The sequence below is a fragment of the Gracilinanus agilis genome, chromosome 2 (assembly GCF_016433145.1).
Source record: "Gracilinanus agilis isolate LMUSP501 chromosome 2, AgileGrace, whole genome shotgun sequence".
Lineage (NCBI taxonomy): Eukaryota > Metazoa > Chordata > Mammalia > Didelphimorphia > Didelphidae > Gracilinanus > Gracilinanus agilis.
In genome coordinates, this window is record NC_058131.1 from 607,791,927 (window position 1) to 607,864,015 (window position 72,089).

The 72,089-nt window shown below is 36.2% G+C and overlaps 2 protein-coding genes across 2 annotated transcripts in view; one reads left to right on the forward strand and one right to left on the reverse strand.

The window, feature by feature from the left end:
* Nucleotides 1-15,125: 15,125 nt before the first annotated feature.
* Nucleotides 15,126-42,793, forward strand: SAXO2 (stabilizer of axonemal microtubules 2). The gene is made up of 5 exons (XM_044660155.1): nt 15,126-15,254; nt 29,488-29,609; nt 34,095-34,256; nt 37,711-37,913; nt 41,922-42,793. Exons 1-5 carry the CDS (start codon nt 15,126-15,128, stop codon nt 42,791-42,793), a joined length of 1,488 nt encoding a protein of 495 aa, XP_044516090.1.
* A 10,945-nt stretch (nt 42,794-53,738) lies between these two features.
* Nucleotides 53,739-72,089, reverse strand: part of ADAMTSL3 (ADAMTS like 3) — a 616,185-nt gene continuing 597,834 nt past the window's right edge. Inside the window, exons 27-28 of the mRNA XM_044660156.1 lie at nt 55,365-55,579; nt 53,739-53,845 (exon numbers count right to left, since the gene is read on the reverse strand). Coding sequence (XP_044516091.1) covers nt 53,739-53,845; nt 55,365-55,579 — 322 coding nt within the window. The remainder of the gene's footprint in view (nt 53,846-55,364; nt 55,580-72,089) is intronic.

Here is a 72,089-nt window from a genome sequence, read left to right on the forward strand (position 1 = left end):
TTACTGGGTAGGAGAATGATATGCTCAGACCTATAATTTAAGAATATCAATGTGGTATGGAGAAAGACTTGAGGCAAGGAGAGAAGTAATGAGGACCTTAACAAAGAAAGAGCATTGATTAACATGAGATATCCTGTGGAAATAAAATGAACAAGACTCAGCAACTGACTAGACATATAGGATCAGGGACAGTGAGGATGATGCTGAGCTTCCAAATTTAGGTGTCTTTAAGGATGCTGGTCCCCTTAACAGAAATTGGGAATTCAGAAAAGGAGTGAGTAGGAGAAGAGTGGAGGGAAATTTCACAATAAGATCTGAAATGCATATAACCACCTACCATTGGTACCAGCTCATCCTTTGAGATTCACTGGTCTCATCAAAAACATGAAGGAGGGGAAATAAAAGCAGCTGAAGTTCAGTCTAGGAGTGTGAAGCCTACCAATAAGCATGTGCAGCAGGTGATAATCTGGGAGAGGATGAGGTGTTTGGCAAGGGAGAATTTTGCCTTCAACTAGTGTCTATCCATTGCAAGGAGTTTACCACTAGGGCTCATACACCCAAAACAGCCCTCAGAGGAGTAAAGCTGTGGAGGCAGGGCAGGGAAAGATAAAAGGTAAACAGGAGATAACCTAACAAATGGGAAATTGTGCTGAGGTAGATATGCAATCTATCTTCAGAACCCTCACTTGTTTAAGTACCCTGAGGTCATACCAAAGTCTAGCCCATGAGAAAGGAACCACTTTGGAGACCACAGGTACAGACAATTAGTGTTCTAAGAGAAAGGAGGTAAAAGGAGGGGAAGCAGAGAGTGGGGCAAGAAGTATACATCCTGGAAAAAGGAAAGCTTCTGCTATACTCTCAGGGGTAAAGAAACAATTAGTGTACAGAGAAGCATATTCTAAATAAAGAAAATAAGCATTTAGCAAGGTTATTCAATTGATCAATAAACATTTATTAAAAGCCTACTGGGGGGGGGGGGGGGCAGCCAGGTGGCTCAGTGGATTGAGAGCCAGGCCTAGAGACAAGGGGTCCTAGGTTCAAATTTGGCCTCAGATACTTCCCAGCTGTGTGACCCTGGGCAAGTCACTTAACCCCAAATGCCTAGCCCTTATCTCTCTTCTGCCTTAGAACCAAAACACAGTATTGACTGTAAGGTGGAAAGTAAGGGTTTAAGAGAAAAAAGCCTACTATATGCCAGGCATTGTGCTAAGTGTTGGGAACCCCCCCCCCCAAAAAAAAAGAAAAAAAAAGGCAAATGAGTCCATGCCCTCAAGGAGCTTAAAATATAATGGGGAAGACAACATGTAAACAAATACATACAATGCAAGCTACATATGGATAAAAAGGAAATGATTAGCCAAGGGAAGGCACTGGAGCAGGGGTAGGCAATGTATGGTTCTCTAGCTATATATGGCTCCACCTGCTGACCTGCCAGTCAGGGCAGATCCCCAACTTGTGTCTATCCATTGCCAAAAAGGTTGCCAACCCTTGCACTGGAGTTAACAGGGGTTGTAGAAGGTATCCTATAATAGTTAGCCATATTGAAATGTTATATTTGAAGGACTTTGGGACTAAAGACCAGTTAGATGGATTGGTATTTCCATGTTGGGGAGTAGTGAGAGATAGGAAGGACCAGTAGTAGAAAGGCTTGACTGCCAGATTGTATAAATTGTATAAATCAATTGGAAATTGTTAACTACAACATCCACTTTAGACACTTTAATATAAAATGTATACCAAAACAGTTCATCTCCAGAGTTGAATCAGATATGGAAGAATTTAAATTAGTGCAGTATTAGACTTATGATAAAAGTGAAATACAAGTTACAAATAAAAATTGAATATGAGGAGTTCATAAAAGTTTGGTTCAACTTTCATAAAGCTAAAAATTCAGCCTAAGGGAAAGGGCTTTTGATGGGGTATTTAATGGCTTAGTCTCTTTTCATACAAATATCAATTTCTTCTTCCCCAATTCCTATATCTAGCTCTCACCTCAAAGAATACATTAGAGGTTCTACAAAATTTAAGTCCCACTTTTAGACCCTGGCTACACATAAGCTTTAGGTTCTACGCAAAATTTAGCCTTCACTTTAATTTTATCCAGCTTAAGAAAAAGCAGATCTTAAAGTCTCTCTCTTCCTTAAACTGGACATAATATGGAACTTTAAAAAATTCTTTGGTCTTTTTAATAAGGTTTTATCCTCTTTAAAAAGCAGATGGCTATAATATTTTATAATTTCTCAACAGGAAAAAAGTTTCCTTTTGGCTCTTCACTTTCTTTTTAAAACTTTACCTTCTGTCTTAGTAACAACTCTAAGACAGAATCAAGAGCTAGGCAAACAGGATTATAATATTTGCCCAGGATCTCAAAGCTAGGAAGTGTCTAAAGCCAAATCTGAACCAAGGTTGTATGACTTCAGACCTGGCATGCTCTCCATTGTGCTACCTTATTGTCCCATGGCCCTTCATTTTTGCTATAGGTCAGAAGTCTCCACAAAGGGGGAAAAATTTGCTTCATCATTACTTGTTTAAATAGAACTAAGCAGGGCAAAAACATTGTTTCCTTTAAGCAGTCTATGAACAGATTGGTCAATCACCATAATTCTTCCTTGAAAGGCATTTATTTCTGTACTTTCTACACATATATAATCTTAATGCTTTAGTTACATGTATTTGAAAACAATGCCTGGGATTTGGTTTCAGGATGCAGCTGCTGATTTTAAAATTTATCTTTCAGTGTATCTTTATAGTCTCAAAAAGGAATAAAATTTTATTAAAATCAATTAATTTCTTCAAAAGTTAGTAAATAAATGAACAGGTTGCTGCAAATTCAGGGATGACATTTCAGTCAATTAAATCTTAATCTCTTAGAGATGAATCAGGAAGCAACTTTTCATATTTCTTTATTTTGTTTTATATATTTATAGCTACTACCTCATGTTGCATTTCAGTTATAGACAAAACAACATGCATGGAGAATTTAATTCTTATGCACATTGCTTACTGCACATAATAATAATTGCTAATATTTACATAAACTAGGTGACACAGCAGACAGAATGCGGGACCTGGAGTCAGGAAGACATCTTCTTGAGTTCAAATCTGATCTCAGACACAGTGGCTGTGTGACCCAAAGCAAATACTTAACAGTTTGCCTTAGTTCCTCATCTGTAAAATGAACTAGAGAAAGAAATGGCAAACTATTTGAGTAACTTTGCCAAGAAAACCCCAAGTGGGGTTCATGAAGAGTTGGAAATAACTAAAAAATGACAAAACATATGAACACTTAAGGTCTGCAAAGCACTTTACAAAACGTATTTCACTCTATCCTCATAACCAGGAATCAGAGACTATTCCCTTTTTACAGATGAGGAAACTGAAGGCAAGAGAGGTTTGCCCAGACTTGCCCAGAATCACATAGCTGGTGTCTGAAAATGAATATGAATTCAAGTCTTCCTAACTCCAGCTCTATCTACTGTGACACCAAGCTTGCCTCCTTTTAAACATACAAAGCAGTAAGTAGAGTTAGAAACTGATTCATCATGACCTAGAGCTATTTACAGGAATCTTTAACATGAGTCATTAAAGACAAGAAAAACATGATTTTAAAATGCACACATATGTGAAACACAAAAATGATTTCAAGCATTTTCAATAACTAAAAAAAAGTATATCCATATCTGTAGCTTTTACTTTAAAAAACTTAAAATCTTAATTGGTTCATCTTTCAAATCACTTAACTGCTCTGGGGCTAATTTTGTTCATTAATGAAATGAAAGGTTGGACCCAATGAACATGAAAGACCACAACTCTCTAGTCCAACTTTTTCATTTTACAATGAACAATTGAGGCCCATTAAGTAACTTGCCCATGTAACATGCAGTGAGTTAATAGCAGGACAGGGTTATTTAAATATGTGGGATATCTGAAAAGTCTTAGTCTTTAAACTTTTTTAAGCTTAAAACTGCACTACTAATAATGCTTTAAAGTGAGTTTTTTTTGGGACAACCTGTAAAATGCCAACAAAGACTGAAAAGGCAAGCATAAGTTTATGGAGTACACTGTTGATTTCTTAAGTCAACTACCTAATACTATATCCAACTACTCTGGACCTTCCTCTAAGTCCTTATCAGCAAGAAAGAAGTAACCTGGTGTGTTGTGGACTTTAATACAAAGAGAAGAGTTATGGCAAAGTAACAAGTTAGAACTGTAAATTTCTTGGTCTTTTTTTTTTTTTTTGTCTCTGAAACCTGTTGTCTACAATTATAGTATGATAGATTCAGCGGCAAGGACCATGTTCCTCTTGTTCTTTGTAACTCTAGTGCTTAGTTCAGAGTCCCAGAATATAAACTCTTCCTAAAGGTTTGCTGACTGGCTTAAGAGACCATCTCCACAGAATCTGTCAAACTGGTGTTCAAGTGAACTCTCTATACACACAAATATATATACAGATGCAGACACCTATTCAGAGATATATAAACATATGTATAAATAACTTTCTTTGTATCCCCAACACTTAGCAGTATGTGGCTCATAATTAAACGTTTTATAAACGTTTGTTGATCTAGTGGCTAGATCAAATTCCTCTGTTCAAAATAATCTTCAATAACTCACTACTGTCTACCCACTAAGTGAAAACGCTTTTTTGTGTGGCTGAGTCAAAGTCTTCCACAATATAACCATATATCTTTCCAGTCTTATTTCATCAATCTCCTCCAATATACAAATATACATGTATTGGCGTATATATATGCACACATATATAAATATATCTACGCAGATTTCTGTGTAAGTACACATCTGTAAATACATTCGTAAAACGTATATGCATACATGTATGTATATAAACATGCACTCATATATATGGCTTAACTTCTTTTCAATATATTTCTTTGTAATTCTATATATATTTATTTCGTGCACTTAAAAATATTACTTTTGTCCGTGACACACCCGCGCCACCCCCCAAAATAAATTTAAAGACAGAGTCCTGATCTAGAGTCCGCATTGCAAGTGAGAAAACTGAGACAAAAAGAGGGTTAATGATCTGTTCAAAGTGAGCTAGAGGCAAAGCAAGGCCCCGAGACCCCAAATCCTGCTCCCTTTCCGATCACCCTTATGTCCTGAGTGGGCGCTAACACCCGGGACTGGCCAAAATTTCTCGCTGACCCTTTCCCGGAATTAGGGTCACAGAGCCAAAGGTTGCGAAGCCCACTCCAGTTCGGACTCCGGTCCCTTTTGGACTGTATTTTTATTTGGGGGAGTCCACAGGAGAGTGACCCGGGAGATATGAGTGAGGGCCTGGGAAGGAGGGAGTTTAAACCAGAAACCCGCAGAAAGCGCGCCGCTGACAGTCACAAAACTTCCCAGAGTTCCCCTGGCCCCAACAGCTCGCAAAACCTGGGCGTGCGCGACCTCTGACCCCAGCGAGTGACGCCGGTGGGGGGGGAAAGGAGGTAAGACGATCTGATCTCTAAGCGCTCTGGAAGGAGAACGTCGGAGGCAGTCACCCTGGAGTGGTTCCATTCTCCTGCCCACCTGTCTCCCGAAGGTTTCCCAACTCACCCACTGACTCAGTTATAGATGACAAAAAATGACAAAAAAAAAAGCCAAGAAGCTGATATCGGGCCCAGCAGCGCAGCGGCACCACGCGTGCAGAAGACGCGGAGGAGGTGGTTCCAAACCCGGAACTCGAGGATGGGGAAGCAGGAGTGGGAGGGGTGGGGGCGGGGTTAGGGGTGTGGCGAAGAACGCGACCTTTGAGTTGCCCGCCCCCTGTGACGACACCGGAAGCCCTCCTGGTCAGTAGAACGCTGAGGTCGTTACTAGGCAGCCGCCGGGTTGCCATGGTTACGGCAGTGATTCTGGTGAGTTGGAGATTGACTAGCGAAGATCTGCGGCACCTAAAATGAAGCTCCAGTGTCTCTGCCAGATTTGCACTTGCGGGTAAGGGATGCTTCGAGCTGCGGTGAGTGCGGGCCCCTCTCTCCCGCTGCCCAGGATCGTCCGACGGCGTCCTCTTCAATCCTTCGGAATCGGCTTCCTCTCACTCTTCTGCGCGCATCCTAACTGCTGGAACCCTGCCTCCATGCTCCTGCCCTGCCTTATTGCAGCCCCTTCCTGACCCTTCCTTCAGCTCCCTGTTCCGGGGTCTCACCGCTCCCCTCCTATTTCCTTATCTCGCTTTCTTAAACTCCCTCTATTCTAGGGTGTCACCCCCCCCCTTCCAGGATCTCACCTCTTTTTTTCCTGACCCCACTACCTTCACCAGCCCTGTTCCAGGCAGTGATGAGACTTTTTCCTGATTTTATATCCTTCAGCCTCCCCTCTTCCCTTTATTCCAAGGACTCAGCTCCTTTTCCTACTGCCTTTAGGTTTCTTTTTCCAAAGACTCCATGCACTCCATGAGCCCCATACGCTTTAAGTTCACCCTCTAACTCTCAAGGGTCAGGAAGAGGGCAGAGCCCTGCTTCTTAACCCTGGAATCTTCTGCTGTCCTGTTCCAGGGAGTCAGCCCCTTCCTGAGCCCCACATTCTTCTGTTCTCCTTTTCCAGATTGCCAGCCCCCTTTCATACCCATCAGTTTTTTCTTAGTCCAGAAACCAACCTCCTTCCTGAGCCTACATCTCGAAGCCCCACCTTCTTCCTCACTATTCCAGGAACTCAGCCTTCTTTTCTGATCCCTTTCAACTCTTCTTCTCCAGGAAACTAGCTCCCTTTCTGAGCCTCACATCCTTCATCTGAACTATTCCATAAAACCAACTCCCATTCTGAGCCCCTTAAGCTTCCCCTATTACTGAGACTGAACCTCTTTCTGGCCTCCCCTTCCTGAAGCTCTCTAGTTCCAAAGACTCCTTACCTTTCTGATTCCCCTAACTTTAAGCTCTCCTGACCTAGGATTAGTTCCCCTCCTGAACCCCACAGCCTTTGGCTCTCCTAATCCAAGTACCCAACACCCATTAGGAGTCCCATATCTTTTGGCATTCTTATTCCAGAGATTTAGCCCCTTTTCTTAAGCCTTTACATTTCCTATTCCAGGGATGTCCTAGACTTCTTTGATGAAGCTTATTGGGGTCAGGTTTCAAGTTTCCAGCCCATTTTCCTCTCCCTTGGCTTCTATAGCTTTCAGTTTACCTGTACCAACAACTCTTCTTCCTGGTCCCCATATTCTTTATGTTCCAGAAACTTTGTTTTTCAAATTACCTCCTCCTTCTGAACTTCATACTTGTCAATTATAATATTCCAGAAACTGTTCTCTTAACCCTTTCTGAGTTACAGTATCACAGTGACCTTCAATTTTCTTATTCTTGGGAGTCGTTTTCTACTTCCTGACTCCCATATACTTAAGCTCTCCTGTTCCAAAGCTCTGGTTTCCAGAATCCTGACATCCTATAAATTTCCTATTCCAGGAATACTGCCCTCACGCGCGCGCGCGCGCACACACACACACACACACACACACGTCAAGGGACTTGACACCTTTTTGAACTTCCTCACCCTTCAACTCTTTTCCAGAGATCCAACTTTCTTCTCTCCCTCTAGTACAATTTTAGCTCTTGAGGTTATTTTCACAAAATAAATTCTTGGGGGCAGCTGGGTATCTCAGTGGATTGAGAGCCAGGCCTAGAGATGGGAGGTCCTAGGTTCAAATCTGGCCTCAGACACTTCCCAGCTGCGTGACCCTGGGCAAGTCCCTTGACCTCCATTGCCCAGATAATCTTACCACTCTTCCACCTATGAGCCAATACACAGAAGTTAAGGGTTTAAAAAAAACACATAATAAATTCTTATTAAATTGAATTTCCCAAGGGTCTACACAGGTCTCTTATGGATCAAGACCTCTTACCCAATTTTCTGTATTTTTCAGTAGTTTTTAGTTCCATAGAGCCATAGCCTCTGCTCCTTTCTAAGCCTTCTACATCTTCAAGTACTCCTATTCCAGTAAAGGCCAAAGTCTATGATCTTAGTTTCTAAATTTCCAAATATATACCTACTTGCCTCTTTAGGAACACTATTGAAATTTGAGGTCTTTTTTTGGTTTTCTCTGCTTCCTGAATTTCTTGAAAACTTTGCCAAGAACTATCCTGACTGAAGGTTTGCTTTCTCCCTTTTCTGTAGCCCAATAATAGTCAGATAGTCTAAGAAAGGTCATCTCTCTTTCCTTGGTTCAGATAAGAAGGGTATATCTTGTTAATACTCAAATGCGTAGTTTGGGCTACATCTGTTGTCTATCTGGAATTACCTTTTCAAGGTTTGTTCTTTATTTTTTAATTTCCCCCCAGTTTATGGAAATATCAAGGTCCCACCTAACAACCTCTTATACCAAACAAACACAGTCTCCTAGTTGCTTTCTCATCACTATTTACTTAGGACTTTAATCAGTATGTACTAAATAAATATTATTATAAACAGCCATTCAGTTTATTGTTTCTACTCCCAAGTAATGACTACCTCCAAATGGAAAATGCCCAAATTTTAGCATTGTTTTTTTTTTTTTTCACATGCTTGGTTCTCACCAAAAAAGTTAAAAATAGCAGGGGATCAAAGATTTTATAGGCTTCACCAATCAAGGTTATCAAATATTCTCCTGGAAATTGTTATATTTCATTTTTCAAAAAATGTAATAAATACTCAGCCTTTTCTCATCTTTTTTTTGGTATGTGCTTGTCCGTTTATCTTCCTCTAAAGTTCATTTTTACTGTCTGTGTGTTTCCAACTATTCACGAGTATTAAATATGGAATCACAAAGAAGGTTTAGATGAGAATGGAAGAAAAAATTTGATTTCCTCAAAAGTCTTTATGCAAAAAATAAATTAATGCACCTGGGTACTTGTGAATTTTAAAATAACTTTTTATCATTAATTAAATACTTGAAATAATAGAATTCAATTCTTTAACCCAGAAACTGGTAAGTACATGTTTTACTAACTGCCTCCCAATTATAGGAAGCATTGATAGTGAATGTTGTGAGCTATCCAATTCTGCTGGCCACATTTCTAGTTCAGTATGCTCCTCTTACACAAACTAAATTCAAATGCTAGTCCTTGGTCATTACCAGGCAACAAGCCTTCACAAGAGGGCACCCAAAAGTTACCAAAGCCTGAATACAGATATTCTGTCGCACCTCCACTAGAGTCTTCTAATGTCTCATCCTGGCATAGAGGTAATATTGTATTCTCGCAGGCTGTGCCAGGAGATCACATAAGCAGATCTCATTCGATTCAGTGGCTTCAAATGTGGATTCAGTTGCAGACAGGGTCTGTTTTAAGTACCAATATATCTTAGTTTGCAGAGATCCAAGGGCCATTAAATAATTTTTGGAGGGGCCTTATCAATTCATGAAGACCAACTACTAAATCAAAAAGGGTTGCATCTGTGTTGGTAAAGTGATGTCACACTGATAAAAGCCTCCTAGTATAATATTTTTATAAGATTTAATAACAAAGTGAGAAAGAGTTTACTTCAGCCTGAGCAGAGCAAAGAGCCAGAGACCCCGTCGCCTATCACGCTGGAGCCAAAACCAAAGCCCACCCAAAAAAAAGTCCCCTCAGTGTGAGTTTCACCTAATTTATATACAAACCCACGCCAGGGCACAAGACAAGGGAACCCTAGGAAGAGTAAAGAATGCTGAGAAATGAAGTCCTCAGGGTACAAATTTTTAAAACACACAATGGGGAATCATATCTGCCAGTTTTTTCAGTACTTAAGAATATAGTTTCATCTGCTGAAGATGACTGCTTCTAATCTTCCTGGATTCACAGAGCATTCTATTCTTAATTGCTTGCTTCTTAATCAATTGTACTATCCAACAGTGGATAGAGGGAGGTGGCAGATATAGAACCCGACAGTGGGAAAAGGTCGACTCTTGTAAAAGTGTGGGACTCTTGGGGCTAGTTTTGAAAAGAACAGGGACAGATGTCAGTGCACTATTTTGAGAGGGCAGCACCCTGAGAAAAAAGCTATGGTTTCCTGTCTGCTAGTCAAGGCTCTGAAAAGTAGTCCATTCTATAATTTAAATTCTTTCTTATTTTTTAAATTTTTTAATTTTTTAGAAAAATTTTCCATGATTACATGATTCATGTTCTTACTTTCCCCTCCACCCCCTTACACCCCCTTCCCCTGGTTTTAACATGTGTCATCTATGAAGACTTATTTCCATATTATTGATAATTACATTGGTGTGGTCCTTTCAAGTCTACATCCCCAATCATGTCCACATCAACCCATGTGTTCAAGTAGTTTTTTTCTTCTGTGTTTCCTCTCCTGCAGTTCTTCCTCTGAATGTGGGTAGCATTCTTTTCCATAAATCCCACAGAATTGTTATGGATCATTGCATTGCTGCTAGTACAGAAGTCCATTACATTCTATTTTACACAGTGTATCAGTCTCTGTGTACAATGTTCTTCTGGCTCTGTTCCTTTCACTCTGCATCAATTCCTGGAGGTCTTTCCAGTTCACATGGAATTGCTCCAGTTTATTATTCCTTTGAGCACAATAGTATTCCATCACCAGCATATACCACAATTTGTTCAGCCATTCCCCAATTGAAGGGCATACCCTCCTTTTCCAGTTTTTTGCTACCACAAAAAGTGTGGCTATAAATATTTTTGTACAAGTCTTTTTATCTATGATCTCTTTTGGGTATTTTTACTTATTTAGTACCATACCTATCAAACTACCAAAAAACTTTTTTACTGAATTGGAAAAAACTATAACGAAGTTCATTTGGAAGAACAAAAGATCAAGAATATCAAGGGAAATAATGAAAAAAAAAAGGTGGAGGAAGATGGCCTAACAGTACCAGATATTAAACTATACTATAAAGCAGCAGTCATCAAAACAATATGGTACTGGCTAAGAAGGGAGGATCAGTGGAATAGACTTGGGGTAAGTGATGTCAGCAAGACAGTGTAAGATAAACCCAAAGAGCCCAACTTTTGGTTCAAAAATCCACTATTCCACAAAAACTGCCAGGAAAATTGGAAAACAATATGGGATAGATTAGGTTTAGATCAACATCTCACACCCTACACCAAGATAAATTCAGAATGGGTGAATGATTTGAATATAAAGGAAACTAAGTAAATTAAGTGAACATAGAATAGTATACTTGTCAGATCTCTGGGAAAGGAAAGATTTTAAAACCAAGCAAGAGTTAGAAAAATTACAAAATGTAAAATAAATAGTTTTGATTATATTAAATTAAAAAGGTTTTGTACAAACAAAAACAATGCAACCAAAATCGGAATGGAAACAACAAACTAGGAAAAAATCTTTATAACAAAAAATTCTGACAGGTCTAATTACTCAAATAATTTAAATTTTTTAATAGCAACAGTGACAATGACTTTAATGGATTGTAATTGATGGAACTGAGATTTCTATTATAAATCTTTTGTCATTTTTCTCCTTTCATATCTTAAATCTTACCATTCACTTAATAATTAGCTCAATGATGCTATACACTAGTCTTATGGAAACTTTAACTAAAGTTTGTCTTTATTGAGATTATTACAATATTCAGGTATAGTTGAATCTCTATGAGAACTCTATAAGACATGTAAAACCCAGTGGAATTGTGCGTCAGCTAAGAGGGGTTAGGGAGGTTTGGGGGAGAGGGAAAGAACATGAAATATGTGACTAGTAGAAAATATTCAAAATAATTAAATAAACAAACAAATAAATTTTTTTAAAAAGAACTCTATAAGAATGATCAGATCTTCATGTGGTAAATTGAAATGAAAATATATAGTCCTTTTGCAATATTTTACTTATATTTTGGTATATCTGATGAATATTTACTTCAGCAAGTCAAGAACATATGCAAGAACATATACTCCACTGTGCAAGGTCACACCACTAGTAAGTGTCTGAGGCCATATTTGAATTCAGGAAGTTGAGTTTTCCTGATTCTAGACCTGGCACTCTATCCACTGAAACACCTAACTGCCTCTAACTCAACTGGTAGAACACAACAAATAATATAATACAGTTTACATAGGTTTTGGGAAAGCATTTGATAGAATACTTCACACTGTTCTTGTGGAAAAGTCAGAAAGAGAGAGACTAGATGATAGTACTTTTTGGACACAAAAAAGTAATCATTAATTGTTCAATGTTAACATGTAAGAGTATTCAGTAGAGTATCCCAGAGACTTGTTATTTATTTCAGTATAATATTCCATTAAATGTATATATCAATTTGTTCAGGTATTCCCCAATTCCCCACTTTCTTACAAGAAGTGCTATTATGAATATCTTGATACATATGGGTATGCCTACTTTTCTGTCTATAAATATGTAAGAGAATAATCACATATATTCAGTATATCTTTGATAAAGGAATTAGAAGAGATCAGATAGGCTTTTGTGAATAATATTCTTCATTAGCCTATAACTTCATAGTCAATTGACTGAAAGATGCAGAGAAATACAAGATCCCACTTTGCTTGCTGTGCTGCATTTTAGGAAAATTTAGAAAATTTCTTCATATTAAGAACATTTACAAGGTAGTCAACTTTCAATTATCTCTACCAGTGGTTCCCAAACTTTTTTGGCCTACCGCCCCCTTTCCAGAAAAAATATTACTTAGCACCCCCTGTCACATACTATCACCACCCCCTTACAGTTATTCACCACCCCCAAATGCACCTGTGGCTATCACCGCTCTTATGGATCATTGCAGCACCCACCAGGGGGCAGTGATGCCCACTTTGGGAATCACTGATCTATACTAATAACAGAGTAAAGGACAATCTGAAATAATGGATAATCCATCAACCACTTATACTGGCTTTTCAAATGTGATGTATTTATGAAAATTTTACCCTAATTTGTGTCATGTTATTTTCCTATTGGATTCTAGGGCTGTCTAGACTTAGAAATTAGCTATATTCTAAATAAATATTTACATATATCTACACATATATGTTTGTGTATCTGTATAAACTAGCAGAAAGAAAGGAAAACAGGCTGAATGGTGAGGATTAAAAGTAATCTAGGATCAAACTGTGTGGTAAATAAATAAAGGATAATCCACATGTAAATAATTAAGATTTAACTACTATCTAAACCTAAGATAGCAAAACATTACCTTAATTTTATAATCAATGATAATGTAAATGAGTCCAATTTTCATTTGAAAGTCATGTTGCTTATAAAAGGAAAATGACATGGGAGGGAATTGGGATAATATTATTTTTTGTCACAAGAAGCAAATAGTTATAGGACAAATCTTTAATATGAAACTATCTCTCTGCCAAAATCAGAATAATTAATAATTTCCTGACTTGCCTTTAATAATAATTATAATTTCTTTGTCATTGGAAAAGTTAGAAGAAAGATCAAGGATAAATTTATATTCTACATCTGATTTTTTTTTAACCCTTACCTTCTATCTTAGAATCAATACTGGTTCTAAGGCAGTAGAGCAGTAAGTGCTAGTGTATAGTTGGAAAAATCTTGAACTGATTGGCATTCATACTAGGCAATGGGGGTTAAGTGACTTGCCCAAGGTCACACAGCTAGGAAATGTCTGAGGCCAGATGTGAACCTAGAACCTCCCATTTCTAGGCCTGGCTCTCAATCCACCCAGCCACCCAGCTGCCCCCTCTTCATCTGATTCTTAACAAAGAGGAACTTGGAAAGAAACTTTGGAATCTTGGTGGGAAAGTAACCTTAGCATTTGTGATTATAGAAGAGAAGTTGAATATAGTCTGACATGCACTCTTTTATAGAGATCCTGCTCTATAACCAGAGACTAATCTGAGTGGCCTGGGTGGTCGTTGGATGCAAAGAATGAAACAGATTGGAAGCACGGCTTGTTAGCTCATAGTACTTCAAGAAATACTAAAGTAGCCACTTTATTATAAAGGAAATTAAAGATCCCTTTCCCCCAAAAGCCCAAGAAAGTTTCCTGCAGTTACAGAGAGCAAGATTTTTACTATAGTCAAAACAAAAGCCTTAGAAGCCTCCAGGGGTAGACAAAAACCTATGCTAAACTATCAACTACATGTGTAATCTTTAAGTGGAGCCTGGGACATCTCCATTAGGTCGGAAAGCCCCGTCAGTTTCTCGGCCTTGATGGTATTAAACAATTTTTTGATCCTCATTATTTTACTTTAATTCTGGGCAAAATGCCCTGCCAAGGGTTCGGCCTTGGCCTTACCAGCCTTCTGTGTTCTCAGGCAAAGGGGAACAGAGTTAGCCCCTCTTCTGCTGGAGTGCTGAGAGCCCAAAGCTTTTTTTTTTCAATAAGACTAATGCATTTTGAAGGAAGGTGAGAATTATGAAAGGAATCAAAAGAGGAATCTGAGATTTTTATTTTAGATATCCCACACCTGTCTCATCCCATATTTGGATAGGGAGGAAAGATAATACATGGCTCTGCCGGTCTGTATTGATCTTTTCAGGGGGTCCAGATAAAATATCTACTTGAGATTCTAATTTCTCTTAATAGCTCCCCACACTCTTTATTTTGGGAGAGCATGTTTCAGAAAAACTCAGACTGATCAATTGGCTAGTCTCAAAAAATAACCATTATGAAACAGGAAAAAGTGAAATTCATGAGACTTTACTTTCAATCTTAAGTTATGCTACTCATAACCATTATTATAATTAATCTGGATAAATCACTTAAATTCTCTGGTTCTTAGTTTTCACATGTCTAAAATAAGAAGGTTTAATTAGATAATTTCTTTGTATTCAGTATCTCTACATCTATATGATAAGTTCAAAGGAAGTTAACAATAGATTGTTTCAGGGATCTGTTCTTGATCTTGCACTAATTGATATAGTCAATAACTTGGGAAAAAAAGTATAGATGGCATTTTTATTACATTTAAAGATGACACAAAACTGTATGGCTAACTCACTGGAGGACAAAATCCAAAAAGCTCATGACAGTCTAGAACAGTGATGGCAAATCTTTCAGAGATGGATTGCCAGGCCCTGTCCCCACACCATCCCCCAGACTGAGTCCTGTGCCCACTCCTCCAGAGACTGCATGCCATGTCCCTCCCCCCACCAATGTCAGGCATCCCTGCCCCCCACCCTTGGCCCACACAGGGGAGGGAAAAAGCACTCCCATTGGGCTGCTGAGCAGAAGGGAGTGTGAAATGAGAAAAATGTCCCCAGTGCAGGTGAAGAGCGGGAGGAGAGTGACCGAAGCACTCTGCTCCCCTCCAGCTCTGTCACCTGTGTGTTTTCCACCTTACCAAGCCCTGTGTTCTTCCACTGAGCTGCTGGGCAGAAGGGTGAGTAATATGAAAAAATGTTGTCAGGCATGGCGTAGAGAGGGAAAGGAGGCTGAGTCCCTCTGCCTTTCTAGTAACAAACTTGGGGTGGGGGAGTTGTGGGGGAATGATGGCTGTGTGCCCACAGAGAGTGGGTGCCATCACTGGTCTAGAACATTGGACTGAACTTAAGAAGAATTTAAGAGGGGCACAGAGCCCAGATGGCAGCTTAGTAGCAGCAAATGCTGGAACCACTCCAAGAATTTTTCCAAACCAACCTTAAAAATAGTGCCTCAAAATGAAAGTAGTCACAAAAACAAGAAGATGGAGTGATGGGGCTCTCTTGCAGAAAACAACTTGAAAGGTAGCCAGAGAGGGTCAATTTTCACAGAATAAAAGGGAAGTAGAAGTAAAACTGCACCATAGTGCAGGGCCAATTACTCCACACCCACCCCTTGAGGGTCTCAAGCACTGACACCAGCCTACAGTGAGGCTCCAAAGTGCATAGATCCCAATTAGCCATTTTGAGACTGTGGTGAAGCAAAATAGCTCACAGTGCTGATTCCTGCAAGCCATCAGCAGAGGAACCAGAATCATCAATTTTCAGAATTACCAATCCACAGGAACATGAGCAAACAGCAAAAGAAACACCTAACCACAGAAAATTTCTATAGAGAAAAAGAGCAAGGAATAGTCAGTAGGGGATGAAAGATCTAAACAACCACATGCAAAACTTCAAAGAAAAATGGGAATTGGTCTCCAATGCTAGAAGAGCTCCAAAGGCAATTCAAAAAACAGAAGAGGCAGAAGAAAAATGAGAAAAAGAAATGAAAGCAATGCAAAAAGAAAGGAACAGCTTTAAAAGCAAAATTGGTCAACTAGAAAAAGAGGCACAAAAACCCAATGAAGGAAAGAGTTCCATAAAAAAAAAATAGAATGGGGGGAGGGACAGAGTTAAGAGAGCAGCCAAGTAGCAGTGAAAGCTAAACTGCTCTTACAATCCTTCCAAACTAGTCTTTAAAAACCATCTCAAAATGACAGGACTCAAAAACAAACACTAAAACTTGGAAAGGTAGACAGAAAGAGTTGATTTTCATGGGATAATGGTAACTGGAATCAAAGTTGCACACAGGAATGCTGGCTTACTTACTTACCCCCACCCCCTTATTATGCAAAGCTAACTTCAGGATCCCAGGATGGAGGCTACACCAGCAAAAGAGCACTTCAGACCCACCCCTTAAAGTCTCAGGCCCTGGCACCAGCTCACAATGAGGCCTGGAAATCCATAGCACTAGGCCCTTTCAAGCCTTCATGGTTGCACCAAAGACCTACCCCAAGGCAAAACCTTGCTAGTCATCAGAAGAGACAGAATCAGCAAGCAGCTTTCAGAATTACCAGTCCACAGGCAAAAAAAAAAAAAGCTGTGAAAATGAGCAAACAGCAGAAAAAAACATTTAACCCTCAAAAATTTATATGGGGACAAAGAACAAAGTCATAACCAACATGAGATGGTGAGATCCAAGCAACCACAATGCAAAACCTCAAAAAGAACTCCAAAGAAACAGAAATTGGTCTCAAACTCTAGAAGAACTAAAAAAGGAATTCAAAAATCAAACATGACAGGTCAAAGAAAAACGAGGAAAATAAATGAAAGTAATGCAAAAAGAAAACTTAATAAGCAAAATTAGTCAACTGGAAAAAGAGGCACAAAAATCCTATGAAGAAAAGAGTCCTATGAAAAGTAGAATGGAAAATGGAAAAGGAGGATCAAAAGATCATGGAAGAAATTCGGTCTTTTTAAAAAATTGACTTACTGGAAAAAGAGGCAAAAATATCCAATGAAGAAAAGAGTTCCATGAAAAATAGAATGGACCAAATGGAAAAGGAGGATAAAGATCATGGAAGAAATTCACTCTTTAAAAATTAAAATTGGGCAATTAGAAGCTAATGACTTCACAAGATATCAAGAAACAATAAAACAAAATGAAAAAAATAAAAAAATATTAAATATCTCATTGATTAAAAAAGACTGGTATGGAAAATAGATCCAGGGGAGATAATTTAAGAGTTATCAGACTAGCTGAAAGTTATGATTAAAAAAAAGAAATCTAGACATCATATTACAATAAATTATCAAAAATAATTACTCTGACATTCAGGTAAAATAATATTTGAAAGAATCCATAGATCACCTCCTATAATATATCTCCAAAAGACAACTTTCAGGAATATTATAACCAAGTTCAATATCTCCCAGGCCAAGGAAAAATACTGCAAGCAGACAAAAACAATTCAAATATGGAACCCTCATCAAGATTACACAGGATCTGGCAGCTTCTACATTGAAGGACTGGAAAGCTTGGAACATGATATTCTGGAAGGCAAGAATCACCTACCTATCAACACTGGCTAAATTCTTTCATGGGGAAAAATGGTCATTTAATAGGTTTCCAAAAATTCCTGAAGAAAAGATCAGACTTAAACAGAAAATTTGATGTCCAAATACAAAATCCAGAAGCATAAAAAGATAAATATGGAGAAAAGATTTAAGGCACTCAATAAAGTTAAATTGTTCGTCTTCCTACATGGAAAGATATTTATAATTCTTAAAAATTTTATCATTATCATAATAGTTAAATGTATAGATGGACAGAGGGTATAGTAGTAAGCTATTTAGGATGATATAAAAAAATCAAGGGGCAAAAAAGTGTATTGCAATGAGAGAAATGAAAAGAGAAAATATTGGAATAAATTATATCACAAAGTGGCATGGGGGAAATTTAAAGAACTGAAATACAAATTGAAAATATCAATTTCACAAGTACAAAATAGGAAAGGCATCTTGGAAAGCAGTTTGCCTATCAAAGAATTGTGTTTCAGTGAAGTCATGTTCAATATGAATCAATAGTGTTACATAGCAGCTAAAACAGGCCCTCTGAATTTGAACCAAAATAAGAACCAGTACTTCTGGGAATAAAGAGGCATTAGTTCTGCTATCATCTATTATGCTCAGACCACATCTGCAATAGTGGGTTTGACTATAAATGCTACAGTTAGGATATTGGTTAGCTGAAGTGTGTCCAGAAGAGGGCAAATAGGATGGTGAAGGACCTTGAGTCCACACTATATGAGGATCAGTTGAAGGAACTGGAGATGTTTAGCTTTAAGAAGAAAAAATGTAAGGGAATGGCTGTCTTAAAGTGTTAGAAGGACTGACATGTTAAAGAGGCCTATGACTGGTTTCATAGGGAAGACGAGGAACAATGCATGGAAGTTTAGAAAAGGCAAATTAAAGGTTGCTATAAAGATAACTTCCTTACATCCTAACTTCCTAACTTTAATTGCTAGATTAAAGTTATAATAAGTAGAAATCGCTTCCTTAGGAGACAGTGCATTTAACCTGATAGGTCTTCAGAGAGAAGCTTAGATGACCACTTGTACATGCTCTAGTGCAGACTATTTGAGAGGAATTGGTTAGTCCAAGTGGCCATTGAAATCCTTTCCATCTTAAAAATTCTGTGATTCTTTAAAAGAATAAATAGGATCCAATGAAGTACTTCTATTTTTTGTAATAAAATAATCTCTGGACTAGAAAATGTGGAACAAAAATGACTAATACAGAATTGGTACTCAAAATAAATAGGAAAATAAGAGAACGCATAGGTGCCTTTGATGATTCCAGGTCACAAGGCCTAGAGGAATTGAAAAGAACTAGCAAATATGATTTCTGAACTAGTCAGTGGTCTTTAAAAGATCATATATAGGGAGGGGAAAGGTACAGGATTTGTCGTCCAGTCATTTCAGTTGTATTCAACTCCTTTTGACCCCATTTGGGGTTTTCTTTGCAAAGATACTGTAGTAGTTTGCCATTTCCTTCTCCAGTTCATTTAACAGTTGAGAAACTGTGTTTAATTCTGGGCACCAAATTTTAAGAATATAAATTAATTTGTATGTATTGAGAAGAGCACAGTCAGAATAGGGATTCATACCATATCTAGAATTGGTTGAAATATTCAAAGATGTTTAGCGTGCAGTAAAGAAGACTTGGGAGTAGCAAAGGGTGTGCTGAGGGCATAACAGCTACCTTAGAGGTACAATTTAACTTGCTCTGATTGATATAGGGTGGATTGGATGGCTCCATATCTTTTAAAACCTTCCAACTCTAAAAATCTGATTCAATATCTAGCAACTCCCTACTTGCTCCTTGAATAATATATAGTTATAAGGCTTCTGTGTAGAATGCAAGTCTGGCATATTTCATTTTTTGCTCCTGAGTCATGTCTTCCAATATATTTTTCTGTATCCTTTTCTATACCCATCTTTACATCGAAACTAATATATTAAAATTATATGTTTTAATCTAAGGATTCTTATTAAATTCATTTTTTAAAACCTTTACTTTCCATCTTAGAATCAAAACTTAGTTCTAGGGCAGAAAAGCAGTAAAGGCTAGGCATTTGGAGTTATGTGACTTGCCCATTCACATAGCTAGGAAGTATCTGAGGCCAGATTTGAACTCAGGATTTTCCTGGCTCTAGTCCTAGCTCTCTGTCCACTGAACCATCTAGCTACCCCTATTGAGCTCTTAATAGATGTTCTCTGCCTTCTTATTCTCTGCAAAGATGATAACACATTACTCTCTTTTAATCTTTATGGTCTTTTTACAAGTGTTCATCTTGAGTCTTGAAATGTATCCCCTAACATGATGCTTCTCTGACTTTGGGTAGAAACTAAAACTAATTCTGTGATCATTCCCTTAACTTCTATTTTCTAGGGGAACCTATAATCATTCTTTTACTTTTTGTCATCTGGTTTCAAGTCTTGTACCAAGAATACAAAAATTGACAAGTAATAGGTTCATTTGTTGATCAGCATAAAAGGACTGAACTATTATTCACAGTACCTACAATTAAGTTATTGTTTTATAGACAGTCTAAGAACTATGATGCATAGCATTCTCTGACCTTTCCCCCCTCCCCCATTTGCTAGGATCTCTGTGATTTAGTAGGGGGCCACATAGACCTAAAGGCTATTTTGGTTTTGCTTATTTTTTCAGAGTGTAACGATTAAAAATGATCAAGGCTGATATTAGGAAAACTAATATTTTATTTAGGCCCATCTTGATAGAATAAAATCGGACAACGTGCCTGGCTAAGATCTATTCAAACTGCCCACCAGTCCATACCTTCTATCCCCTTTGGCTGCTTTGTACAAAAAAGAGAGAGAGCCCAAGTTCCACCCCTAATTTAAGTCACGCTCTACGTTGGTTCGCGTTGTTTGACGTCATCATGTCAGAAACCGGAAACCCATTGGATCACAGAAAATGTAGTTTCAGTGTCCCCCACATGTCCACAGGAAGTTTGTCATATGTCTACATATCTTGAGGCTCAAATGAGCCCCAAAATACCTCTAAATGGAATCCCAGAAATTCTAAATAACACAAGAGCAGGCCCTAAAGTGTTGCCATTTCTGATTTAAACATGTCCGGTATAAGTAGGACACTGGTTACACGATTCATGTGTAGATCTAGATGTTGTATAAAATATCCAAAAATGTCTGTGTAGTTAGTTTGAGGTAATAACTTATTCTAGTTTGCCTCTGTCTAACTTAATCAGTGATTTAAAGATGTGGGAATTATGCTTATCAAATTTCAAGAAGATAGAAAGCTACTTAAATAACTACAGCTAATTCATTAAATAACATTAAATAATAATGCATACTATGATATATAGTAACATGAAAACATTTTCCTCAAATATAAGAATACTCCAGTATTGGGGTTTTTTTGTTGTTGTTTTGGGGTTTTTTTTGGTAGAAGTGACTAACTCACTAACATAGCTTATATGCACCCTCATTATCAGAACCAGTTTTGTAAGAGCAACTATAGGAAAATTAACAAAACTTAGATTAGAATTAGAAATAAAATGTATTTAAATAATAATCCTTGCAATTTGAATTATAGTATAGCATGGTGGTTGCAATTGAAAAATTTTCTAAAGCTATGGAAGGAATTTAATGTTTAGTTGATTTAGACGAGTGGGATTGGATCGAAGCCATTATAATTCATTTTATTAAGTTGCGTTATTTTCCTGAGAAATTTTGAACATATCATAGAAAAGAGTTTTTATGTGACAGGCAACAGAAGCATAAATAAAGAAATGATGATAATCAAATCTAGGTTGTCATGCAGACATGATACCAGAATATCTTATTGAAAAATTTAAATGTCAATTAAACATCCAGATTTTTTTCTGCAAAGTGCCAGGTATCTGAATGATTCCAAATGTCCATATGTTTGGCTAAACATCTGGAGAGTAACTAAGTTTTCTACTTTTTATCCTGATGTTTTCTGTCACATAGAAATAACGCAGACTCAATCAGTCAACAAACTTTGATTTATTTTATATTCTGAGAACTATAGTAATTCTTGGGAAGCATACAAGCATACATAGTCCCTGACTTCTAGGAACTTATAGTCTAGATAGGAAGAGAAAAGTTATATCAAACTTACAGTTAAAAATACAGGGCTAATCAGCCTCATTTATATATTATAAGTGACCTTGACCAATAATTCACTTGACCTTTATGAGCCTCAGTTTCTTCCTCTGTAAAATATGGGTGTGGACTAGAAAATTTCTAAGTTCCTTTCTAGCTCTATTCTATGTGATACTGCAGATCTAAAATTAAATAGTACTAACTCTAAATGCTTTATAAGATAAGATGACAATCAATGCAGGCCAAAGTAGGCAGCTAATGCTTTATAAAGGAAGTAGCCTTCAGCTGACTTTTTCAACAATAGGTAGGATTTGGCTACACAGAAAATCAGGAAGACTTTTCCAGATGAAAGAAACAACATAAAGGTTTTGAGGTATCATTGAACATAGAATATCAATGGCATGATAAGAAGACCTGGAGGACCACAGCACAGGATACATTGGAGAAAAACAGGAAACAAAGTTGTATATCGATAAGGCAGAACTAGAAAAGTAGAAACTTCAAAGGATCAATAAAAATTTGAAGAGAACCAGTGTAAGTTCAAGAGCATACTCATGAACATGAAATAAAACACACAGAGTATGAAACAGAAATAATACTGGAAAAGTAAATAAAACCACCCAAAAATTTTTCATCTTGTTTAACATTAAAATAGCTAGCCCTTCCTTTTCCTGTATCAGTTTAAGCAAGCGACCCAGAAGATAGCTCCAAACAAGATTTCTTATATTCCGAGCTTATTCAAAACCAAATTGCCTGAAGTATATAGAACAATGTCAAGAAGTAGATGATGATATTTCTTGAGTTATACATAAATATTGGATCCTGACAATTTAAAAATAAAAATTATTCCTCTTTTGCCCCTTCATAAAGTGAATTTCTGGCCCAATTTGATGTTAATAGAAATATTAATACTATAAGTAGAGAGGGGAGTAGTTCGATAGCTCGGTGGATTGAGAGCCAGGCCTAGGGATGGGAGGTCCTGGGTTCAAATCTTTTCTCAAACACTTTCCAGAAATCCACACAAGTAAGCATTAATACAAGGTCAAAGATGAGTAGGCCAAGTGTTAGAATTTAGTGATAAACACTTACTGTGTGAACTATGCTACAAAAGTTTCAAGTCCATGGAGGTGACAATACCCAATTGGGAAAGAGAGAGGAAAAGACCCTGACTCAAGAGTATTCTAGTCACACCTAGGATGTTTACTACCTGTGTGACTTTGGGCAAATTACTTCTTTCTTGGGTTCCAGCTCCTTCATCTAGAAAATCAGAATGATAAACTAAATGACCTTAGACGTTCCTTACAATCTAGAACTAGGATCTTATAACTTTCTGTAACTAAAGAAGAAAAGAAAATACTGAAGATAGTTATTTCCAAGAAGAATTACTTATATTATCAAGGAAAACCTGTTATTAGTGTAGACAGACAAAGCTCTTGTAGAGGTAATATATCCAAAGTCATAATGTGCCATCACTATCACATTTGGGCTAACTCAGGTAATAAGAGGTCAAAAGAGGCAATAGAAAAGTAGTTTGTACTTTGCAGTGTAACTGGGTTTGTGGGGTGGGGAGAAGGGAGGTAAAGGATATGGCTCCACTGCATATAATAGACACTAGGTCTATAATTTCATTAATTTACTCAGATAGACTGTGTTGGTCCTATTGATTATGTTCCTGGGAGGCACAATGAAATTAATAAATATTCAATAAACATTTATTAAGGGTCTATCATATGCAAGGCACTGTGCTAAGTGCTAGGGATAAAAAAAAAGACAAGACAGTCCCTGTCCTCAAGGAGTTCACAATCTAATGGGGAAGATATTATAAGTAAGCAAATATATGTACAAAATGAATATACAGAATAAATAGGAAAAAGGTCCTAGAATTAAGAGAGATCAGGAAAAACTTCTTGTAAAAGTGGGCTTTTACTTGAAACTTAAAGGAAGACATAAAGAGCTGAGGAGAGAACATTCCAGACATGAGGAACAATAATGAAACTGCCTAGAGACAAAAGACAAAAGATTTCCTTCTTCAAGGAGGCCAGTGTCACTAGATGGAAGGGTATGTGTCCAGGAATAAGATATGAGAAGCCTAGAAAGATTTGAGTGGGTAGGGGTCATGAAAGTCTTTGAATGCCAAATAATTTTTTGCATTTGAATCCTGGAGGAAAATGACATCTAACTTGTACTTTAGGAAAATCATTTTGGGAGCAGAATGGAGAAAGGATTAGAGGGGAGGACAGACTGAAGACTAGCAGACCCACCAGCAGGCTACTGCAATATTCTAGCTGTGAGTTAGTGAGGACCTGCACCAAAGTGGTGGCAGTGTTAGAGGAGAAAAGGGGCTATTCTAGAGATGTTGCAAAGATGAAATCATTAGGTATTGGCAATAGATTGGATTATGGGCAGTGAGATAGTGAAGAATCAAATGATGTATCCAGGAAGTAACAAGGCTAGAAGAAATGATAAGAAATGATCATAGTAAGAATTCAAATAAGTTATTTCATAAATGTTGGAACTAGACTTATTGGATGTGAAACTAGGTTGTCTGATTCCAAGAAGAATAGAAATTTGATTAATACTGGACTGAGAAGATCCAATGCTTCTGATAATGACTGCCTGTGTGATCCTGAGCAAGTCAGCTTATCTCTGAGTATCAGTTTCTACATCTATAAATATGGGTAAATAATACTTAAGCCACTTAGGGCTTGTTGGGAAGATCAAAATGAAATAGTTAACTTTGGAAACCTTGAAAAACAATGGTTTCAGGTTTCATAAGTTTGAACTCAGTGCTCATTTGAATGAATATGATGTGGATCTCTACTATTCCCCCTTCATTTAAGTCCTTCCATCTTCACAGGAATATTGTGAAGAAAGGGTTTTTATTCATTTAAAACATCACATAAATGAGAGTTATTGCTACTTTCTTGAGGTCAGAGTAAGAGGACAGAATCATGTGGGAATTAAAAAAAAAAAAAAACAATTGCACTCCTTCAAGTTCCAGAGAAAACCAAGATGTTTAACTGTGAAATGACCATGTCTCCTGAAATGCTGCTAAGTAAAAGGAATGGTCTTGAGCACCTTATAAATGATTTCTTAAGGAACACTGACCCACTTTTTAAAAATAATTATTTTTATTTTTTTCCAGTTTACATATTGGTACAATTTGTAATGTTTGTTTTCTGACATTTTGCAATCCATGTTTTCTCTCTCTTTCCTATCTTTCTTCCCTTTCCAAGAAGGCAGGTAATATAAAATATAGGTTGTACATGTTATTGTACAATACATATTTCTATGTTTATCATGTTGTGAAATGACATATTGCTTACACAAGATAAAAACTAATGGAGGAAATAAAGTGAAGAACGGCATGCTTTAGTCTGCATTCAGACTCTGTCTATTCCTTCTATGGTGGTGGATATCCTTTTTCATCATGACTCCCTTGGAGTTCTGGATCTTTGCCTTATTGATAATAATTGTCATTTACAGTTAATCATCATACATTATTATTGTTTCTGGTTCATTATTATTACAGTTACTGTTACTCTTGGTTACTGTTCTCCTGGTTTTCCTGTTATTACTGTAACTGTTACTGCTGATTACTACTAGTTAATGTTCTCCTGATTCTGCTCACTTCACTTTACATCACTTCATATAAGTCTTTCTAGGTTTTGTGATCATCTTGTCATTTCTTATTGCAAAACATTATTCCATTACAATCATATACCACAACTTGTTTAGCCATTTCTAGTTGGTGACACTCATTTCTGAGTACATAACCCAAGATAGGGAAGTGACATAAAGAAAGCTAAGATTATTATTAAAGATGAGTAGGCTGAGAAAAAGGCTTGAGAAAGGAAGATCAGTTAGGAGGCTATTGATAGAGGCAAAGTGTGAACTGTAGGCCAAATAATTTAAGGAATTTCTAGGATGAGATGAGAAGTAATAGTATCTATAAGTAGACAACAAGGTATTAGAATCCCTTGTGATAAGCAATATTTAGGCTGAAGGTTTTGTAGAAAGTTTCCTACCTAATTAGGTACAAATTTGATTCATTCTTCTGTGAAAAGGACTTGGAAAAGTTTACAAGAAAATCTAAAATGGTTAATTAAAAATTGAATAATATAGGGGGCAGCTGGGTAGCTCAGTGGAGTGAGAGTCAGGCCTAGAGACAGAAGGTCCTAGGTTCAAACCCGGCCTCAGCCACTTCCCAGCTGTGTGACCCTGGGCAAGTCACTTGACCCCCATTGCCCACCTTTACCAATCTTCCACCTATGAGACAATACACTGAAGTACAAGGGTTAAAAATAATTGAATAATATAGATGCTTGACATCCCTAAAATATTGGTGCCTACAATACACCTAAAGCCACAGAGAGGTTTCTTAGCAAACAGAGTTCCTCATGACTACAGAAATAACTATAGTGGAAGCACATCATCATTCTCATCCACACTAATTATTTTTTCCAGGAGTTAACTTTGGAGCAAATCTAGACTGCTTGCACTATTGTGGTACAAGAGAACTTTCTGAGATCCTTCTCACACAGCCATAGGGTGAGGTTTGCCCAATAGCCTAAACATCTCAAGTGCTCAAACTTAACATCATTGGAACTTTTCTGAGTTTATTTTAATTTCTTTAAATTAAATTTAGCTTGCTTGTCCCAGCATGGTGTGAGTCTGAACTGGACTCAATGGAAAACTTTTTGTTTAGACCTAAAGGTCCATATGGTCAAAGCTATAACTTTTCAAATAGCAATATATGGCTAAGAGAGTTGAACTATATGAAGAAAGCCGAGTGCTGTAGAATCAATGCTTTTGAATTATGGTGCTGGAGAAGATCTGAGAATCCCTTTTGAGAATCTCTTGGACAGCAAGGAGATCAAATCAGTCAATTCGTAAAGAAATTAATTCAGACAATTCAGTGGAAGGTCAATTACTGAAGCTGAAGTGTAACTACTTAGACCACATAATGAGAAGACAAGAGTCACTGGAAAAGACCCTAATGTTGGAAAAGATTGAAGGCAAAAGGATTAAGGGGACAACAGAAGTTGAGATAGATCAATAGTTTTGTGGAAACAACAAACATGAGCATGGACAGATTTTGAGAAATAGTGGAAGATAGAAGGACCTGGTGTACTATGGTCCATTGGATCACAGAGAGACAAACACAACAGAATGACTAAACAACAACAACCATTTGTTGGTCAGCTAAATGGCATTAGAGATAGAAAAAGAGTCAGGAAGACCTGGGTTCACTTCAAACACTTAGCTGTATAATCCTGGTCATGTGGCCATCGGCCTCATTTTCCCCATGGGTAAAGTGGAGATGACAACACCTTTCTCCCAGGATTGTTGTGATGATAAAATAAGATATTTGTAAAGCACTTTGCAAACCCTAAAGCTCATTTATCTTATATATCTGATGCTCTACTCATAGTATCTATGCATATCTTCTCTTCCTAATGATGCTGGGCTTTTTATGGGAGAGTGTACCCCAGGTTTATGGGGAAATATTTTGTTGTTACCTTTCTTACCATGCCATTCAACAAATATCTTCACTTTGAGCTAATTATATCCTCTAGATGACTGCTGAAAAGTAAACAGATCAGTGGGGAATTTGTAGAACTATAGTTTTTTTTTTAATTTTAAAATGTTTATTTAATTAATTAATTTAGAACATTTTTCCATGGTTATAGGTTTCATGTTCTATCCCTCCCCTCCTTCCACCTCCTCCCACAGTCGCGCACAATTCCACTGGGTTTTACATGTGTCACTGATCAAGACCTATTTCCATATTATCTATATTTGTGGTAGGGTGCTCATTTTGAGTCAATATCTCTAATTATATCCCCATCCACCCATGTGATCAGGCAGTTGTTTTTCTTCTATGTTTCTACTCCCACAGTTCTTTCTCTGAATGTGGATAGCATTCTTCCTCATAGGTCCCTCATAGTTGTCCTAGATCATTGCATTGTTGCTAGTAGAGTAGTCCATTACATTCAATTTTACCACAGTGTATCCGTCTCTGTGTACAATGTTCTCCTGGTTCTGCTCCTTTCACACTGCATCAATTCCTGGAGGTCATTCTAAGAACTATAATTTTAAAAATCCACACAGAATAGCAGATTAAAATATAGTTAAGAAATGTTTAATACAAGATAGATCATGTTAACTCGTGGTTTTCTAAGTCCACATACAGACTTCACTGCTGTAGGGAATCAATTCTGTAATTTAAAGTACTTCCAAATGCTTATAAAAATATATTCAATCTTTATGTCATCTAAGAATTATAGTCTTCCAAAACTGAAAGGGATTCACAACTATGTAGTCCAACAAGAAGTACTCATTCTGGGTATCATAATGTGATCTGTTTTTTAGAGAAACAGAATGAGAGAAATTATTATTGTGCTTCATTTGCAGAAAAAAAATGCAGGGAATGTCCAAAGAATAAAGAATGTTTGGAAAATACCTTTCAGATAGAGAAAATATTTTGCCTCTTTTAGGTGGCACAGATATTATTCAGAGCAAACTGTTGTAGACTCAGCGTTATGATTTTGTTTGTTCTCCAGGTTCTAGATCCATTTATATCCTGATTACTTTTTCTTTTCTCATTTAGGGACTATCAGGAATTCAGAATTGTGTCATTTAAGCACAATACATTTGATAGGCCTCTTCCATGATTGTTCCCAGAATATTGAAATTATTCTATTCTAATCTAAGAACTCAAAACTAGAAGCCAGAGCCTATATAATCTTACTAGCTAACAGCACAGGCTAGAGGGAATGTTGCCTGCTACCCTAAAGTAAAAGTATCCTCATACTCCCTAAATCAAGATATTACTATGGGAGCAAACTCAGCCTTCCAGGGATCTACAACCAGATTCATTCCTAGTCTGTCAAGGAGTCACAGCCAGACACACCCACAAAACATTTATAATAACTCAGTACTTCTTTACAGTCTTTCAACTCTCATTCGCCACAGTCTCTCACTAATGTTCACAGATATATTCACACCTGCACAACTGATCTCCAAATTCTTCATATTTCTAACACATTCCCCAAACCACAGGCATTCCTACATCTGAATATTCTTTTATAGTCTGAGAGTAGGGAGACAACTATGGATAGTTTATAATTTCTATTGCCTTCAATCCACTCATCTTTCATGTCTAAATTCTCCAGGGTCTAACACAAAACATCATGAACTAATTTAGTTACACACTCTGTAAATACTGGTGTGGAGCTAAACAGAAGAGGGTAATACTTAATTAAACATGTTAATTAAGGACTTCTTGAATGGAGGGAATAGTACTAAGCAACGGGACAAGTAAAACATTTATTTCATAATATCATGAACTTTAGAGCTGAACGGTACCTTAGAGATCTTCTAGTAACCCCCTACACACACACACACACACACACACACACACACACACACACACACACACACATTTACAGAGAAGGACACTGAGGCCTACAGGGAAATAGTTTACTTATCTGATGCTCATTGTAAGTGGCCCAGTATTGGTTATTCTTTCTTGCATGTGTAACTAGAATTTCTGTAAGTCTATTTGAGAACTTGCCATGTTCAGTGTGTAATGTTTTGGGTAATTGGTTATGTAAATCATGGCCCAATCCCTGAGAATGTCTATTCACAGAATATGTAAGAGTCACAAACACAATAAAAACATTTAATAAAATAGAAAAATTATGTAAATAACAAGGGTTAAATTGAGCAAATTCTTAGTATCTTGTACACAAAGGAGCAAAATGTCATACCTCATAGGATAAAGAAAAAAGCTCCCAGGGAAAACTTAAACAGGGGTGAAGAAACTGTCCCTATCCTCCAAACATTCCAGCTCCCATCTAATTATGTCTTTAACAAGTTTGTGCTCTCAGAAATGATTCTTGCATTCAGGAACAGCCTTGCACTAGAGAGTTCCTTCGAGGGCAAAGACAATCATTGTCAATATTGCACTGACATTCTTTTAACAACTAGGTTGTAAGCTCTTTGGGAATGGTAACTATGTCTTTTTATACTTTGTATAGAAGCTCTTAAGAGGGAAGAGATCTTTTTTTAATTTGTCTCTATATATCCACTAGTATTTAGTATAGCCTTACATATCGTAAGCGTTTACTATGTCTACTGAACTTAGAGCTAAGTGAATGTATTCACTAAATATTCGTTCATTGAATTTTACCTATAAACTACTTTAAAAATCAATATTCACCTCTAACACTACAATGCCATAATATATAATGGCATTGGTCAGTGACAAAGAAACCTTTCTTATAAACCACGTTGTCCTTCATCCTTTTTTTTTTTTTTTTTTTTTTTTTTGGCTTTCTGAACTCTTCCTTAGATAATTGACTTCTCTTTTCTGAGCCTCACTTTTGCCTTCTAGAAAATGGAGTTAGGAGCTTGGACAACATAATCTCTAATGTTGCTTCCAACTTTAAACTTTAAAAAACTCCATTAGATTTTAAAGTTGGGAGGGATTTTGTTATTTTGTTATTCAATCATTTCAGTTGTGTTCAATCCTTTGTGACCCTATTTGGGGATTTTCTTGGCAAAGATACTGGAATGCTTGTCCATTTTCTTCTCCAGCTCATTTAACAGATGAAGAAATGGAGGCAAATAGGGTTAACTGACTTGTCCAGGATCACACAGTTAATAAGTGTCTTCAGGGATTATCTAGCTCATTAGATGAGAAAACAGACCCAAAGAGTTAAAGGGACTTATCTAAAGGGTTACAAGGTGACAAGGTGCCAGAACAAGTATTCAAACCCAGGTCTTATGACTCCATATCTAATATGAACTATTATTATTCATCTTCAGTCTCCTTTACCTTTAATCATTTCTTTTTTCTTATAAATATAAGAAACTTCTAAATTTCTAGATTTCAATATGCCTCATTGCTAGTGGATCTATGTCAAGTTCCTTTAGCAAGGATGGATGACATAATCTTGGGCATCTATTCCGTACCATCAACAGAAAGCTAGCAAGAAAATGTTCATACTGCAAAATATGAGCTCATGTCACTTCAATCACTTTATGCTAAATGGAGAAAATTTCACTTGGAAATAACAAAGTTAGTAACATTTCATCACTATGATGTTGGAGAATTCATGGTGTGGTAGAAAGTATACTAAATTTAGAGTCTAGAAATGTGAATTTATAATCACAGATTTTGACTTTTGGTATGAAATGGAGAAAATCAGCCTGTGCTTCAATTTTTCCTATATATACCATGAAGACAATCATTTCTACCCTATTTTCCTCATTATATTATTGTGAAAAATCAAGCAAAATATTAGGTGTGACAATACTAAAATGTTAAAACATGAGTATATAGTTGTCCTATTTCAAAGATAAATACCCTCTAATTCTTTTATCTCAGTCCTAAGATATAGATAATAGATGAATACCTTTTTAAGCCAACTAATGACTTTTCTCTTGGTGATCTCATTAATTCTCAAGGGCTCAATTATCATCTCTTTGCAAATGATTCACATATTTATATATTCAGTCCTACTCCATCCTGAACTCTAGTCCCAAATCACTTAATATCCTTTGGGCATTTCCAACTGGATGTCTAGGGGATATCACAAAATCGACATTGTCTAAAATTGAATTTATTATCTTTCCCCTAACCCCCATCCCTCCTCTTAATTTCCCTTTCTCCCAAAGGCACCACAATCTTTCAGTCACTCCTCTGAATCATTCTTGACTCTTGACTCTCATATTTATACATCATATCTAATCAGTTTACAAGTTTTTGGGATTCTAGGTCCATGATCTAGAATCTATCCCTTATCTCCTTTCTCCTGGCCAACACCCTATTTCAGATTCTCATCACATTTCACCTGAGGTCCTAAACTACAGCAATAACCTCTTAATTGATTTTTCTGCTAGTCATTCCTCTCTCCAATCTCCTGTCAGTTACTCCACACAGCTGTCAGTGATATTCCTTAAATACAACTGATTATTTCTCCATTCAGAAAGTTCCCGGGGCTTTTCTCATTATAGCCCCATTCAATAAAAGTGCCTAGCATATAGGAGGCTCTGAAGAAAAGCTTTTTTTTTTAAACCCTTACCTTCTGTCTTAGAATTGACACAAAGTATTAGTTCAAAGGCAGATGAGCGGTAAGGGCTAAGCAATTGGGGTTAAGTAACTTGCATAGGGTCACCCAGCAAGGAAGTGTCTGTGGCCAGATTTGAACTCAGGAATTCCTGTCTGCAGGTCTGGCTGAATAAATGCTTATTGATCGATTCATCCTCTTAGGAACTCACTTCCCTCACATACACATTCATATTTGTAGCTCATTTAGCGATTATCTAATTTCCTTCATAAATGACACCTCTTTTTGTCAGTATGCCCATGGGGAACTGTTGAGTCCAGCCTTCTCTCTGAACTCAGGAAATGCAAATATTTTATATCATATAAGAAGAAAACATTCAAGAGAAAAAAGGTCTGAGAAGAAGGAAAATGGAGAGGAGTTGTCTAAAGAGTTGTTGTGGTTGTGATCAAGAAGGAGAAAGATATCATATAGTTGGAAAGAGGCAAATGTCCTAGCTTTCAAAAAAGCAGAGGATGGAGACAGAAAACTATGAGCCACTGAGGTTGACTTTGATTCCTGGCAAAATTCTAAAACAGGCTATTTTTTTTAAATCCTCACCTTCCATTTTAGAATTACTTTTGTGTATTGGTTCCAGCCTCAGACACTAACTGTTGTGATCTTGGACAAGTCACTTAACCCTGTTTGCCTTAGTTCCTCATGTATAAAATGCACTAGAGAAAAAAATGGGAAACCATTCCAGTATTTATGCCAAGAAAACTCCAAAAAGGGGAAAAAAGGAAAAAGTTGGACACAATTGAAAAACAACTAAGGAATAATAGCAATAACCAATCTTTTGAAAATAGAGAAAAAAGTCGATAGCAAATGAGTTTTAAGCAGAGCAGTGAGGATAGGAGGAAAAGGGGTGATGCTAAGCCTTTTCTAACACTAAAGGTTTGCTAGCACCATACACCCATACTTTATACAGCTTCATAGTCTTAAGGGAAGCCAAGTGAAGACTATACATACACACCTTATATAGGAAGAATTATAAAATCTTGCAATTAGATTTTTTTTTAATTAAATTTTACAAATATAAGTTAGGGAAGGCATGGTTAGATAGTTTGTCTTAAAAAATGGGAGTTTTAGTGAACTAAAAGTTCAAAATAATGTAACTGTGGGGAAGAAAATCCAACAAAGCTAATGTAACCTTATGCTGTATTGAAAAAGGATGTGCCTAGGACTAGGAGGTCATCCTGCATTAATCTGTCCTTGTCCAAGACCACATATATTTTGTTCAGTTCTGGGTACCACTTTTTTAGGAAGAACAATGATAATCTGGAGAATGCCTAGAATAAGTAGGATGACAAAGAATTTCAAATTTTATTTATTTATTCACATTGACAAATTTTAATTCATTTATTTATTTATTCATATTGACAAATGAAAATTGGTTGAAGGAATTAGTACTATTTAGCCTGAAGAAGATAATATATGGGAATGGGGATACAATAACTATTTTCAAGCATTTGAAGAGTTTCTATAGGGAAGATGGAATTCTTCTTTATTTCAATGGAAAGAACTAGGAATAAAGGGTGGAAAAAACTGAAAAGAGGAAAAATTTTGGCTTCATATAAGGAAAAATTAATCTTCCAAAAATATTATTTCCTTGGTGTCAAGGAGAGTTTCATTTTTTCTATCCCTATCACAGTGTCCTAAAAACAGAAGGTACATTTTAAATGCCTATTGAATTAAATTAGCAATTAAGAGCTATTCAAAAGGATAATGCTGGTTGATAGGTAGTGGGTTTCTCTAATTGGAAGTCCTCAAGGAAAAGCCCTTTGTTGAAGGGGCATATTGTAGAGAGGATTCTTGTTTATGTATGGCCTGGATAGGTAGCTATTCTAGTTCTGAGATTCTATGATTCTATATTTCAGACATTTTCTTAAAGAGTACAGTTATCTTCCTCCAAGATCCTGCCTTTCCCGGAGTGGCACCTACTTGATTTTCTAGGTTTTATTCCAGTCCTGGCAGGGGGCAGGATTTTAGACCAATACCCAAGGTTTTTCTTTCATTGTATAGGCAATCTAAGGCCATCCTGGTATGATTGATTGGTTTTTAATAAACATCTCTCAATTTACCATAACGTAAACAGAAAAGGAATTGAAATACCTCCTAAGTAAAGATCCCTAAATTCATATGGGACTTAGGAGTAAAAAGCATCATAAATATAATACAATAATTTCTTGATATGCAAAATATTTTTAAAAGTTGAAACCACATTTCAATTCATTTATTTGTGTTTACACAGACTCCATCGCTGTCCTCGGAAGCCTACAAGGATTTATGAAGATGTAGATTTGAGTTACCCCACAACTGAATATTTGGAAAAATATACCAAATTTGAAAATGTTATTCCTTCACAAAATATTAAATCTCTGCAGCATGAACATCAAACAGATGATAGTAAAATGTAAGGAATAATAGCATTTAAGCAAATAGTTTACATTGCACTGTGCAATGGAGGTAAAGGTATTTTTAGCCTTTAAAAGTCTTTTATCAATGTGTTTTACTTTCAATGACACTATTGTCTCTTCCTTATGATTATTCCCACCCAATGGTCATATCTCTTGCAACAAATAAGTTCTACTGAGCAAAGCAAATCAACACATTGACTGTGTTTGAAAAAGTATAGTTTGTTTTGCACATTAATAATTTATTATTATTAAATATTATTATAATCTACCATCCTTTTGCTAAGTGGCATAAGGAATGCTTCAATCTTCTTGTTATCTTGGTCATAGGTGGTCACCATTGGTCACAATTGGATGCTACATTGATAAGCATTCTGAAGTCTTTCACTTCTGTTATCTTTTATGGACTTGTGGTTATTCTGATTTTGCACACTTTGCTTTGCATCAGATCATATTCACCTCCTCAGATTCCTTTGAATTCTTTATGTTCATCTCTTAATTTTGCATTACACTCTAAATTTACATTTTTATCAGTTCTCCCCCAATCAACAGGCACCCACTTTCCTTCCACTTTTTTGCTATTGCAATATTCTTTCCATATATGGGAATTTTTCTTCAGTTATTGACATCCCCAAGGAGTATACCTAGTGGTGGTATCACTTGAGTATAAGGTTATGTACAGTCTAGTGACTTTATTAAATATTTATTAAATATTATTCCAAACTTTTCCGTAACATTTGGGCTAAATGACAGTTCCAACCACAATGCCTTCTTACCACCATGATGTCACATCCTATCAGAATTTCTCTGCTGCAATTAAGATTGGTTTGAGCAAGTTGTGGTTTGAGATACAAATACAAGGAATCATATTAGCTGTGCCCCATATCCTCTCACAGTTGGAGAGGATTGGAGTTCTTTGTTACTCCTGAAATAGGTTTTGGGTCACCTTGGTCCTTTGTTATTTCTCTCCATGTCTTTTTGAGAGTGAGAAAACTGAAGTTCCTTTTAGCTTTACTTCTTCTATTTGTTTCTCCTCTACTCTAACTGCCAGTTTCCCCCCATGCTATATCAGTTTCTTTTTGAGAAAGCCAGACCTGACTTCCATCTTTTCTATCAGCATCCTTGTGGGTAGTGACATATTCACTTTTACATTAAACTAGGTAGGGACTTCCCAAGGTGAAACCAAACCATTAAATTTAGAGATTCAGAAAAATATTATTTAAAAAAGAGTTAAGAGGAGGAATAGTGAAAAGAAGAGAGCAAAAAGAAGTAGATGGAAAAAAAGGTAGTTTTCCCAAGGCTCCTATTTTGGTGCAGATTTTTTGGTCACTCTGCTTATTTGGCATATCAAGTGGTTTATCTTCTCTGATTATTTTCTTACTTTTCCACACATCAGTTTTCTTCAAATTTTTTTTAATTTTTTACGTTGTTCTACTACATTTTTATTTGTTTTGCTAGCATCTTGGCTCTATTTTGATTCAGGTAGAGCCAAACCCATTTGTGTATACCAGTGGTGGAGAATATACTGTTCCTTCATTTTATCCAGCTCTTTTAGATAGTCACTGAAGTTCAGAGAAAAATTACCTTCAAGTGAATATCTATGGCTTTCCAATTCAGGGTAAAATTTTTGAAAGTTTAAGAATAAAGTACAGAAAATATGTGAACAGTTGTTAGCAACCTGAAAGCATCAACTTATCCCAAAAGTTTGTTTTCAGTTATAAAACCACAATCTTTCAGAGACTATGACCCTGAAATCTTGGGTCCCTGCCAGGCAACCTAACTTTGACTACTGAATCCCAGGAAGCTGATGATTTTGCACACAAAGGTAAGTGAACCACATAGCTAGGTAAGAAAAAGGATTTTATTCCATTATTTGTAGACCTCTTATCTGGCTAATCGTAGTAGGAAGTGATCTTCTGATAGTTATGACATGGCACTATCATGATTTAGTAGAAAATGTGGTGAATTTGTTGTCAAAGGCTCTGGGTTTGTGAACCTTGTTTTGTCATTTATTATCTATGTCATCTTGGCCAAATCACAAATCAGTTAGGACTATCACTTCCTTGAAATCAGGTGCTGTTTTTGTTCCTGTCTTTGAATCCCCTATTGCCTAGCATAATGCTATGCATGGCAGTTGGTACTTAATAAATACTTGCTGACAATTTAACTTTTCTGGGGTTTTGTTTCTTCATCTATAAAAAAATACAAGCGTTATAAAAGTTGAACCCTGATGTCCCCTCCAGTTCTAAATTTATATTCCTATGATAAATACCCCGCAAAATAGAAGATAAAAAGAAAAATTGTCTAATCTAACATGCAAACTAATTTAATTTCTTTCCATAGAAGAGGAATAGCTTTAGTAGGAATAAGCTCTCTATTTATATATATATACCTTTATGAAGATAGATATATCTAGACTCAGTAGTGCAGTGGATTGAATGCCAGGCCAGGATTCAGGAAGACCTGAGTTCATATCTGAGTTCAGACACTTACTAGATCCTGAGCAAGTCACTTAAAGATGTTTGCCTTAATTTCCTCATCTGTAAAATGAGCTAGAGAAGGAAATTCCAAACCACTCCAGTATCTTTGCTAAAAAACAAAACAAAACACAAAACAACCCAAATGGGGTCACAACTGAAATGACTGAACAGCAGACTTGAGAAAGTCCATCAATTTTATCAGTGAAATGAGACATGGATTGTTGGAACTGAAAAGGCATTAGAAGCCATCTAGTCTAACCTAATTTTACAAATGAGGAAATTGAGATCTAGAAAAGTTAAACAACTTGGCCAGCTACTTAGTGAAAGAACCTGGACTAGAACCTAATTCTCATGGTTCCCAAGTATATTGTCTCTCCCCTTATGGCCTTCCCTTCATTGCAGGAAGACACAGAATGACAGATTTGGAAATGGAAGGGAACTTAGAAACCTAGCCTAATTCCCTCGTTTTACAGATAAGGTCCCTAAGGCCCAAAGAGATAAGCTAACATGCATTAGGACACACAGTTACTAATGGACAGAAGCAAGATAGGAGTCCAAGCCATTGGACATAAATATAATGTAAGTTCCATTGTACCACACTTAAGTCTTTCAAAAATAGTTGGGAGAATGTTGTATTTTCTTTCTCCCCTCCAGGACTTAACATATTGCTAAAATTCAGAGGAAGTCTACACCAAATAGATAGGATTTAGTTGTTCATTTTCAACTCTGAGAAATATATCAAGCAGCACAAGACCCAGGGGAGATGACTGTGAAGCCCCTGCTCATGATCTTTGAAAGATTGTGGAGACCAGGAAAAAGTGCTACGTGTGATACAAATGTTACCTTTTAACTCTGAACTTCTTATAATTGTGCTTTGTTTCATGTTTCAAAACCCAGACACCCGCAGTCCCCACATTATGTGAAGTCAAAAATAAATATCCTTTATGGAATGTCACATGTTATGATATTTCAGGTCTGAATGCCTTTCCTATGGCATAATTAAAAAAATGGCTTCTGTACAAGAAGAATACAAGCCAAAAAAGAAGGAAATTGATTTTGCAAGCACCTATAAGCAGGATTTTAAAATGCTTCCATTACAACCTGCTAAAACAATGAAGCCTCTGGAGAAAAGTCTTCCTAAAGAAGGAAAGATGGATACTCTTCCTACCTATAAAGGTAACATCTCATATTTTCCAAAGGAGTAACATGTAGTCAGTACTTACTTTTAATGTAGTGATTTTTAGATACTTTTCATACATTTTATTTGGTCAAATATGAACTTCCCAAATGTCTCTGAAAGGAAATATAGAAACACATATGTTTGTGTATATGTATATGCATACATATATATACATACACGCATATATATGCATGTATAATAATACATATATTGTAAGAGGGATTATGATTATACTTATAAATATATGTGAACATATGTCTTTTCAAAGGCATTTGGGCAGACTATATTTGTAGAGATATGCATATATGTATGTGTACATATGGGTATGCATGAATATTTAGAAACATATACAATGAAAAATAATTCATTTAGGCCAAAAAGGTTTTATACAAATAAGATTTGATTAAAAGAAAGTGGTCTATATTTGCACCAATATGGTACCTTAGTAGTAAAATAATGGCTATGGTATCTCATTAAATTTAGTTTACAATATTCTTGGAGGATGTCTTATCTTCCTTTGATCATAAGTGATGGGACTGCATTATAGAAGAAGTCCTGATCTAGGTAATTCTCAGTCTCAGTTTTCTAATCTGAAAAATGATTGAATGTTAGTAGAATAGCACTTCTCAGGGGACTAGTATTTATATCTAAATATTTTATTGAAAGCAAAGACAATAATAGCCATCGTCTAGAGGCAAGAAGATGCTGAAAAGATGAGGGCCAAAGAAATGATTTTAAGAATAAAGGTAACAAAGGAATGCTTGGATGCTGAAAGAAGTCAGAACAAGAAGTTAATGATGTGAGGAAACAATAGCTGGATAGGGAAGACAGTGATAGTGATTGGAGGGGAAGGTATTATAAAACTGGGAAAGTTCATGAGAACATTATTGAGAAAAAGGATTATGACACCTCCAATGTCTACTTTTTGGTGAGAAATTAGATGTGAAATTTTTTTTTTACTTAAAAACTGAGAATCAGACTTGGGAATGAATGAAAGACCCCAGGGCCCCACTTTATTAAAAATACTTAGTGAGCAAATTCTCTTGCTATAACAAAAATAACAATTTACATCTATATGACATTTTAAGGTATTCAAAGCATTTTGCATATATTATATCATACATACAGTGGACTGCTTTAAGTAGGAGGGGGAAGGTATAGAGATAAAAAAAAACAAATCTAGCCCTCAAGAAGTTTATAATTATACTATTGGTATAACATAATAGGGCAGCTAGGTGATATAAGGGATAGAGTACCAGGCCTAGAGTCAGGAAGAAGATTAATTTTACTCAGTTCAAATTTGGGCTCAGACACTTACTGACTGTGTAATCACAAGCAAGTCATCAAATCCTCTTTGCCACAATTTCCTTATCTGTAAAATGAGTTGGAGAGGGAAATGACAAATTATTCCAGAATCTTTACCATGAAAATCCCAAATGGAGTCATTAAGATTCTAATATAACTGAACAACAAAACTAATATGATAGAACCAGGCATCTTGCTGTGTAAATTAGATTTATCAAGCTTTTTAGTTTCTAGATGAGAATGACAGATGGTGGAGAAGGTAGGAGAATGAAATGTCTAGAAAGGGAAGGTTGTGCAATATCATGGAAAGTTTTAGTTGCTAAGTTTGGAGTTTATATTTGATCCTAGAAGTAACAGGGAGCTTTGAAAGATTTTTTTTGAGGAGGGGAGTGACCTAATCATATCTTCACTTTGTAAAGAAAATTGCTTGAGCATCTGTATGGTGGATGGATTTTAGAAAGGGGAGAATGCAAGTAGGAAGTTCATTTAGAAGGCTTTTACAATAAGCAAGAAGAAAGAGGGTAGAACTTGGAAGGCAGTGCCTGAGGGCAAAGTGAAGGAAGAAAGATTTTAGAAATGTTGTAGAAGGCCTCTAATACCAGTCAAATGTTCTTGGATTTTATTTGTGAGACCAGAGAGCCATTGGAAAAAGCTTTGAGCAAAGAAGTAACATAAGTTCATCTGTTCATGAGGAAAATAAGCCATGTGAAGAATGTCATACAGGGGAGTTGGAGTGGAGATGGAAAGATCTGTTAGAAGAAGACTGGTCATGAGGGTTTGTATAAAGTATAAGAGAAGAAGGAATTAGTGAAAGATGTACAAAGAGCAGTTAAAAGAATAAGTAGAGAAAACTGGATTTACAAATCTAGGCCTCATCTCTCTTTTGAGTACCAGTCCCACATCTGGACATCTCTATCTGTTCAAGCATTTTTACATTCAACTTGTTAAAAAATAAGTCATTCTTTTTTCTTTAGTACCCTTCTTTCCACTCCCAGTATAATGACCTTAATTTATGCCCTAATCACCTCTAGTCTGGACTACTGCAGTTAAGTTATTTTTCAGTTATGTCTGACTCTTTAAGGACCTCATTTAGAGCTTTCTTGGCAAAGATACAAGGATGGTTTGCCATTCCTCCTCCAGCACATTGTATAGATGAGGAACTGAGGTAAAGGGGATTAAATGACTTGCCAAGGATCACACAACTAGTGTCTGAGGCCGGATTTGAACTCAGGAAAAAGTCTTCCTAACTCTAGTCCTAGAGTTCTATCCACTGCACCTCCTAGCTGGACTTCTGCACTATTCTTCTAAAAGTACTCCCTACATCCAGCCCTTTCCCTCTCCAACCCATCCTCTACATAGCTGCCACATTGATATTCCTAATGTATAAGTATGTGACAGTTTCCTACTCAAACAGATTCAGTGGCTCCCTATTGCCTCTAGAATAAAATGAAAACTCTTCTGGCATTTAAAGTCCTTCACAATGTGACTCTAGTATCTCTTTTTGTAATTTTTCTCTTCATTAAATTTTCCAGGATCTATATAAATAACATCAATTTTTCTTGACACCATATAGTTAAATTCTTCTCCTCCCTCCTCTTCTGTCTCTTAGTCCTCTGTCTCTGTCTCTCTTAAACATATATACACATGCATTCTCTCTGATGCATTTAATAAAAAGCAAAGGTTTTTACTCAATTTCTTAAAAGCTGGTTCTGTTGAGCTCCATGCCTTCCTGTTTCATGGATCAAGGCAAAGGTTCCACACAACCTCCTAGCCCATCCTTCCCTAAAACTCCTTTCTTAGGTGGAGCTCTTAGACAGCATCTCCTCCCCATAAATAGCCAGACATAGGAAGCATCAGTCCTTAATATCCTGGACACTGAATAGTGTGAGACAAACAGAATCACATGTACCCAAATCTGATAGCACAGAATAGGAGGGAGGGAACAATGAGAATTGACTTTGAGTATAGACATCTGTCTGGGAGTTCGGGGGCAGGGGGAGAAGGAACTTGGAGAAGGAAAAAATACAGCTAAGAGAAAAGACTTGTTCTTAATGTGAGTCCCAAGTTCTGGTACTATAGTTTGAAGAAACTATGAATTGCTAGACACATTGGATAGTAATTGATCACCCAGTAAATACTTAATGAGTAACTACTATATTTAAAGGTAGACATTATGGAGTATACCGGTGGTTCCCAAACTTTTTTTGGCCTATCGCCCCCTTTCCAGAAAAAATATTACTTAGCGCCCCCTGGAAATTATGAAACTATTTATTGAACTCAGAATAGAATGTAATTCAAAAAAAAGTGTGGCCATCACCGCTCCCCTGGATCCCTGCAGCACCCACCAGGGGGTGGCAGCGCCCACTTTGGGAATCACTGGAGTATACAAATAAGTACAATAACACTACTGTTACCCTCCACAAACTTATGTTGGGAAGACAACATGAATGCATGATTGTTTAATGTTAAATACTTTAAGAGAAAAATATTTTAATAGAATAAGTGATGCCATAAGACAATTTGTGATTAGTTGCCAAATGAATATATGCTACAGGGAATAAAAGCTAAGTTGATCAGATTGCTAAAGATAGGAGGATTTATTGGCAGGGAAAGAAGAGGGTGACATTAATAGGACAATTATTTAAGAATCAATGTTTCTGAATTTTTATTTTATGCTGAAAGGCTTTCTTATCTTTAAGATGATTTCAGACTTTGGAGGATTGAGAAAAGGGAACCTGCAAAGCAACTGCCTACTGAGAAATCTACATTTCAGCCCTTTGAAGCCTTTACAAACTATCTCTTTTCATATAGGCCTCATGAGCTAGGACCCAAATTTATAAAACCAAAAGAAGTTTATAAGCCAAACAATGAACCCTTTGATGATTTAACAACCAACCGCCAGGCTTACCAAGGCCTCCATGGGGAACCTGCAAAGATTTGTCTACCTGCAATCACCAGGGTGGCAAAAAATGCTCAATTCAGGGGAAACACGGAATTCCAGGATAATTTTCGTTCATGGGAAATGCCATTGCCCAAGATTAGAAAGTTAACTCAGTATGTTCCCCCATCAGATCACATGGAGCAAAGTAGCAAAAGCCATCAAGATTCTATTCCAACTCAAATGACCACAGGGGCTCCTAAAAAGCAAGTTTATTCACATATTACTAAATTTCCCTTTCAAGGAAAAAGCACCATGAAAGATGATTTCAGACAATGGGACAATTATCACAGAAGGACAGTAATGAGTAAGCCCGGCCATGATTTTTCCAGTCCATCTGGGAAGTTTGAAGACTTGACCACTTTCAGAACTCATTATAGAGAGCATGAATTAATCCCAACAAAGAGTTTCAAACCTGTCCCTCTTATTGTTAACAGCTCTGAACCATTTGATGGTAGAACATTATACTCTCTCCATTATACAGGAAAGAAACAGGAGACATGCCCAGCTAGCTATTCTCCCCCTCCAGGATATAGATTTGAAAATACTGATTTCCATGGTCACAAATTATTTCGCAAGAATAGTCCACCAGGGGAGGACTTTACTTCATCAACTAATAAGATTTCCAACTAAATGGCTTTTATGATATGCCGGATTTCCTAGGCCAATGGACCTATGAGATTCAAGACATTTTAATTTGGCGATAAAAAGAAAAATCATTATGGAAGATTGTTTTTATGAAGATTAGTAGTAAAATGTTCCATCTAGATTTTTTTTAACTTAAGGAGATTTAAATCTATCAAAGGAGTTTAATATTGCTGCTGATAAAATTACTTCAAAAGGTCTATGATTGAAATTAGAATAGATACTCCTTTCACCAAAGCTAATTATAACCCCTCCATGCCTTAGTAGACAGTTCTTCATAACTTTCTTTGGCCAAAAAATCAATAAGTAACCATTCCTCTGTTAATGAGCATTTCTGAACTTACCCAGGCTGGTCCTTAGAAGAGAGAAATGTCATTTATAGGCTTGCATTCATAGCTTTTCCAGTTTGGTGACACTTGCCAAAGCTTGCCTTCTGCTGGCATAGCCTCCAAGAACCAGGATCACATCCTTAACATCAGGAAACATTAAGAGTAGGGCACTAAAAGAGCCTATTACAATTAACATCAACACACGTTAGCTTTACCTTGGATAGCTTCAGCTGTCCCTTCCTTACCAAGGAGCCTCAGCCCACTTGACTAGAGCAATTTAGACTCTGCTCTGTACTCTTTCTATAGAACTGCTCCCAGTTTTTGTTTTTGTTATCTTAAGGAAAAGGAGTGAATAAAGACATTATAGTATACCTGAATACCTGAGAATCTTCAATACAGGTTTTGAAATAATTTTAAAGTTACATTTGAAATTGAATTTGAAAGGTTCATTTTTACCAGAGCATCATGCAAATTTGTTCTCCTATAGTAATTGATGAAAAGTAACATAACCTAATGCATAGAATTCTGACATGAGAATCTAGAGGCCACTGGTGAAATGTTCAATGAATCCCTCACTCTCTTCAGTAGGGCAAGATGAAATAGGGCATAATGGGCAAGCGTTGGGTTCTAGTGCTACCTTTACTGCATAGGAGCCATATGACTTGATGTTGGGCAAGTCATTTAACATATTGGAGTCTTAGTTTCCTTATTTATAAAATGGAAACATTATAAGCCCCAACTACCTCAACAGGATGTTCTAAGGATCAAGTGAGAAAATGTTTGGGAAATCATACAACTGTATTTCAAGGATCTCTCCAGGACAGCAGATAACAATCCCTCTATACTAGAGGAGGCATTCTTTATGAGTAGCAATGGACAAACAAATACCTTAACTGGTGGTCAACCTAATGGTGGCCAGTCTTTCCTAGATTACTTAATCTGACTTTTCAATGACAGAAACACAGTCCACTGTGTTATAAGGAAAGTTATGTGTATGTGCAGAGGGCAAAGGCATGGGAAAGCAGAGTAAGAAATTCTAGAATTCTACTGGAGAGAGTCAGTTAGTTTATGCTGAAGAATTCATTCTCTCTCTACCTGAAGAGAAGACTGGACACCTTCCTTTGCTGGCTTTGATAATATCTGGATTTCTCCATCCTACCTGCTTCCCTGTTATACCTGATTGAAACATCTATTGAGCTTCCTGTGTGATCCTGTACAGCTGAGCCATGTGTCTATGAGACTTTGGTTGGGATCCTTTTGGATTCAAAATCACTTCTTGGACCCTTTTCTGCCTAATTGTTTAACCTCCATTAACAGCAAAAGGGGGGTTGTTTGGGGTTAGTGTAGGATGTTTCTATCAGGGTCTGCGTCTCTAGATAGGTGAGCTCAGTGTAGGGAAAAATCCACGAAGACTGCTGACAACAGGACATTTAGATCTTGTGGGGTTTAGATAGAAATCTTTAGTTTAAGTTATCCAATTACCTTTTACCTTTCCCTTGTTAAATTAAACAACTTTTCTATATCATTTAAGTGTGTGTTTGTGTGTCATCTCAGTCTGGCTCTGCCAGCCCTGTGCTTGGGTGGCCTATCCCAAAACCCAGGCTACTCTTCTGATACTGGCCTAAATAATATCCTATCCCATCCCCAAAACCCACTTTAGTATTTCAACTGAGAAGCTTGTACATTTTGGTATGACCTATTAGAGTTTGTTTTTTGCTTCATAGCCTCTGAGAATTCAGAAGTTTCACTCAATATTAAGTGCCTACTATATGTTGGGCACTGTGCTAAATATCAGGGGGATACAAAAAGACAATCCTTGTCTTCAAGGAGCCTACAATCTAATGGGGTCTCATTTACTCCATGATGAAACTTTGGAACACCTCTGTGGAATGTGAAAGTGTGAGGCACTAGGTAACACCATCCCTATTCCACAGTAATTTAATTTAATGGAGCAAATGCTAATTAAGTGCTCCCTAGATAATGAATTCACAAGTTCAACCTTTAAAAAGATATGTTAATGTATTTTGTATTAGGTGATAGGGATACAGGAACCTGCTTTCAAACAGTTTTACAGTCTTATAGGGGAAAGTCACAACTACCCATAAGATTTTGGACAATATGTTTAATCTCCTTGGGCACGGGATGATAGGTCATAGGTCTAGAGATAGAAGGGATCTCAGATACTCTCTAGGTAGCCCAACTTCCTTATTTTATAGATGATGAAACTGAGGTTAAAGGAGGTTACTCATTTTGCCCAAAGTCACATAGGTAGTGTCACTGGTGGAATTTGTCCTCCAAACCAGAGTTCTTTTCACCATCTCTCACTTCTTCCAGAAAGGCTCTCTGTTAGTATAAAATAAAGATTAGAGCCAATAGTAGAATGCTAAGATCTCAATCTAAATGTAGGATTCTATAAATCATTAAGTGAAAGAATATTAAGTCAGATGCAAAGGTAAAATCCAGGCTATGGACTGAGGAATCTGCTGAGGGAGAGATGATTTGGACTTGGGGTGATGGAGGTGTCCTTTCCTGTTTTCTTCTCTTTAAGACAGGGATTAATAATGTCTGTTTTCCTAATATACAATTTCTTTTCTTTTTTAAAAAATTCCTACGTTTTGCCCTTAGAACTGATGCTAAGTATCAGCTTCAAGGCAGAAGAGCAGTAAAGGTTAGGCAATAGGGTTTAGGTGATTTGCCCAGGGTCACACAAGATAGGACATATTTGAACCAGGACCAAGAGTCTTCAGGCACTCTTGTCTCTATCCACTGAGTCACCAAGCTCTTTCTATCTACTTTCCTAAGTACATCACAAAGATCATAAAGCAACAGTCCAGGGTTTCTTTGAGTTCCCAAGCAGGATGCTCTCCTGAATATAAAGTGAAGAATAAGCTTCTGTCTTCCAGAATTTCAAAAGTTGCATAAGAAAACTATTTCACAGGGAGTATAGGAGTCTGATCAGTGAAAGAAGTCTGCATGATAGTGTTTGCTGAAGACAAAGCAAAGCATGTGAATTGAGGCATTGAATGTGTGGAACTTGGAATCAAGGGGAGACCTGGATTTGTATCCTGCCTATGACTCCTACTAGCCATGTGACAATGTGTGAGCCTCTCTGTACCTCCCAGAGCTATAAAAATGGGGATAATATGTCACATTTAACACACAAGACTTTTTATGAAGCTCAAATTTTAAAAAATGCTGTGAGATTTCCCTGTAAATCTTAAAGACTGGTATATAAATGTCAACTGTTATGGCTATGATTATGGTGAAGAATTATTAAATAAAAGACATGTCAACAATGACTAATTGCTTAAAGTCTTCAGAGCATCTGGAAAGGTGGTGTTAGATTATGTTCTGGTAGGACTGATGAGAGTTTCTAGGTTCACCCATAAGAGGCAACAATAGCCAGCTATAATATATAGCCTTAATGACAGACTCAGAGAGTCATAAAATCTGGGGTTATGCCTATACATCATCTCCCTCCCATTCTGCCTCTTCCTCCAGTCTTGCAATAAAATATGTGCTTAAAGGAAAAAGGAAAGGGATTCTGCTAGTAGAGTAGCAAGAAGCTGGTAGTAGATGAGAAAATATTTCCATAATTTCCTACAGAGATATAAAAGTTACTGAAAATATTTTTGCCTGAATAAATATGTTTAATATGAAGTGAATTTTAGCTTCCTATTACAACTTGGGGCCTAAAATGAACCAGTCACATACTTCTTAGACTGAAATTTTGTTATTATATTGTTATGATAAATTTAAGAATGTGAATTTAAATTTGTACACATTATTGTGAAATTACAAATGGTACTTAAAATTTCATTTCTACATAATACCAATTCAGAAAAAAAGGACTTCTACTTTCATCTTACCCTAAAAAAATCTCATTTTGGGGAAAATGTCAAATAACGTATTATATATATGCATATATACACACACATATACATGAGGTGACTAGTCAAATCTCTTTCCTACACAAATTCTGATTGTATAAACCAGAAAGAAATGAAAAACTTCTAGTCAAATATATTTTTCCTATTTTGAATGATACTATTAACAGGTCAAAGAACAGAAAAGATGCCTTTTTTAAAATCAAAATTCCTTCAACTTTACTTTTATCAGTGTGGTTTCATTAATGTATGTTTATAATTAATGTAAAGTTTAGTGTGTATAGACCATTTTAATCTCATATATGAAAATCATAAGAATTACATGAGAAGTTGAGACTGGTTGCAATCTGTACTGAAAGAGGGAATACTTATATGGATGAGATCAGAGATCTACTGATGTGGGAAGCATGTCAGTGGCTACTTTCACAAAAATATTATTTTTTGTGCCTTCTGGAAATATTTCAGTGAAAGAAGGGAATGGAGGATAATGCCCAAATTGGATACTATTATCTCGAACACAATAGGTGTTCCTTGTTGTTTTAAAAAAACAGTTCTGGAAATGATATCATTTATGTAAAATATTACAGAAATGAATACATATATCATTGCATAATGAAATAATAGCTGGGGAGTCAGGGAACATTGATTCTAATCCAGCTATCTTTTTTTAAAATTAACTTTCAGTATTGTGTTCAACAGGTCCCTTTTCCTTTTTGAGTCTTACTTCCTTACTTATAAAATAAAAAAAGTCGGACTAATTTCTTTTTTGTTGTTTTTGGTTTGTTTTTGGATTAGATAATTTCTAAGGTCTCTTTTTACTTATTACTCCATAGCAAGAGTATTTTTCTATATCACTAAGAGTCTCTATAAAAATTATAAGATAAACATGAAAACTTAGGTTTTGGTGTTAGGAAGTATGTCTCAACTCTAAGGGTTTTAGATCTTTTCAATTTAATACATTAATCATTTTTCCTTTTTTAAAAAGAAAACAATTTAGTTTTGAGTACACATATGGTTTGGATAATCATCAATGAAGTATAAATACTAAAATATAGTATTTATCCTTTCCATGTTCAGTATACGATTGGGAATAGGGTTTAGTATCAAAACCAGAGCCTTCCCAAAATGAGTGACAGCAGATTTTATGCACAGCAATCCTTTAACATGTGGTTATAATAGAGCCAGAAAATACCCAGTTACAAAGAAAATGACAGTAATGGAGCCATCCCTAGGACACAGCAAATGTGGTCATTAGATCATTACTCTGACCATAGTCATTGGAGTATTTTTCTCTCTTTTCCTCTTCTCTCACAACATTAGATAATGACTCTAGAATGTAATTAGCCAGAGGAAGATGGTTCACCCAAATGGGGGTAAAGGTGTCTTAAGTCTTACATACATGAATAAGTATATATATAAAAATAAACAAATATATATATGTATATAAAATCCGTTCATTAACTTTCCTCATCTTCCATGTCACCAGGGCCCTCATTCCACCCATATGTCCCACCCCCAACACAGGTTGTATATTGTCTGTGATGTTTTTCTACTTCCCAATTGCCCTGGATATTCATTTTAATACTATTTCGCTTAAGATGGATGGTTTGAGTGAATGGAGGAGGCGAAGAGTTGGGGGCACACAATATGATTTATTCAAAGATTAGGCCCCTCCCTGGATATTCCCATACGGAAAGGCCATAAGAAAAGCCACAAAAAGAAATGATTTCCATAAATTATGGTGCAGCTGAATAACCAAAGTCAATTTTATTTCTGAATTGCTGAAGCGATTTTCATGACAAATATATGGTGAACACTTTTTGTTATGGTAACAGTAGCAAAATCACTACAGAGGCATGTCTTTTTGATGGTAATAAACACAACTTCCTTATTGCGAGAATATACTCAACCCAACCCAGAGGGTATAATAGAAAACAAGAAATGCTTAATGTTAACTCTTGAAGTTTAAATACAAATACAAAGTAATTTAATATGAATTTTTGGTAATAAGAAAAATATATGTTCCATAATCTTTATTACACACTGTACAAAACAAAATATTGCACTTTAAGAATCATACAATAAATATATACAAAAGTTATCTTACAAATGTTCTTTGTCTTTTTAATTTAAAAACCTGTTTCAACAGTCAAGACCCATTACTGATTAAAAAAAAAAAAAGCTTGTTATCTGGAGTGTTGTCCCTCACAGCCACCAAATGCGGTGCCTTCTAAGCCCTTGGGATACAGTAGTGCTCATCTCAGTTTCAGTGATGCTAAAAATGATGGCTTAGGAGACCTGTGGCTTTCCAAATTATAGTGTGCCAACTATGGACCACTTCTGTCCTCCAAGAAATCAAAAGCCAAAATGCAATGGTGAGATGTGCTTCCCCTTCAGGTTTCATCATTTCTACAACGTGGGTAAAATGTTGCATGTAAACAGAGCAGCTGTGGCACCTTACTCAAACTGCTGGGACATCTGAACACTGAATTCTCAAACCTTTCTTTGCTTCCCTCAAGCCCTCACCTTTTTTTTTTTTTTGGTCAGCCAGTCTTAGAACTGGTGATACATATAGGAAGTCTCTTTCAATGTTAGGTTTAGAATTTATAATGTGCAAGCATGAGTTCCTTTTTTGAATGAGAGGAGTTCAAAATGTATGAAAATGATCAATAGCTTCACTATTAAGCTCCCTATTTAGAACACCACTTTCTTATTGATTTGTTTCAAGATTGAAAGAACATAAAAGACTGAGGAATGATATCTGATACACAGACTGGGCCGAATAAGACTTAGATTTCCTATTTGGTCATGTGCAAGAGAATAGTGCTTACCAAAGTGTCATTCACAGCTCTTCTAAGGGAAACATCGCATCTAATTCAGTCAGTAGAAAAGGACTAAGCAAAGCTTCCCTCTGATCATATTTTAATCTGAGTGGAAGAAGATAGGAACCAAGCCAAGCAACGCCTCCTTTGATTAAAAAAATACAGATTTCTGCAGTGGAAAATGGCAAGACTGTCAAGAATGCTCTTTCCCATTTGGTACATAAACACTGGTTAGGCATGAGAGATGCCCTTCCACATTGTGTATCCAGTCACCAGCCAATCTTGAGAAAACTTGTCCTGAGAGTTTGCCCCTTTTTCATAATTCAATCTTAAAGCCAGCTATGAAAAGTACAATCAATGACACAACTACCACCTTAACAGCTTACTGGCCAGAGCATCTGAAGTTTCAGTACCTTGTAAATTCCAAGAAACACTAAAAATACGAAGCTGAGAAACAGTCATCAGTTGCTGCACTTCCCAAGTCTTCAGGATGCATTAAACTACTATAATTTCCTACAAATCACAGGAAGTAAGCAGTATTTGATGCACTGGTGATAAGAATGTTTTTCCAATTACAATCATGTGACAAGGGCCTAGTCAGTTCAATGGATTATGTGCTATGGCATCTTAAATTTTGGAACAATAAAAAAATGTTAAGTGTTAAAAAGTTCACCGTGGAAATGTTGATCAAGGGGAAACAAACCCCAAAATTATGGGGGGGGGAAATTCCACTCTATAAAATTCTGTGGTGTTTCTGCATCAACATCCATTTTGCTTTTAAGCTTGGAGTCCTACATTGAATACATACTTTGGAACCAGCTACATGCAAAGAACTTCTCCTTCCTCTTCATAGCAGCACCATGAACTCTGCACAGAGCTATGCTTCTTGACAAGACTGGCAACACCTTTGTTTGTAGAGATCTATTGAACACAAGTTTAGATGCTTTACAAACGTACAATAGTGAGTTGTGTCCTTGCATTCTCCTGAAACAATAATAATTGATTAATTAGTTGGATTTATTAACTATTTTATTTCATTTTGAGACATGACCTATGTTTTCATCAGCATCAGGAATTATCAATGTTGAAACTCTCCTTAAGGAAGAAGATGGGCAATAACTCATTTAAGTATTAATTGTCTAGGAAATCTAGAGGCTGAATGACCTACTTAGGGTCATTACAATTAGTATGTGTCAGAGAAAAACTTAAATATAGGTCTTTTATTCTATCATATTGTCTCTTACTTTGGTGAATATTGTTTTATATATTTTTAGGAATATTTATTTTCATAAACAATGTTTTAATTGTAATTTAATTAATAAAAGTTATTAAATAAACTTATTTAAAATTAATAAAGTTAAATAATTTATTATTATATATGAATATAATATATACACATATAGTAAATATAATATAATATATTTAATTAAATAAATCTAACTAAAAAGATATTTGATAGGCAGTACAATAGATGCTGGAGTTGATTTCAGAGAGATCCGCCTTCAAGATCTGCCTCTGACACATTCTGATTGTGATCCTGGGTAAATCTCAGTGCTCTAGGCAAATCTCTATACATTTCAGAGAAGGTGTGGACCTCCATTGGCTGAGGCAGTATCCTAACATGAGAATTCCTTATGTCAATGAAATCACAAATCTTGTCCATATATTCCTATTTGTGCCCCTATATGCATTAAGTAATATATTTTATTATTAAATAATAAATGCATAATCGATGAATTAACCAGAAATTAAAAACTCTAATTCTAAAAGTTTGTATTTCTAAGAGAAGGCTCAACTAGTCATAGAATAAACATAATAAAGTCTCTAGTTATAAGTCCATTATTGACATAGTGATCATTGGTAAAAACTTTGTCAGTACTTTGTCTTTTCAGTGATCTGAATTCCAGACTCATTTGGGTAAAAAAAGATTATTACTTCTTTGGTTGCTGCACAGAACAGTTATTTATGGTGGCATTTGCAGCAGTCTCTTTAAAAGCTGAAGCACCTTCCTGGAAGGGTTGGAAAAGTTGGTTTTCAGAAAATCTTGCCATTGCTGATAGCAAAACCAAATATCATAGTCATGCTAGCAAAACAAGACATTTCTTGGGGGATTTTTCTTTTTGGAGGATTTTTTTCTCCAAAGACTTTGAAGTCTGGCCTGTAGTCAAAATAGTCCTCTTATGTTTTATGGAGGGAAAACAAATCAATAGGTGGATATAAAAGACACAAAGCAGATGGAAGATAACCTTAGAGGAGAAGGCTCAAGTAGCTTTAAGGTGTATTATACATTATCTTGGATATACCTAATAGAGAAAAAGCAATACCTTCTAACAAGTCACTCAAATCACCTTTAATCCAAAAAGCCAACTACCATAATAACCATATAGTAGCAAGTAAGATTCAAATGCAGAATGACTTAACAACTAGTCCAGTGCTCTCCACGCTCACTACACCTTGCTTTGAAGCTCCCCAAATGAGGATTGTACTTAAAATGGGTACATACTACCACAGGAAGTGACATTGCAGTGCTTCCAGCTCACTGGCCTTTGTCTAGAACCACAGTGGTGAACCGCCACCGGTTGGCCACTCTTTCGGTGCACACATTCCACTTTCCGGGATTGAAACCCATTGCCACAGGCTGCTGTGCAGGGCCTCCAAGGGCCAGTGCGCCAATACACATCGCATGGCTCAGAGGAGCAGTTTCTCCTCATGTTGGATCTAGAGGGGAAAAAAAGTAGGAGAATTAGGAAAGTTTGGTGGAGGAGGAAGGGTGAGTACTTTTGGGAATAATTTTTTACTTTCAAACTACTCAGTAATCCAGACATTTACCTACTCCTGCTGATTTTTTTAAAGTAGTAATAATAACTCAAGAATTTAACTGAAATTTGTCTTGGTGCTGCCTATGAAAGTAAGGTTTCAATAAAGAAATGAAATTTTCAGGGGAGTGCTTACCCTACTCAAGGAAGCAAAATCTTGTTTTCAAATGCCCTGCACTTACCAAATTCTACATATTTCACCTCCAGTTTTCTCAGATAAATCAGAGACTTGGTGTCAAAGTCTTTGCATTGGAGATAAAAGTCCATAGACAAGTGGACACTGTTTTGGGGAATACGTTGAATTCCTGAATTTGTATTTTATTATAGCTTTTATTTTTATTTTATTAGAACATTTGATCCTCCCCTTTTCTTATTTCTTGTACTTAAGGTACAAATAATCAATATTAATCTTTTTTGATTTTGCAGTATTATGAGTTAAAATATGTGTGTATATATTTTCTGTAATATTAATGCATACCCAAAAGCTTTAGACTATGGAAACCTGCCATTGAATGATAAATATTGTGGGACAGTGATAAATGTTTGTGTCTGATTCCAGAAGAAGGGAACAAAAGAGCCACTGCAGTGCCAAGGTGAGCACAAAGTGCCTACAAGCACAAGTCAAAAAGACCAAACCAAGTCAAAGGAATGAGGAATCTAAAGTAACAAAAATATCTAAGATTCCAAGGAAGAAAAGATGGACTGAGGTAAGGAGGGCAAAACAAAATAAGCTTAATGAACTTATTGGGAATGGAACATCAACTGCATCTATTATAAGATGGGGATTAGAGATGGGGAGCAAGCATCCTCTGTCCAATCAGGTACAGATGTCAGATGAGGCATGGAACCTCTGTGAGGAAGAAAGGATTTATGGCAAGGGATCTAGGGAAGTCACACACAGAGTCCCAGGCAGAAGAAATGAAGAAGAGGGTTGAGGGCTTGCTCTAAAGAGGAAAAGAANTCAACATCCATTTTGCTTTTAAGCTTGGAGTCCTACATTGAATACATACTTTGGAACCAGCTACATGCAAAGAACTTCTCCTTCCTCTTCATAGCAGCACCATGAACTCTGCACAGAGCTATGCTTCTTGACAAGACTGGCAACACCTTTGTTTGTAGAGATCTATTGAACACAAGTTTAGATGCTTTACAAACGTACAATAGTGAGTTGTGTCCTTGCATTCTCCTGAAACAATAATAATTGATTAATTAGTTGGATTTATTAACTATTTTATTTCATTTTGAGACATGACCTATGTTTTCATCAGCATCAGGAATTATCAATGTTGAAACTCTCCTTAAGGAAGAAGATGGGCAATAACTCATTTAAGTATTAATTGTCTAGGAAATCTAGAGGCTGAATGACCTACTTAGGGTCATTACAATTAGTATGTGTCAGAGAAAAACTTAAATATAGGTCTTTTATTCTATCATATTGTCTCTTACTTTGGTGAATATTGTTTTATATATTTTTAGGAATATTTATTTTCATAAACAATGTTTTAATTGTAATTTAATTAATAAAAGTTATTAAATAAACTTATTTAAAATTAATAAAGTTAAATAATTTATTATTATATATGAATATAATATATACACATATAGTAAATATAATATAATATATTTAATTAAATAAATCTAACTAAAAAGATATTTGATAGGCAGTACAATAGATGCTGGAGTTGATTTCAGAGAGATCCGCCTTCAAGATCTGCCTCTGACACATTCTGATTGTGATCCTGGGTAAATCTCAGTGCTCTAGGCAAATCTCTATACATTTCAGAGAAGGTGTGGACCTCCATTGGCTGAGGCAGTATCCTAACATGAGAATTCCTTATGTCAATGAAATCACAAATCTTGTCCATATATTCCTATTTGTGCCCCTATATGCATTAAGTAATATATTTTATTATTAAATAATAAATGCATAATCGATGAATTAACCAGAAATTAAAAACTCTAATTCTAAAAGTTTGTATTTCTAAGAGAAGGCTCAACTAGTCATAGAATAAACATAATAAAGTCTCTAGTTATAAGTCCATTATTGACATAGTGATCATTGGTAAAAACTTTGTCAGTACTTTGTCTTTTCAGTGATCTGAATTCCAGACTCATTTGGGTAAAAAAAGATTATTACTTCTTTGGTTGCTGCACAGAACAGTTATTTATGGTGGCATTTGCAGCAGTCTCTTTAAAAGCTGAAGCACCTTCCTGGAAGGGTTGGAAAAGTTGGTTTTCAGAAAATCTTGCCATTGCTGATAGCAAAACCAAATATCATAGTCATGCTAGCAAAACAAGACATTTCTTGGGGGATTTTTCTTTTTGGAGGATTTTTTTCTCCAAAGACTTTGAAGTCTGGCCTGTAGTCAAAATAGTCCTCTTATGTTTTATGGAGGGAAAACAAATCAATAGGTGGATATAAAAGACACAAAGCAGATGGAAGATAACCTTAGAGGAGAAGGCTCAAGTAGCTTTAAGGTGTATTATACATTATCTTGGATATACCTAATAGAGAAAAAGCAATACCTTCTAACAAGTCACTCAAATCACCTTTAATCCAAAAAGCCAACTACCATAATAACCATATAGTAGCAAGTAAGATTCAAATGCAGAATGACTTAACAACTAGTCCAGTGCTCTCCACGCTCACTACACCTTGCTTTGAAGCTCCCCAAATGAGGATTGTACTTAAAATGGGTACATACTACCACAGGAAGTGACATTGCAGTGCTTCCAGCTCACTGGCCTTTGTCTAGAACCACAGTGGTGAACCGCCACCGGTTGGCCACTCTTTCGGTGCACACATTCCACTTTCCGGGATTGAAACCCATTGCCACAGGCTGCTGTGCAGGGCCTCCAAGGGCCAGTGCGCCAATACACATCGCATGGCTCAGAGGAGCAGTTTCTCCTCATGTTGGATCTAGAGGGGAAAAAAAGTAGGAGAATTAGGAAAGTTTGGTGGAGGAGGAAGGGTGAGTACTTTTGGGAATAATTTTTTACTTTCAAACTACTCAGTAATCCAGACATTTACCTACCCCTGCTGATTTTTTTAAAGTAGTAATAATAACTCAAGAATTTAACTGAAATTTGTCTTGGTGCTGCCTATGAAAGTAAGGTTTCAATAAAGAAATGAAATTTTCAGGGGAGTGCTTACCCTACTCAAGGAAGCAAAATCTTGTTTTCAAATGCCCTGCACTTACCAAATTCTACATATTTCACCTCCAGTTTTCTCAGATAAATCAGAGACTTGGTGTCAAAGTCTTTGCATTGGAGATAAAAGTCCATAGACAAGTGGACACTGTTTTGGGGAATACGTTGAATTCCTGAATTTGTATTTTATTATAGCTTTTATTTTTATTTTATTAGAACATTTGATCCTCCCCTTTTCTTATTTCTTGTACTTAAGGTACAAATAATCAATATTAATCTTTTTTGATTTTGCAGTATTATGAGTTAAAATATGTGTGTATATATTTTCTGTAATATTAATGCATACCCAAAAGCTTTAGACTATGGAAACCTGCCATTGAATGATAAATATTGTGGGACAGTGATAAATGTTTGTGTCTGATTCCAGAAGAAGGGAACAAAAGAGCCACTGCAGTGCCAAGGTGAGCACAAAGTGCCTACAAGCACAAGTCAAAAAGACCAAACCAAGTCAAAGGAATGAGGAATCTAAAGTAACAAAAATATCTAAGATTCCAAGGAAGAAAAGATGGACTGAGGTAAGGAGGGCAAAACAAAATAAGCTTAATGAACTTATTGGGAATGGAACATCAACTGCATCTATTATAAGATGGGGATTAGAGATGGGGAGCAAGCATCCTCTGTCCAATCAGGTACAGATGTCAGATGAGGCATGGAACCTCTGTGAGGAAGAAAGGATTTATGGCAAGGGATCTAGGGAAGTCACACACAGAGTCCCAGGCAGAAGAAATGAAGAAGAGGGTTGAGGGCTTGCTCTAAAGAGGAAAAGAAGATGTCTACTATCTTCTCCACTGGTTTCCATGAGACTATACTATCCTCTTTCTCTTTTTTACACTCAATTGCCCTGTTTTTTCCACTAGGTCTTTTTCTCTTCTCATCCTTTCTCTATAGGATTTCCCCAAGGTCCTATGTCTAATGCTTGTTTTTCCTTCCAAGCATTCTACTTTGGCAATCCCATTGATTCCCTCAGTTTCATCCATTACCCTTTTATATGGATGGCATATGGATCTCTCTCTTCAGTCCCAATGTTTCTTGTCTCCCATCTTGTCCTACCTCTCATTTCCAACTTTAGTTGAGAATAAAGTCTCAAACTAGGCTTTTATTTGCCTCAGATCGACTTCTATCTTCTTGCTCTCAATGATATCAATAACAATCAATCACTATATATTTATCAACTTCTTACTATATGTGAAGCACTGGACTGGGCTATTTGGTTGAGAATACAAAAAAATGCTCTTAAGGAGTTTACATTCTAAAAGAGGAGGCAACATGTAAATAAATAGTAGGTATATACAAACGAATGGAGTAAATCAGTGATGTCAAAATCAAATAGAAATGGATCTTTGTGGGCCCCATTTAAAAAAAAAATATATATATATATATATTGGGGTTATACATGCATTATTACATAAATATATTTCCATATTATTTATTTTTGAATGAGAATAATCTTATAAAACCAAAATATATACCCAAATAAACAAGTGATAAAGCATATGTTTTCACCTGCATTCCTACTCCAATAGTTCTTTCTGTGGAGTTGAATAGCATTCTTTGTCTTAAATCCCTCAGAATTGTCCTGAATCATTGTATTGCTGTTAGTAGCAAAATCTACCACATTTGATTGTCCTCTGGGCCTCATTTTAACTGAGAAAACCACAAAATAACTATCTAGGTTGTATAGTATTTTTATTTATTTGTTAAACATTTCCCAATTATATTTTAATCTAGTTTGGGCTCTGTTTATGAATTGTGTGGGTGGCTTGGCCTTGAGTTGATTTCCGTTTATTAGATGGGGGGTAGCCTTAGTGGTTTTACCAGCTTTAAGGCTTACTATAAGTCATGTTGATGACTTACAAATAAAAAAGGAACTCTTTTTTATCTATTTGTTCTCAGGTGAAAAACAGAATGGCCTTCTAAGTACTATAGTAGACTTTATGTTTCCATTACTTTTTTTTTAAATTTTACTTTCTATCTTAGAATCAATAGTAAGTATAGGTTACAAGGAAGAAGAGTGATAAAAGCTAGGCAGTTTGGGTTAAGTGACTTGCCCAGGATCCCATAGCTAGAAAGTATCTGAGGCCAGATTTGAACCTGGGATCTTGTCTCTTTCTTTTAAGATTTTCATTAGAATTAATTTTTAGAATTAGAATTATTAGAATATTTTAATATTCTACTTTTTCTTTTAAGAATATAAGACAATGTGGTGGGGAAAGGGAAAGGTACTAGACCTGGAGAGAGAGAGAGTTAGAATCTAAAACCTGTGATTTGACTTCCTTGATGCATGATCCAGGGCAAATTGTCTCCCTTCCATCTCTGAATCTATAATGCTGCGAACAAAAACTTATTAGATAAAGTGATCAGAAAAAAATGTTACTTAATATGTCTTCTTTGGTGAGTATAACTGCTTTTAAACACACATATACATGCATGCATGTTCACATGTCCACACATACTCAAACATGTTTCTCTTTGAATTGACAAAGCAGATAAATGATTAATTTCTGAGTGGTGATAATTATGCATTCATAAAAATAGCTAATGTTTATATTTGTTGTTGAGTTGTTTCAATTGTGCCTAACTCTTTGTGTCCACATTTGAGGTTTTCTTGGCAAAGACGATTGGTTGGCCATTTCCTTTTATAGCATTTTATAGATGAGGAACCAAGGCAAAAAGGATGAACATGCCCAGGGAAACACAGCTGCCAAGTGTCTCAGGCCAGATTTGAACTCAGGAAAATGAGTGTCCCTAACTTTAAGCCTTGCACTCTATCCACTGGGTGATCCAGTTGCTTAGCCTTACTTAAAGCCTAGTCAAAACTAATACTTGTAATGGGATGCTATCTGTTTCAATCATGATAGTGAAAGGCCTTGAGATCATGTCATATGAAGATGAACAGAAGGAATCGAGCATGTCTGGCTTGGTGGAGATAGGAGGGACCATGGAAACTGCCTTTTAACCTCTGAAGAACTGTTATATAGAAGAAAGATTAGACATTCTCTGGCCACAAATAGCAGATTCAGGAACAATGGTAAAGAGGAAATATATGTATAAGATAGGGAAAACTTCCTAATAATTAGAGGTATCCCAAAATGAAAAGGAAGGCACCGAGAGGTAGTAGATTGCCCCTCATAAGCAGAAGTTGCAGGACCACTTGTCAGAGATGTCATGGAAGGGGAGACTAAGACACTAAAATGTGAAGTGAGTTGCCCAGAGCCATCCCAAGCCTCAGCATCTTTGATGAGATCTGAACTCAATGTTCCTGGTTTCAGGTTTAGTGCCTCATCCGCTCTACTGAGCTGTGTCTATAGTGTAGTTTGAATTTGATGGCCACAGAGTTCTTTTCCAACTTGAAGATTCTATGATTCAAAATCTTATCTGTGAGTGATGTTAATTATTTGTGGGCAGCTTTACTGTTAAGAGAAAAACTGAAATAACAATATTTTAATTTGAAAACACTTTTTTTTTCAAGAAGAAATATTTTCTGTTTCTTTATCTTCCAAATGGAAAATTATCTCTTTCTAATTAGAAAAAGAGATCTTGGTATTTTGCACCAGAGGGTACAGATCCCCTATGGGGTTGTAATTTTTCTCTGTCTACTTCAGCCTTGTGATGAGAGAGGATGTGACAGAGTCAGAGGGGCCCACAACATCAGGAGGCCATACTTTGGCTCTCTTTAGATGCTAGAAATGAACTAAGGCCGCCTTGCTGATATTCAAAGGTCAAAGAAATACAAACCCTGGAAGTAAGGTGAAATTCTCGGAATAAAAGTGGGAAATGTACTTCTTTAAGATTAAGTTGTAAAGTTTTCATTAAGTTATTAAGAGTGGAAATGCAAATCTAACTCTATAGCAAGACCTACTATTTTTACTGATGGGTACTTGGCTTGTAATTCAAACACATGTCACAAGGTGGTGCCTAGGATCTAATTTTGTATGCTCAGGGATCATTGGGGAGAGTAATAATTTGGTGAATTCAGATACATGATGGGTTCTTTTTTATTTTTTAAATTTGAATTACATCCTCTGGTCCAATAACAAAGTTGTATCCTAAGAATGAGATAGGTATTGGATCTTTTATTTCATTTGCAAGAGAACTCCCAGTGAAGAAATTTCTCCCTATTAATGTCAGTATCTAGATCTTTCTAAAACCTCTAGATCTCCTTAGCGTCACGAAAGATGAATGATTTGCTTAAAGTCACACACCTAGTCTATTTCAAAGGAGGCACTCAAATCCTGATATTCTAGATGTCAAGACCAGCTTTCTACCCACTACACTACACCTCCTCTTTGGATAACTAAAAGAAAAAAAGAAATTAAAGAAACATTCTGGGTTTTTTCTTAAGCATTTTCTTTATTTTTTAAAAAAATGAACAAATGCTAATCATTTCAATTGTTTTTTTTTTTTTTACTCAGAGAACACAGTTTAAAGAAATAAAATACTTACATAGACATTTCGTCCTTTTACTTGCTGAAATCATTTTTGTTTTAATTACTGCTTAAGTTTACTTTAACTGCTTCTTTCTACTTCCAAGCAAGCCTTTAACTGACTTTTTGGGATATTGCTTAATTAATGTTTCTAGGTGGCTTGTGAACTCTGCATTCCCCTTTCTTGCTTTGCTTACTTTGAAGCTTTGAACAATCGTGACTTGGCCTCAAAGCTCTCCACTTTTTGAGTCAGTTCAACTACGAAAAGCTTTAATCATCCTGTGCTTTCTAATCACAAAATCAAGATCCTATTTGCTTGAGTTTTGCTAATTGAAGAATTAGAACATTTGGAAGATGAAAGAGGCTCTTGAGGTCATTTAGCTCCACTTCCCAACCAGATGCAAGAATCCTTCAGATAAAACCTCTGACAGATGCTTGTCCATCCATCTCCACTCTCAAGGTAACACATTTGATGAGCAAGCAGCTTTCTACAGAGCTCTTTATCACTTTTATCACTACTTTTCTTACTATTCAACTTATAAAATTCTTTTATTTTTATTTGAATTGCCTCTTTTGGTCCAGTAATAAGGGCAAACATGCTGGTGGGGAATCACAAACTGTGGGTTTGAGTGGATGGGAACCCACAAAGTATGATGAATTTAAGGACCCAGTTGTGAGTTGAGGGAAGCCCCCAGCTGCTATACTAATGAGTTTCTTCTTGTTGGCATTTAATCATAATAGGCTTGTTCATTGAACGACTTTTGACTTCATCGAATATTGCTAGCTATTAAGAACACTGAGAACATTCTGATCCTTGACTCTGCCATCAATCCTATTGGCTATCCCTTCTAGTATCTTATTCAGTGCCAATGACACAATGCTACAAATTTCTATCCATCATCCTTTAATTGGTACTCTTCAGATAAATGCACAATTTTACTATGAATCTGCACATACTTCTTCAGCTCATCTGTTTGAGGGCAGTGGATCATAGTGGATCAACTATTTAGAGGAGATAATAAGGGTTAACATTTCTATAGTACTTTCAGGTTTGGAAAGTCTTTTGTATGTGTTATTTCATTTTAACTTTACAATAACTCTGAGAGGTTGGTACTATTATCATCCCCATTTTATAGATGATAGAACAGCCTCAGATAGGCTGAATGACTTGCTTAGGGTCATGCGGCTAGTGAATATTTGAGGTAAGAGTCAAACTCAGGTCTCCAAGTCTAACACTCTAGCCATTGTACTACCTACTTGCTCCAGCCCTAGCAGGGTCATTGGACTTGGACTTGGAGCCTTCCTCATCTCAGAACTTATTTCCTTGTATGGAGACTATCTCTATTCTGACTAGCATCAATCAACATTTATGAAATGCCTGCTATATACAAGATACTGTGTGCTAGAGGCTGGGGATACAAGACAAAAATGAAAGAGTTTCTGTTGTCAAAGAGCTTATATTCATTTACACAGACCATTCAGAAAAACAAAACCAAAACCAAAACCAAAACCAATGGCTTAGCCTTCTGTTATCAGCTCCCTAGGTAGAAGCTAACTTTGACACCAAGGATCCTGCTCAAGAAACAGGAGCATGTTCCTAGCCCCAGTCTCTTTCAGATACTGCATGTGGAACTCTATGTCTCAGGACTTCATGTAAAGGCAATGTAAAGTATAACACCTATTCCTTCCCTACTCCAAGGAGCCCATGAATAAGTTTAGCTGACTATGAACAATGGTAAGACAAAGGACAAAGGGTTTTGAAGATAGAATAGAATTAAATATTAAGAATTCAAAATACAAAATATAAACTTAGGCTCAAAATTGGTTTAAAATACTCATTAATAATGCTATTTTTCTGTTGTCTTTTTTTCACAGAGGCTGATAATCTAGGACCCACATTTGAACAATTTTATATAAATACGTTTTTGGACTCAGTTCACTTGGGTTGGATTGAAAACTTTGTATTTAAGTTCCTCAAAAACTGTGGATCCCCTGATGTATACAAATGGTACATATTTTGTAAACTGAGAGATGTTGGTGTGAATAAAGCTATTTGATGAGGTAAAAAAAACACTTGAGGGGCAGGACTGTAATTATTTTTTTCTTTGTCTCTGCAGTGCTTGGCAGAGTGCCTGGAATATATTAGGTGCTTAATAAATGCTTGATAATTAGATAAATACAGTACACAAGTATGTATGGTCAAATGTAAGCTCAAGATTGTGATGCGAAGAAGGGGGATGGTCTGAGAAAAGTGAAGGTCTCTTTGAGAAAACCACTTTAGCCTTTTCTATCCTGAGGCATCCAGACACCAGGGTTCTCTATGCTTGATCACTGCCATGCCCTTTTTTGTGTTCAGAGTATTTAGCTTTTAGTTCCAATTAAGAACCAAATACATGTTCAATGTACAAGGTATCTCCTATGCATCATTCCTTGCTTGAGATATAAAAAATGGCACTGAGTATAGTATTACCAATCCAAATACTCAACTATTCCACTGAACCAACTACAATGATGTGCTGATAAATATTGAACAATAGGCTTTCCAAAAAGCAGGACAAACTTGTTAAGTTTAAATCTGCATTATTAACATTTTCTCAGTCACTTTCATAAATCTAGAAATCAACAAGACAATAAATCAATCCCCGATTTGTAGCATTTGACTATCTGAGTTGTATGTGCTCCAACAAAAGATTAATAATTGGCTCTGAGGAGCCAGTTTGGTCTGGTTCCATCAGATCAACCCACTACTTTCTTGCAGAATGGAATGAGATGAAAAGCCTGATACTGCCTACCCCTATCAAAAGATTTTGGGAAATAGGCATCACAGCCAACTAGTGCTTCCTTCATCTCCCTATGATTCAGCTATTGCCTATTGAGGCTAAAAAAACAACAATATATTCTCCGCTACTCTTCCACTCTTTCACCCCTATCCATCTTATTCTTTACCCTTCCCATCCCGATCCCTATCTATCTCTGCCTTCCACCTTATTCCATTGTGCTTTCTGGAGCATAGTCATTCCAGTATTTAGTTAACAAGCTTTCCTTCATCTTATACTTCCTCATTCCACACTACTTCATGGAAACTTGGTTCCCTCCAAAAGACAAGACATTCCTGGTCACCCTCTGTATTTTTGGCTCCTTCTCTCATGCTTCCAAAAACTCTGGGCTAGGAAGAGAAGAAAACGTACTCTTGTCGTGAGAACTTGGAGAACCTTTCTCTGGCATTATCTCTCAGCAGCTTCTTCTTTGTCTAAATCATTCTTATTGCAGTCACAAACTGGCCTCTAGTTCATTCTCTAACCTCTCCAAGAAGTTTAGTACAGTGAGACTTTTTACACAACCGATACATTCCAAGACCTTTCATGTTAAGTTGAAAATCAGGCATAATAGTGAACCCCATTATTTTATAAGTATTTCTTATATGACATACCTAGACATTTTATGGCTTTTTTAGATTTATCAGAAGTATCCGCATCAATACTCTTGTACTTTGGGGCCATTAATAATAACTAAATAGTGTTAATGAAACAAAGAGAAGCACAACTCTGACATGGACATGACTTTTCATAGGCAATGTGGGAGCTAACATTTGGTGCAAAACAATAATAATTACTACAAACCATCTATTCTTAAGTTCTCTAATGCCAACCTTCCACTACTCCCTCTCAGCAGAACTCCAGACCCTATTTTACTGAGATAAATCCAACTGCTGTAAGGACACTGCAGCTTTTGATACTATTGGATATCTTTTCCCTCACTGATACTCCACTTTGGATCATAGTAGCATAACTTTCTCCTTGTTCTCTTACCTGCCTAACTATTACTTCTCAGTTTCCTATGGTTATTTTTTTAAATGATCACTTACTTATATACATAAAACATAATAGGTAAATAACAATAATGCAATATATATATATATATATATATATAAACTCTAATCTCTCTCCTTAGCTTCAGTTCCCACCTCACTTTGACTAGTCTGCTGAAATTCTCTACCTGAATGTCCCATCAAGTATCTCAAATTCATCATACTGGAAGCAGAATTCATTGTTGTTCCCTTATTCCATCCCTCCTTCAAAATTTCCTTTTTCTACTGAAGGCACATCAGTCCTTTCTAGTTACCTACATACCAAACTTTGAAGTCATTTTTGACTATTTCCTCTCCTTTAATGTCCATATCTAATGAAATGCCAATAATCTTTTAAAATATATCTCCAAAGTATTTCTCACATTCATCTTCTCTCTAGTCACATACGGACACCACCCTAGTTTTAGTCCTCATTACCTCTTGCCTAAACTTTCACCAAACACATTTTTTTTTCTTACGACCTCCTCATATACTGGGGCTTTAAACCATGCCTTGCTTTTTTGGTTTGCTCTTTCCAGTCTCGATGTCTTTCTTCTTATCTTTCCTTAGAAGAAAATGAAGACAAATACTTTTACCTTCTCCCTGTCATGTGAAGGCATCACGCCTTCCTTCTGAGAAAGAAATTATTTGAGGCACCTACGTTCTCTATCTCTATGCATGGATCTCATCCACACTATGATTATGGAAAGAGTTGTGAATTCGGTTCTATTTCCCCATGATTTCTTTGTTCTAACTTTCATCATGCCTTGGCCAGGATAAACTCATTGGCTTCAGCTTTGTCATTAACATTTCATCAATACCCTCAGGTGCTTCTGCCTCTCTCAATAGAACAAAAAAACTTTCTCCCACAGCTTTTCTTTATAGAGGTTAAAAATGCTAGATACTTCATTTATCACAAGTTGCTCTTCTTCCATTTTACTCCACCATCATCTTCATCATGCCTCTACTTGGGACCCTCTGGTACTCTCAGTTCCTTTTAGCTTCCTGTTGTACATGATCTTTCCATATTAGACTGTAAACTCTTTGAGGTCAGGGACTGTTTTTCCTTTTTTAATGTGTATCTTCTAACCAGTGTTGGGCAAACTACGGCCTGTGGGCCAGATGAAGCTCCCTGAAATGTTCTATCCCACCCCGCAGCATTATTCCTAATCTGACAAATACAATGAAACTTCGAAAGAGTTGCCTTAGAAAAGACTGAGAGATGAGTGTTTTCTTTCCTTTGGCCCCCTCTTTAAAAAGTTTGCCCATCACTGTGTGGCACATAGTAGGTACTTAATAGACATTTATCATATAATCAGAAGGAAAGAACCCATTTTATTTACTTCTTTCCCTCTTCCTTTTATGCCCTGTATCTGTAATAAACAGTAAATAGTATTTATTAACTGGTTTACCACAGCTTTATTTCTTGCATTTATTTTTAGAGTTGCTTTCTGACTGTTTCTTAAAGGGGAACTGACTTTCCCCTCTTTTCTTTGTTCAATTAAAAATGTCATTGATTTTTTTACATAGCTTAGATTTCTCTTTTTATTCCTCTTTCATCCTGCCAGAGAACCATGTCTTATAAAAATAATTAAAAAACACTTAAAAATGAAAAGGGAAAGAAGAGAAGTTTCAAGCAAAAACAATCAATAGAGTGAAACAAACAAAAAACCCAACAACCTGACATTACATGTAATGTCCCATAGCTATAGACTGCACCTCCTTTTTTTCTCGCTAACCTCTGCAAAAGAACAAGGTATCCTTATGTTTTTGGATCTGAACTTTTTCTTTATAATTTCAAAGCAATCATTTAAAACTATTTTGTGGTGGTTCTTTCAATTATATTTTTGTAGTTACTGTGTATATTGTTTTCCTACATCTGCTTACTTAATCAGTTCATGTAAATCTTTCCAAGCTTCTCTGTATTTTTATTACATCTTAGAAATATTCTGTTAAATAAATACACCACAATTTCTTTAGCTATTCCTCAGCTGGAGGGTATTGCCAAGTCAGAATATGTTTATTTTAATGACTGTTTGCATAATTCCAAACTATTTTAGAAAAGGTTATTATAGATATTATATGTACATATATATGTTTGTGTTTAGAAAGGTTATACTAATGCACAGCTACAGCAACAATGCCTTAATGTGCCTTTTTCTACAACCTCTCCAGAATTGCCTATTCTCATCCTCAGGGATATTTTGATTTGAATTTCTTATCATTAGTGATTTGGAGCATTCTTTCACATGGTTGTTAATTGCAATTCTTCATTTCAGAACGCTTCACTAATATCCTTTGACAATTTCTCTATTGAGAAACAAAATGATCTGTATAAATTGCCTTGAAATTATAGAGCATTGTGCAAACATTGTTTATAAGATAAGAGAATATTTCTAGTAGATTATTCCTATATGAATCAATACAATAGAAACCTGAACCTGAAAAACTAATAATCAAATGCTTGACAGTGGTTAGCTCATCATAATTCAATAATTTTTTTGGATCCATTGGATTTATCTTAATTTACTTTATCTCTGGCCAGCTTAAACAGTTTAACCAAGTTAAAAGAATTATACCACCAGGGCTATGAAAAATTTAGGTTTGATCTTCGGGGAAGAATCCTTCATTTATAGCTAATACTTATGTGTTTATTGTGTTTACCACACTGCTAAATATTCGTGCTCATCTGCTTTAATAAAAATTATATATTTTTGTAAAAACAAAAAAGAACAATGACTGATACTTTACATTGATGTCATTTACATCCTGGACTATCTCAGAAGTCAAAACTGCAGTAGTTATCCTACTTTGCCACTGGATGGCGACCACGTATTGGGTCTGCTTCATGTAGACATCAGTTTTAAAAGCTTTCCATAGTCACATTCTCATTAAGAAGAACTTTGTATCACTTGACCCCCATTGCCTACCCTTACCACTCTTCTGCCTTGGAACCAATACACAGTATTGACTCCAAGACAGAAGGTAATGGTTTAAAAACAAAAAAGAACTTTGTATTAGCAAAGCAGGAAATGCTGCAAATAGTTCTTAATATGTTATATATATATAATTACATTNATATATATATATATATATAAACTCTAATCTCTCTCCTTAGCTTCAGTTCCCACCTCACTTTGACTAGTCTGCTGAAATTCTCTACCTGAATGTCCCATCAAGTATCTCAAATTCATCATACTGGAAGCAGAATTCATTGTTGTTCCCTTATTCCATCCCTCCTTCAAAATTTCCTTTTTCTACTGAAGGCACATCAGTCCTTTCTAGTTACCTACATACCAAACTTTGAAGTCATTTTTGACTATTTCCTCTCCTTTAATGTCCATATCTAATGAAATGCCAATAATCTTTTAAAATATATCTCCAAAGTATTTCTCACATTCATCTTCTCTCTAGTCACATACGGACACCAACCTAGTTTTAGTCCTCATTACCTCTTGCCTAAACTTTCACCAAACACATTTTTTTTTCTTACGACCTCCTCATATACTGGGGCTTTAAACCATGCCTTGCTTTTTTGGTTTGCTCTTTCCAGTCTCGATGTCTTTCTTCTTATCTTTCCTTAGAAGAAAATGAAGACAAATACTTTTACCTTCTCCCTGTCATGTGAAGGCATCACGCCTTCCTTCTGAGAAAGAAATTATTTGAGGCACCTACGTTCTCTATCTCTATGCATGGATCTCATCCACACTATGATTATGGAAAGAGTTGTGAATTCGGTTCTATTTCCCCATGATTTCTTTGTTCTAACTTTCATCATGCCTTGGCCAGGATAAACTCATTGGCTTCAGCTTTGTCATTAACATTTCATCAATACCCTCAGGTGCTTCTGCCTCTCTCAATAGAACAAAAAAACTTTCTCCCACAGCTTTTCTTTATAGAGGTTAAAAATGCTAGATACTTCATTTATCACAAGTTGCTCTTCTTCCATTTTACTCCACCATCATCTTCATCATGCCTCTACTTGGGACCCTCTGGTACTCTCAGTTCCTTTTAGCTTCCTGTTGTACATGATCTTTCCATATTAGACTGTAAACTCTTTGAGGTCAGGGACTGTTTTTCCTTTTTTAATGTGTATCTTCTAACCAGTGTTGGGCAAACTACGGCCTGTGGGCCAGATGAAGCTCCCTGAAATGTTCTATCCCACCCCGCAGCATTATTCCTAATCTGACAAATACAATGAAACTTCGAAAGAGTTGCCTTAGAAAAGACTGAGAGATGAGTGTTTTCTTTCCTTTGGCCCCCTCTTTAAAAAGTTTGCCCATCACTGTGTGGCACATAGTAGGTACTTAATAGACATTTATCATATAATCAGAAGGAAAGAACCCATTTTATTTACTTCTTTCCCTCTTCCTTTTATGCCCTGTATCTGTAATAAACAGTAAATAGTATTTATTAACTGGTTTACCACAGCTTTATTTCTTGCATTTATTTTTAGAGTTGCTTTCTGACTGTTTCTTAAAGGGGAACTGACTTTCCCCTCTTTTCTTTGTTCAATTAAAAATGTCATTGATTTTTTTACATAGCTTAGATTTCTCTTTTTATTCCTCTTTCATCCTGCCAGAGAACCATGTCTTATAAAAATAATTAAAAAACACTTAAAAATGAAAAGGGAAAGAAGAGAAGTTTCAAGCAAAAACAATCAATAGAGTGAAACAAACAAAAAACCCAACAACCTGACATTACATGTAATGTCCCATAGCTATAGACTGCACCTCCTTTTTTTCTCGCTAACCTCTGCAAAAGAACAAGGTATCCTTATGTTTTTGGATCTGAACTTTTTCTTTATAATTTCAAAGCAATCATTTAAAACTATTTTGTGGTGGTTCTTTCAATTATATTTTTGTAGTTACTGTGTATATTGTTTTCCTACATCTGCTTACTTAATCAGTTCATGTAAATCTTTCCAAGCTTCTCTGTATTTTTATTACATCTTAGAAATATTCTGTTAAATAAATACACCACAATTTCTTTAGCTATTCCTCAGCTGGAGGGTATTGCCAAGTCAGAATATGTTTATTTTAATGACTGTTTGCATAATTCCAAACTATTTTAGAAAAGGTTATTATAGATATTATATGTACATATATATGTTTGTGTTTAGAAAGGTTATACTAATGCACAGCTACAGCAACAATGCCTTAATGTGCCTTTTTCTACAACCTCTCCAGAATTGCCTATTCTCATCCTCAGGGATATTTTGATTTGAATTTCTTATCATTAGTGATTTGGAGCATTCTTTCACATGGTTGTTAATTGCAATTCTTCATTTCAGAACGCTTCACTAATATCCTTTGACAATTTCTCTATTGAGAAACAAAATGATCTGTATAAATTGCCTTGAAATTATAGAGCATTGTGCAAACATTGTTTATAAGATAAGAGAATATTTCTAGTAGATTATTCCTATATGAATCAATACAATAGAAACCTGAACCTGAAAAACTAATAATCAAATGCTTGACAGTGGTTAGCTCATCATAATTCAATAATTTTTTTGGATCCATTGGATTTATCTTAATTTACTTTATCTCTGGCCAGCTTAAACAGTTTAACCAAGTTAAAAGAATTATACCACCAGGGCTATGAAAAATTTAGGTTTGATCTTCGGGGAAGAATCCTTCATTTATAGCTAATACTTATGTGTTTATTGTGTTTACCACACTGCTAAATATTCGTGCTCATCTGCTTTAATAAAAATTATATATTTTTGTAAAAACAAAAAAGAACAATGACTGATACTTTACATTGATGTCATTTACATCCTGGACTATCTCAGAAGTCAAAACTGCAGTAGTTATCCTACTTTGCCACTGGATGGCGACCACGTATTGGGTCTGCTTCATGTAGACATCAGTTTTAAAAGCTTTCCATAGTCACATTCTCATTAAGAAGAACTTTGTATCACTTGACCCCCATTGCCTACCCTTACCACTCTTCTGCCTTGGAACCAATACACAGTATTGACTCCAAGACAGAAGGTAATGGTTTAAAAACAAAAAAGAACTTTGTATTAGCAAAGCAGGAAATGCTGCAAATAGTTCTTAATATGTTATATATATATATATATATATATATATATATAATTACATTTTAGGACTCTTAAGGGCCATTGGGTTCTTCTCTCTCCTCTTATTTCTATTCCTTTGGTTTACAATCTACTAACAAACAATTAAACTTAAAAACTCCTGAATTTGAAAATGCACTGCCCAAAGCCCTGATTTTCTTGCTTATTGAGATAAAAACTTCATAACTCTTTCTCGGTCAAAGCCAAGCCCCTACCAATTCATGCTAGCTGACGAATATAATCATAGATTTACATCTAGAAAACACCTTAAAAGCAAAGGTGATGACTTTCTGATTCTTATCCATATACTAATATTTTTTAATCAAATGCCAATATTTGTTTTTAAGGATGCATCTATGAAGTTTTATTGCTTTTGGGTAAATGGATGATAGCGCTGGTGATGAAAAGATCATGAGATGCATACGTTTTTAGCCGTAAGTGACCATTATCATTTCTGTTTTTGACTCCATTCCTCCCAAGGATTCCTTGCCAGGTCTGACAGTCTGTGCCATTCTAGTCTCTTCTCCTCGTTAAGAGGTGAGCAATGTGATCTTTAAAAACAGCTGCTCAGATACTTGGGGGCTGCTGAATATCACTGCTACTTCCAATGGGAAGAGTCTAAAGAGACTGGGAGCTCAGGTGGTCAGCAAGGGTGGCCTCAGTGGAATTTAGGATTTGGCTCTTACACACAGAAATTACACTGAGTTTACAAGTGTAAAACCTGCAACTGTCTTTTTTGTGCATGTCCCATCAGTAGGGAATATTTTTCTACTTTCTTAATCTGAGCATTTTAAAGTCAAAGCTATTGGGGGCAGCTGGGTAGCTCAGTGGATTGAGAACCAGGCCTAGAGACGGGAGGTCCTAGGTTCAAATCCGGCTTCAGACACTTCCCAGCTGTGTGACCTTGGGCAAGTCACTTGACTCCCATTGCCTATCCTTACCACTCTTCCACCAAGGAACTAATACACAGATGTTAAGGGTTTAAAAATATATATATAAAAAATAATAAAATAAAGTCAAAGCTATTACTTAGGATTTGTATCCAATTGCAAATTACATAAAACTGCTTCTCTTGGTGCTTAGAGTAATGCACATCTGGGGCACCCCCCAATGATGGGCAGGCAGAGTATTCATTCACATGACAAGATTTTAAAAACTCATATTTAAGCGAAATACAACTGAGGTCCTTAATAGATGCTTGTTGGATTGAATCACATTCACTGATTCTACACATCGAAGTGTAGGATACTCACCCACCCAGAGAGGTATCAGTACACTTCTTTAATGCCTAAAGAAACTGTTGTGGAAGGAATGAAGAACAGCATTCTAAAAATGACTGTTTAGTATGAACTTTGTATTATAAAAGGATAAAGAAACATCAAATCACTTAAATTTGAGTGCGCGTCTTAGGGACAGACTATTGGTTTGGGAGCCAAAGGTCATGGGTTTGAATCTCATTTGTACCATTTTCTATCTACACAGAGACCACATATATACATCTATGTATGTGTGTATTTGTAGTGTGTTGGTGTGTGTAAATAATTTGCATTATATACATATAATTAGTATAATACATATTTGTATTGTGTTGGTGCATGTAAATAATTTATATTATATATATATATATATATAATTTGTATAATATATATTTGTAGTGTGTTAGTGCATGTAATAATTGTTGATCCTATGATAATGTGAAACTGGATAATATATGAAATGCAAAAGAAAACATCATCCAAAGTAAAAAAACTACATGTATATACATATCATATACATATACATACTATACATACACATGAATGTCTACATTTGTACTGTATACACATATATACACATAGGTGTGTATACATTAGCCCTAGAAGAC

Bases quoted from the DNA above. Each gene is read 5' to 3' on its own strand.
- SAXO2 (XM_044660155.1), top strand. From the start codon at position 15,126: ATGTCCCCAGTGCAGGTGAAGAGCGGGAGGAGAGTGACCGAAGCACTC. The intron at 34,257-37,710 runs GTAAGGAATAAT...ATGATATTTCAG, and splicing joins CAAACAGATGATAGTAAAAT to GTCTGAATGCCTTTCCTATG. The intron at 37,914-41,921 runs GTAACATCTCAT...CTTATCTTTAAG, and splicing joins TACTCTTCCTACCTATAAAG to ATGATTTCAGACTTTGGAGG.